At 56.8% G+C, this 65366-nt stretch overlaps 1 protein-coding gene across 3 annotated transcripts; it reads right to left on the reverse strand.

Moving 5' to 3' along the window:
* Window positions 1–25046: 25046 nt before the first annotated feature.
* On the reverse strand, window positions 25047–60649 carry MAP2K3 (mitogen-activated protein kinase kinase 3). Of its 3 annotated transcripts, XM_075436495.1 has the most exons (14): window positions 60568–60649; window positions 59596–59911; window positions 38970–39002; window positions 38479–38548; window positions 36567–36615; window positions 33637–33750; window positions 32615–32734; window positions 32018–32134; window positions 31810–31861; window positions 30871–30998; window positions 30159–30236; window positions 27865–28004; window positions 27044–27089; window positions 25047–26567 (listed from the first exon to the last, which is right to left on the reverse strand). In XM_075436495.1, exons 2-14 carry the CDS (start codon window positions 59684–59686, stop codon window positions 26484–26486), a joined length of 1122 nt encoding a protein of 373 aa, XP_075292610.1. In that variant the 5' UTR covers window positions 59687–59911; window positions 60568–60649; the 3' UTR covers window positions 25047–26483. The 3 variants fall into 3 exon arrangements, with proteins under 3 accessions (XP_075292610.1, XP_075292613.1, XP_075292611.1); XM_075436498.1 differs by lacking the exons at window positions 59596–59911; window positions 60568–60649 and adding an exon at window positions 59273–59300; XM_075436496.1 differs by lacking the exons at window positions 59596–59911; window positions 60568–60649 and adding an exon at window positions 44040–44568.
* Between the last annotated feature and the right edge of the window lie 4717 nt (window positions 60650–65366).

Here is a 65366-nt window from a genome sequence, read left to right on the forward strand (position 1 = left end):
AAGGGCCATCCTTTGGGGGTTCCCAAGATGGGCTGGCTGAGCATGACCCCATCCCCACAGATCAGCCCCAAAGCACCCTGAGTTTCCCCAGTATAAACTGCAGCGCTCAGCTCCTCCGAGCACCAGCCTCCCCACAACCATGATCCAAAGGTACTAATGGGATTGTAATTCCTCTAATGAGCTGTAATTAATTAATTACCCTGTTAGCACAAGAGTTTTACATTTTTTTGGCAAACACAATGCTGTCTTGTAGCTAGAGGGAGGCTCTTCCCCAGCACCATCAGGCTCTGATCGCAGCTGCACACAAGCCCCGTCTCAGCACCGAGCACACTTCGCTGTTCACCCAGGGATCTCGTTCCCCTCCAGCTTGATCCAACACTGTTTGTACCTTAGGGAGGGGACCCACACAGCTCACAGATCTCCCCCAGGTTACGGACAACCAAGCGACAGACATTAATTCAGAGGGTTTGCAGGCATCTCCTCCATCAGGCCCTCAAGAACATCAATTCTCTCTAGCAAATTTAACAAGAAAAACACACCACAGGCAGAGAGTAAGAGATACCAGGGCTCTCTGTGGTCCCTGCAGAGCAGAATCACGCTGGGGGAAACTCCCAAAAGCACCAAGAATGTAGGCAAAGCAGGCTGGGGGAAGGCAGAGGCAGCATCTGAGCTGTATTAAGCAGCCCCGGGATGCTCAGAGCTGTGCTGCAGCCTCCCATGTGCCTGGGACGCAGGATTGCACCCAGCCACCTCTCCCAGCTTGGCTTCTCCATTACCTCCACGCTTAATAATTAAAGCCTCAGTGTAAAGGCATTAAAGTTTCAGGGACTGACACGTTCAGAGCGAGACATCAGCACTCAGGGACAGGCGAGAGCTCATTAACCCTGCACAGAGCAGGCAGTGAGGAACAGATCCCTGCCCATCTGTCCCCACAGACGGACCCTTTCCTCCCCACAAATCCTGTCATCCCAGATGCACTTTCCAAGAGCATCCAGCCCAGAGTACAGGGGAAGTTTGCTCAACATCAAGGGCCTCTAAAATGTCCTAAGAGATGGGGGGTTCTTCCCAGGGAGCGTGGCTTTTTATGACGCACACGGAGCCAGCTCTGAGCGAGGGCTTCACATTACCTTTGGCTGGCTGCGGAGGCTGAACAGGAGGGCTCTTCTGTGGAAGCAGATGGAGCCAGCGTGCCTGGGAGCCAGCCCAGCCCTGCTGCGGTGACAGACTGTCCCACGCTGCCTCCCCAACCATGCTGTGCTGAGACCCCCACGCAGGAGGCAGCCGAGGGGCTGAGCACTGGCACAACTCATCCCACCACCACACTCCACCCCAAACAGCCACCATCATCACCCTCCCCCAACATCCAACTCACCCTGCTTGTTTCCTCCTGTATATATAACCCAGCAGGCTGGGGAGGAGGATGCCTCTCCTCTCACTAGGCTCAGCTGGGCAGGGTACACCATCTTCCTTCAAATACTCACAGCAATTAAGCTAATTGCATCCCCCTGGGTAGCTGATGCTGGTTCCCTGATCGTGCAGCCCAGAGGCTCTGGGTCCCTCTGCACTTTGTGGGATACGATCCCCTTGCACACAGGGTGGCATCCCCCAGATGAAACTCTTTAGACACTTTATTTGCTCTTAGAGCTTCATTGTATGTGACCGCAGCCCACCGCAGCCGGGGTGGGTGCGGGAGCGGAGCCCGTCCCTCCATGGACTGGCGGAGGATTGGGTTTGGAGGAGCTCTGCCCATAGGGTAGCGGGGTCAGGACTGATTTGGGGTTGAGAACAGGGGCCAGCAGCGCTCAGGCAGCCTCTTTGGCTTCCCTCTGCTTGCTACATCTCCTCCAGAAATGAAGTGCTGTTTGCATTAGGAAGCGCAGAGGAGTGAGGCCATCGGAGCCGAGTCTGTCACCCGAGTCAGGTTTTGGTGTGCCGGGACCACAGCTCGGCAATTAATCCTCCCCACCGCGGCTCGGCAATCAATCCTCCCCCGTGACGCCGCCTGGGCCCGGGCACAAATGAGCATTACCTTGATTAAAAGAGATGGGTTGATGGCAGTGCTTGGTCCCAGCAGCCTCCCAGGAGAGCGAGGCAGGACTGTCCCCCGTCCTTGAGTTCAGCTCCCCGAATTGCAGGTGATGATGTGGGGAGCCCTGTGGGTCCTCAGGACCCCGCTCAGCACCCCGGGCCACGCGCTGCCTGCTGCTCCCAGGGACTGTCCCTCCTTGCCAGACAGCCAGAGGTTGTTTCCCTCATCAATCCAGCAGTTGCTCCTCTGAGGATGCTCCTGCCCTTTTCAAAGCGTCTCCTGCTTTGTCGCCTGCCTTTTTCAGATGCTGCAGACACAAAAGACCCTGTTCTCTGTGCAATGCCACCAGACGGGTGCCTGGCCTGGGTGTGCACCAGCACCCCGAGTTGCCCTCTTCTTCTACCCCCAGGTTGTTGTCCCACTCTCCACCCCTGTTTCACCACTTTTGTCTTTCAAAGAGACTTTTTTTAGAAGTTTCTTTCATGGCAATATTATAAAGACGATGCTTTGCACCTTCTCAGAGCTGCCCAGGCATGGGACTGTCCTGCCGCGGCGTCAGCCCTGTCTCCCAGGCTGCTCCCATTCGGGCTGGTCCCTCTCCTTTCCATCTCTGGAAGCTGCAGCCACCTCCCACAGGCACCCTTCCCAGGTCCCTTCTTCCCCTTGTGCTTTTCTTGCGCCTGCTTTAGTTTACTTAACACCAAATATTTTATTACCTCTCTGGAAAGTTACTGGGGAGATTTCCTGGAAGAAGGAATTGCTCAGAGCTGTGAGCTGCTCCTGGGGGTGCACCAAGCCCAGGGACGGTTGCAACCACCCTCGCCCTGCATGGAGGAGCTGGGCAGAGGCCAGCCCCAGCCTTGCCGGCTTCTCCTGGTGCCTCTGAGCGCATTAGGTGTGCTTTGAACGTGCTTTTTTATATCATCATCCCTTTTTATTTGGGCCTCTGACCAAGCCGTGAACTTGCGCTGCTTCTCCAGCGGCTGCCAAGATCTGCTCGGCGTCTGCCGGTGGGGAGGGCAGTGATCCACTGCGGCTGCTCGACTGGCGGGCGTCCACCCTCGAGGCCGCCTCTGCTTTTTTGGCAGGGCGATGCTCATCCCCCGAGCACGGCGCGGGGCGGCAGGACCCATCGGACGGCCGAGGACAGCCAGCTTCGTGGATGGTTGCAGGGTGGGGAAGAGGGGCTCACACTGGTGGGCTCCCCACGACACCCCAATTCCCCGCACCGGGTGTCAGGATGATAAAGCTGAGCCAAGCTCAGCACTGGGCAGCTCCCATCATTAATGGCACCACCAGCGCTTCCCTGCTGGGCTATGAATAAAACACCCTTTCTGGGACCCTAACTTTGAAAAAAACCTGTTTTTTTCCTGTTCATTATATTTGATGGGACACTGTGCTTTTATTATTTTCTCCTCCTGCTTAATCAGATGGTTTGGGGCCCCAAATTCATTCAGACTGCCGCCCAGTTTCTTAGAGGGATGGCGGAACTGCCAGGGAGATTTCCCCCCTCAACTCCTCTTTCCACACCCTTGGAAAAGCACCCACCTCTGCGGCATCGAACCTGCCGGATCTCTAGATTTGCTACAGCCATTGGGTTTTTCTGGCGTTTCTGGGTCTTTCAGCGTCCAAGAGCCTCTCCTGGAAACCAGCCTCCCCAGACCCTGTCCACCTCTGCTAATGTTTTTGCCGCATACCCAGGTCACGAACGTAAAGTTATCAGTTTTCTTTACGAAGAGGTGGCTGCACCTCATCTCTGACCCCCTTAGTCAGGAGAAGGAGGGAGAAGAAAGCGGGTAACCTAAGCCAAGGGACTCCAAGCACTTCAGGTTAACTCCTGGCATGACTTTCAGCACATCTCCGTGCCTCAGTTTCCCCATTTCTTTATAAAATCCCCTCAGCGCAGTGGAGGTTTTTCCCCTCCTCCCCGGGTTTGACCTTTGGCTGAGGCAGCAGCTGCTCACAGGGGGCTGGGAACTGTGCGGGGAGAGAGTGGATGAAGGCTGCTCACAGCTGTGGGTCTCAAATGAGACCCTGTACATCTTTCTCTGCCCACCCACCCTGCCATGGCTTAGATATGTATTTCTTGATCCCAGCCAACAACCCACTATATTTGCCTGTGTCACGCCTGCGGCATGCAGGGGTTTGTGTCCCTGAGTGCTTTTCGGGAGGCCAAGCACAGTATTTGTGCCACAAGCTGGTCCCACCCAGCAGCTCCTGTGGGGCTCGCAGCTCCCGTCGCCGCTTGGCTTGGGGAATCAGAGCAGCGTCTGAGCTGGAGAGAGCTGTTGCCTGCGCACACCCAAGGCTCTGAGCATGCCCCTCCATGGAGAAAGGTGAAATTCCACCCCCGGCTTCCCTGGCTCCCGTCCAGAGGAGCTGCATTAGCAGAGCTTTGCCAGGCCAGGATCAGACCCAAAGCCAGGTCCTGCCTTTGCAGAAGCGTCTCGGCCACCCGAAGCGCTGCCGCTTGGCCACGCCGGCTGCCAGCCAGCAAGGGAGGATGCTGCCCTGCGCCGAGAGCCCACGCGTGCCGGGGCAGAGGCACCGGCAGCCGAGCTCGGGGCTGTGCCGTGCCGGGATACTGCAGCACGGTCTCCTCGCAGGTGGCAACAGCCAGGACCTGCATTTTCCCCACGGTTCTGGTCACGTCTGGGTAACGCAGCACTGCCCGTGCCGTCCCCGGCCAAGGGGGACCTTTCACAGAGACACAAGCTCTGGGAGAGAAGGCAATTTCCTGCCCAAGCAACAAGGGCTTTACTTCTCGCTGGATCCTCTGCCAGCCAATTTTCTCTCCCTGGGATCCTTCCAGCTGGGCAGTCCAGCCCCGGGGCAGCGCAGGGCTGCAGCCAGCAAGCAACAGATCCAACCTGTTTGGGACCATCAGTCGGCTCAGCCCAGCTCTCCCATCCTGCAAGGTGTTTTCTCCTTTCTGTGCATGTCCCAGGAGGGTTGATGGCATCCTCTACATATCCTCCCTCGCTTCTGTCTTCCTGAAGGTCCTGGAAATGTTCAGCTCTCGGCGAGATGTGTGCTGTAACTCTCAAAAGCTGGAGTGTAATTGCTTGAAGTGCTCTCAGAGGGAAGAACTGGCACCTTTAGCGCTAGGAAATATAGCTGCATCCACTCGCCCAAGCTAAGGATGCTTCGCTTGTTTTGAAGAAGGGGGCCTGCAGAGGGAAGGGATCTGCTGGTAGCTTTGTCAGCACAGCGAAAAGTCTAGAGCTAATAAAGGAAATCGACTCTGCCAAGGTGGAGAGGAACTAAGAAGGGGAAAATGAATGAGTAATCTAAACAGGACCACTAAAAATCCCCTGGTGCTCTTCAGTAAAGCAGAGCTTAGCAGAAGGCTTTGCAGCCACACTGCAGGATGACTCCGATCTGAGGTTTTGTACGGGCTTGGGTGAACCGCTTCATCTCACCCTGCCCTCCTGTTTCCCCATCTGGGAAGGGAAGACAGTCTCAATTCCCCGCTAAAATCTTCATTTAGTGATGGCTGTGAAGCTGTCTGAGAGCTCCTGGAGGGGGCTAGAAGCCATAGGGAGGCAGAGCATGGCATGCGGGGGGGGGGGTGGGGAACAGCAGGTACGATCTGTGCTCCGTTCTGCAAGCAAGCTCTTCCCTGAGACGCTTTCATCAGCCTCAGCTAATTGCTCATTTGATGTCACCAGGATGCTGGTGCTGCCCTTCACCGTGAAGGGAGGCAGCGGGGGCTGCAGCAGCTCCTGGCTCCCCCGGCCTCGTGCCCACCAAGACAGCAGTCCCCGCTGAAAACAGCCTCATACCATGTGCCAAAGCCGACAGATTCCCTGCTGAGCAGGAGATTTTTATCAAGACAGTGAGATCAAGACCTCAAAGTCAAGGCAAACCACACCCAGGGCAGACAGGAGATGAGTCTGCAAAACTGGGCTGCGTGATGGCCAGGGTCCCCTTCCTTCAACTCCCTGGGGATGGAAATCAGCCTTCCTCATCCTGGAGCCATGGCAGGGACTGGCCTTTGCTGGGCACTGGTACCATGAGCTTTGCTGAGCCCCCCAGGCACTTCCTTAATACAAATAATAAAGAGGGATTTGAGCTGGCCAACAATGATGGAACCAAAGCAATCCCAGCGGGCACATATTTTTATAAGCCGAGGCTATAAGAGAAAGGGCAGGAAACCTGACACATCGCAAATCACTCTGCTGTCACTTGCTGTAATCCAGAAACGCTTAATTAAAAATAAAAGCAGCCCGGCTGCAGGCAGCAAAGCAGAATCGAGGCCAGGGCAGAGGGCAGCTCAGGCTCGGGTCTGGCTGCCAGGTAGGTGGAAGTCTCTGAGGCTGGTAAGCGCTGCGCATCTCTGCTATGATTTATAAATACATAGAGCTGCCCGGCTCGGTGGCATCCGTCACCTGCAGCCAGCAGACATAGCTGGGGGGAGATGCCTCCCTCCCTCCCGACTGGCCGGGCTCAGCTCGGCAGCTCGGTCACCAAAGGGCTCAGGACAGAGCCCCACATTTCCAGTTTGTCCCCTAAAATGCACTCCCCGGGTGAGCAAGGGGCAGGCAATGTGCAGGGCTCCTGGGTCCTGCCTGTGGTGAGCAAAGGGCTCCTGTCCCCCCCGGGGAAGCTGGAGGGGGGTCAGGGGACCCCCCCAGTCCCCAGACCAGGGCTCAACACCACTGGGCATCCCGGCTTGCTGGTCCGGCTGCTGGCAAAGCATCGGGCATGCAAGGATAGCACAGCCCCTTCTCCTCAGGGTGTTTGCTCTTAATGAATTAGACCAAGAGCTAACGAGGTCGGGAAGTCACCTCCTGTTCCCTCGGCCATGGCCATGGCTGCTGCGAGCCCCCGCAGCCCACCGCTGAAGTCAGAGCAGAGAAAAACATCAGTTAGTGGTGGCTCACTTGAAAAATCAGGTTCTGGGGAAACGGGAGCTCTTTGCCAATTCAGCACAAAGTGAGGCAATAATTATGGGGGGAGCAAAAAAAAAAATTAAGGGTGTCAAAGAACTTCTGGGCTTCCAAAAGAAGCGGTTCTGCTTGGGAAATACAGATGCCTGTTCGACGTTTACCAGGTGAGACCTTTGACAGCATTTTAACGTTTTCCATTTTCAGCAGCTCTGGTCGCAGAGGACAGAGCAGCTCAGGAGGAGGTGAGGAGCAACCCAGGGAGGAGCAGGAGCCTCCTCCCTCCCTCCTTCCTTCCCTGTTCCATCAAGGTTTTCACCACCATGGGACCTATTTTCTCACTTCTCCCACAGCAGAACCAAACTCTCTGGACCTCCCTGTCTCCAAACACCAGTCAAGAGATCTGGGGATCCCAGTCATTCCCTGGCCACAGGAAAAGCCCAGAGCATAGCTGGGCGATGTGCCCCCTCCATAGCACCCTGTTGTACCATCCGCTGCAACCGGTGCACATCAGCTTGCTCAAATAAAGCCCCATCTGTGCAGATTATTTACAGGAGGATGTTTGCTCTGTTGCTGAGCTGATTTGGTGATGAAAGTTTAAACAGGATGGAGAAGGGAGAACCGAGCAGGGTGTCCTAGAGATGAGACACGGCCCCCTGGGTCCTTCCCGGAGTCAGATCCCCACGGCAGCACCCCTCGTCCCTGGACACTGTGAGCACCTCACTGGCACAGGCGCAGAGACTGGGATCCGCAGAGAGCCACCAGCCCTGGGACAACCTGCCCTGCAGGTTACAGAAGACGCAGAATGACTTGTCCATATACAGAGTAAAAAATCCCTGTTGGTGACAAAAGTCCAGGGACTACCATCAGAGATCGCCCTGCGAGCTGTGAACAGCCCCAGGAACAGGCATGGCAAAGCTGCTGGCGAGCTGGGAAGGGCAGAGCAAGGGAAACCCCTCACAGAAACGGTTCCCCCAAAAGCAAGCGCCTGCTCTCGTCTTGCTGCCCAGCTGGGAAAGAAAAGCCCTGCTCGGGGGCTGGAGCATGTTGCTGCACCCCAAGGTAGACCAGCAAACCACCCCAAGGTCCCTTCAAGCACCGAGATAATGCCCAGGCCACCACATCCATTCTTGTCTCTGCCGTTGGGGGCAGACAGGCAGCCCAGCCCTGGAGAAAAACGCCAGATTTCCTCCCAACCCTCTGGGTCCCATAGGCAATGACTGGTTGTCCCCTGGGCCTCTTGCAGAACATGAAGAGCCACAATGCATCCCTGCCTGCTGGCAGGCATGGACTGCTGAAGATCACCCCTTTGACACTCCACATGCCCCTTCCTGGCAATCAAGAAGCCTTCTGGACCATGGCGAGAGGAGAACCATGGCCAGAATAGCCACATGTGCTCACCCATCCCGTCCCATCCCAACTCGCCCACATGGACTCACGCTCACTCAGCTCCTTCTTTCTCACTGACAGCTCCTGGAGCTCTCCTCTTGCTCCTACCTTGAAAGCACTGATGGAGGAAGATCTCACCTCTTCAGAGCTAAGCCCTCGCCACTCTCCTCTGCTGCTGGAGCCTAGAGCCAACCACCACGTGTCCGCTTCTTCCGTGGGAGAGGCTGAGGAGCCAGGGACCAGCAGCACCTCGGAGAAGACGTTTCCTTGTGAATGGATCAAGAGCAAGCAAAGGGCTGGGGCAGTAGGAAAACCTGCATTCAAGCCAGCAACGCTTGCTTAACCGCTGGTTAGTGGCTCCACAGGAAACACCTTCCCGTGCTCACCTGGAAAGACATGTTCCTAGCGAGGCAAGGCCATCAGCGGGCAGGGAGTGGACGGGAGGCTGCAGGAGGTACACCCCTTGGCAGATACAGCCACAGCTGGCAGAGAAAAAGAGGCTGCCAGCAAGTCCTGAAGCTCACAAGATGCTTTTGCTCTCTGCTTTGCAGAGCTGGGGTCTGCTATGGCCATTTCTAGAGCAAAAAGGGCTTTCTCTTCTAGGAGTAATCCAACCTCGGCTTGCTCCTAGGTAGCTCTGGTATTTGCTGTTATAATGTACCTTTAGACTCCATAGTTTTATTTTAAACTGAAGCTGTGAGGTCGCATGTGAAGCTTTTCACAAACGCTGCTCTCTGCCCTTTCCTGAGCTGCCCCAGGGCCAAGCAGCGTGCAAACATAGCTCTGCAGGGACGCAGCACGCTCCAAGGCCAAGATATGGCTGGTTAAAACCAGCAACATGGGTGGAAAATTGGTGGACCATGAAGCTGTGGGCTTTCAGTTGCTCTAAATCTTGTTTGACCCTTATGTCATGGACAAACCCTGGGGGGAAGTATCAGGGGGCTGAAGTAAGTGGTGGGAGATACCCCAGGCTTTACCACAAGCTCACTTGGACATTTCAGCACTGGTGATGCTCCCAACAGGGCTGGTTGAAGGCATCCCAAAGGGCTGAGGAGAGCAGACACCTGGAGCAGGAGTTTGGGACAACACCATACCCGAACAGGTCTTGCCTACTTTGTGGAGAGCAACCCAACCTGCCTGTTACAGTCATGGCAGAGCTGCTGGAGGAGCCACCCAGGCCTGTCCGATCATGGAGCTCCTGCTGCCAGCTCTCACGGATGGGTAGACGTGGCTGCCGTGCTTCAGGACACAATGCCCGCAGCCCTACAGCTCTCCCACTGACCTTCCTGGGAGCTCAGGATGCAGCAGAAGGCTCCTGACTCTGTCAGGAGAAGGTTACTCAAACCAAAAGCATGTGCTTGCATGTCATAAAACCAGACCCTCACCACAGAGCTGGGTGGTATCTCCAGTACTCACCACAGCACTTCAGCCACACAGCTGCTGGCCTCACCAGCCAGGAGCACCTTTCCCGTCACACCCCTCTGAGGTGGCTCCACCACATCCCCTCAGAGCACGGGCATGAGCTGGAGAAGAGGAGATCTGCGCCGACATGAGAGGAACCATCACATCTCTGAGGGGTCCAGCCAGGCTCTCTCAGCTGGCCCCCAGCCTTACCTTGTGACATGGGACATGTCACCCTTGCCCCTCCTCTGCCACGATGGTGCCAGACACTCAGAGTAAAGCAGTGTAGCTCTGCTGTCATCAATGCCACAACTCATAGCCATCTCCCAAAGACTGGTCTCACTCTTCCCAGGTGTTGGGTACTGTCTGTGCTCAAAACCCGGTGCAGATGCTGCTTCAAACAGATTCTGGATGGCTGAATAAGCCCGTATCAGCTGCGTTCCCACATCTGGATGAGGCCACATGCCTGTTCTGGTGCAGAGCTGTGGCTGCTCCAGGCTCAGGAAGGCTGGGATATTAAGAGTGAAAATGCTGATTTTGCAAGGGACTCTAACAGCACAGGAGAAGCAAAGCCCTACTTGGGAGATCTGCAGATCAAACCAAGCCAGGAAGCATTTCTTGCCAGCCACGAATGAAGGAAGGAGAGGAGGAGAACCAGGTGAAGCTCAGGGTGAAGCACCATCTGCCATGTGTCTTTGGAGGATGCCAGCCAGATTTCAGAGCCCTGAAATGGAGACCTCTTGTTCACAAATACATGATGGTGTCTGGTGACATCAAAGGGCGGTGGGGTCAGGGTGAAACACATCTCCTCCATAGCCGTGAGTCAGCCTGTAGCGTTGCTGCGGACAGGAAGGCCGTGAGTCATGGGCGGCAGTTGGCTTGGAGGTGACCACTAAGAACATCACATTATTTATAGCCAAGACACTGATGTGAGCAGAAAGACCCCGGCAGCTGCCCCAGGGCAGGGGCCACACGGTGCGTTGCCGGCATGGCATGTCCTGGGCACCTGCTGCTCTCATCTGCTGTGTCCCTGTCCTGGATTCCCAACCTGGAGCTGGGTTCCTCTTGTGCTGGATGTGCCCACTTCATCTAGGTGACACTCTCCATCCAACAGCCAGTCTTGATGCTAAAGCTAACGTTGCTGGTTGCCTGAATACAGCATTTCCCAGGGCTCTCGCCCCATGGTTACCACCCTTGGAAAAAAATGCATCAAAGAACAAACAGATTTTGCAGAGGGACTTCTACCATAATTTGTCTGTAGTTCAAGAGGCACTAAGGAGATGCAGAAACTCTTGCATGAAGCTTTTCTTTTGCCTTGAAGGTCTGGCTTCTCCAGGTTTTCCAGCCAGACCCCACCTCGGTGGCTCAGGACTCTCCTCCCAACGCTGCAGCCAGCCCTCAGCTCAGACTCATCCTCCTCTGAACCCTTGTTTTGAGACATTTGGGTTGTGCCTCACCAACGGTGAAGGAGCAGCTGTGAGCACAGCATGCAGAGCTACGAGGCCAGGAGCAAAGTTTGCCAAGAGATTCAAAGAAGGGCTGGTTAGGAGTAGCTGCCCTTTGCTAGCTGGTTTGCTTCGTGCCTCCCCTCCAACTGCGTGATGCACTCAGCCAGATATCATTAAAGGTTCATCCACACGCTGATCACCATGTTTGCCTTCAAAGCTGGAGCAAGATCTCTCTCCCCGGGGTAGCTGTTGCACCACCTCCAAAGCCAACGGAGGCTGCGTGTGCTCGCTCCGAGCTTCGCATGGCTGCGGCAATTGGCTGGGATGCTTTGGAAAGAAGTGGTTCATGCCTTCAAAGTGGAGTATGGGTTGGTAAGCGGGGAGCAGAGACATTTTAGCTCCTACTGAGTAATTATCACCTACGGAAGGCTGAGGAGTTCGCTGGTGGGAGGGAAATTATAACCTTTACCATAAAACCAGTCTCTCTCCCAAATCCAGTCTCTTTAGCGTTCAGGAGTGTTTGGTTTGGTTCCAAGGCTCAGCTTCTGAAGGAGTTTGGAGAGGTCCCTCCACAGACCTCCAGCACGGCTGCAAAAGCAGAGACTGCGTCCCTTTTGTTCAGAGGTGTACAAAAACGGGCGATGGTTCGCAGTGAGAGGCTGAAGGAAAACAAATGCCTTCGTTCAGGAGAACCAGTTGTGGTGAGATGAGAAGTGACTTAATTACAAGAAGTCCCTTTACAGCAAAACTGCCAGGTGCTAAAAGACTTTTTAATTTAGCAGAGAAAGGCAGATGAACGCCAAGCATCTGGAAGCTGAACCCGGAGAAAATCCAATTAAAAATCAGGCAATGCTGCGAGTGGAACAAGCTATGAAGTGATGGATCATTCATTCCAGGATGTCTTGAATTCAAGGGAGGGGCAATCCAACAGATCCTTCTAGCACTGTATCTCTTGATGACGAACACTCCTACCCAGCTTCCAGGAGCATGCTCACTTCACCGCAAAAGCAAGGCCACGAGTTTGGCTAAAAGCAAAGTTCCTACGCATGCGATGGAGGATGACCCACAAGTCCTACTAGGTAAGTCGCACTGTTTTATGCGTGGAGGCATTAATAACCCAGAACTAGCAGCCAACTCCATGGAAACCAACTGGTACTCAGTGACAAGTTCTCCTGTTGCTATAGGAACAGGGCCCAAACAAATAAAAATTACCTATAATTTTTCCTCCCCAAAGTTCTCCCACGTTGTATTTCCATAGCAACTAATTAGCTCATTAGTGATCTGAACCAAACCAGTGGACTGGTGGCACTGCCCGGCTGCCATGCCCGGCTCTGTCCCCTCTCACAGTTAGCTGAGAAGATCCACTGAGACAGTTTATGCCAGGTTTAAGGGGAAAGGCTTGAGCATGAGGAGTTGGGTATCTCAGGGCTGGATTTCTTCATGCCTTCTCCATGATACCTCTGATACAGATATCACTCGGTCCCTTCTATTTCTAGCTGTCACCTTACACTTCAGTTTCTTGACCTCATCGTTTCCTTTCTGGACTCCCCATGTCTCCTTCAGGCTCAGCATTGCTCTGTTTGACAGCTGCACGGCTTGGCAATGTGCTCTCATCCTTCTGGCCATGATATTGAGGTCTCTTGTCTTCTTGTTATCTTCCGCACCAAGCTTACACACTTCATCTGCAGGGTCCTTGCAGGAGTCTCTCTTTTTCTCATTTACACTCCACAACTACAACCCTCCATCCTCCCCTGGCAGTTTACTGCTCAGGGTCTCTTCCATCTTCAAGCCATGCTGGAGCATTTTTCAGCCACTTCTACCTAAGTCCCACCAGCCTGAGCCCTGGGGAAGCCATCATTCAACTCTACTTAGCCAAACCAGCGCCAGTCACTTAGGTCTGAAGAGACCCACCACTGCCTTGTTTCAAGTAGCAATGGATGCTGTTGTCACCTGCATGGCCAAGGAAAGACTGTAGCTTTGCCGACGCAGGGTTAGAAGGATGCTTTGGATCACCCTTTCTTGATTTCAAGACATCCTGGACACAACATGATCCTCCGCTGAGGCCAATGGACACATTCACACCCCACATACTGCGGGTTCAGCGGAGTTCAGGCTGAGCCGGGCTGGATGGCATCAGTGCACGGGTGCTGTGTGTCCTGCCCAAGCTCAGCAGTCACAAGGGAGGGCTGGTGACAGAGCAATCAGCTGTTAAAAATCAACCAGGAAAAAAGAAAAATTATTTGAAAAATGGAGAACAAAGTGGCGGAATTGCTATTGACAAGTGTTGGTGTAATTAACACAAACAAGTGCATCCAAGAAGATTAGATGCATTAAACCACAGTTGCATGACCACAGAGAGGAGACATAACCTTCAGTTAGTGTCAGAAACTTTGGAAAACAGAGATCAAGTCTGACTTCCTTCACTGTAGTGGAAATCTGCTGAAACCTGAAATCTTCTGAAAATCCCAAGAAATCTGATGACTTGCAGCCACAAGAAGACAGACAGGAAGACAGACACCCAGGTCTTCTCAGGTTTGTTGGCTATGATTTGAATATTTTGGCACCTCTCAAGGGGTAGTTATGAAAATAAAGTGTAAAGGGGAAAAAAAAATTCAGCAATGAAAGGCAAGCAACAGAGTCTTTGAAACTACCAATCCCGAATTTTAGTCTGCGGCCTTAAATCCAAAGTGAGAACAAGAAACTCCAAAGAAGTTAGGGTGATGCAAGGGGCAACAGCTTTTCTCCCCTGAATTTGGCCAGCCTCCCTTTTTTCCCAGCCCTTCGGATGGACAGACCTACTCCCGGACACCTCAGGTCCATGCTGAGCTACAAGAAGGGGGTGGGTGACTCAGGGACTGGAAGCCCTGCAGAAATGCAAAGTTCCCTTCTCCTGTTCCCTTTGGTTTTTTCCATTCCAGCGTTCCTGGCAGTCTGGAGTAATCAGAGAGGGTAGCAGAGTATTCCTAGCTCCAGAGAGCCATGTCTCCAACCTCCCTGGGAACCGTGCACAGCGGCCATGCATTCACCTTCCGCTCCAGCATGAAGATTCGCAAACTGCTCCCAAGAACAATGTAAGCAGGTGTCTTTTGGGACAACCTGGGTGCTCAGGACCTGGGGGCTTCAGTCAAAATCGTTTCCTGGGACTTCTGATAGAGTCGGCTGCACTGAACCTGCTCCTGAGCCCCTCATATAAATTGTTGAGAAGGATGAGTCAGTGGAAACAAGAGATCTGAGCGCTGGTTTCATCAAAGGCAAGAAAAATCACTCTAATTTTTGCGGATCGGCTATCACCAGATGGAAGGGAATCTGTTGCAGAGACCACTGATACCATCTGGAAACCTGCCCACCCTTCGCATCCTCAGCTCGTGACACTTTCTGGTACAAACTCTGCTCCACAGGCTCCTCAATACAGCAAACCCTCTCCCATCCCATCCTCCTCGCCAGGCTGCAGGGTGCCTCCCCCACCCCGGCGCAGGGGGCAGGAACCCCCCTTCCCTCCCACCTCCCCACCGGCCAGGGCAGAGGGGCAGCAGGAGCGGGAGCCAGGAGGGGACATGCTGTCCCCTATTACGTGAGTGGTCAGCATCTGGGGTCCTCAGCGGGAGGAATATGAAGCTCAAGTTGATGGTTTCTTCCTCTTCACTTTAGGATACACTCGGGGACATTTTTAGATGTTCGCTGCCATTTTTACACCTTGCAATTTCTCCACTGGTCTGCAGCTCCAAGTTAAACCTGAATTTACTATCTACCATGCACTTATGTACGTTAGATACTATTTCTTTGTTCTCCTTGTTACCCCTAAAACCAGTTCTGTTTAGCTCTAGCTCTGCGTGTCCTTCACTGACTGTTGGGGGATTGTTTACAGCCATAGGGCCTCCACCCAGGTTCGCCATTCCATGTCTGTGCTCCTCTACGCTGCATCCCACATGTCCACTTCTCACATCTCTACTTTCACACCAGACCTATATTTCTCTATCCCACATCAGTATTAGTCAAAAAAAAAACCTCAGTCTACACAGAATAACTTCTTGCTGCTGTTCTCTGCATAAACCTAGGGCTGTACCACACAAACAGAAGTAAAATCAATTAGCCGTAGCTACCTGCTCCATTAGAAGAAGCACTGTGACAGCGACACAAGAAAAGTTCAGACAGAGCAGGTCCACCAAGCCTCCGTCCTGAGGCCTTGCAAACTCGCTGCAAGGCTTATGGCCTCGTGCAGTTATGGCACCACATTACAGGACTGCAGGAACCAGGGGTTGCGTTGGGGGCCCCCATCTTCTCACCTCCAAATACCCTGGGGTGAGCATCACCGGCACCCTGTGGTGGGGCCAGATGTGTCCCTCTGATGTCCCACTGAAGGACACTGAGGTCAGGATGGAGGATTATTGTTTTCCCACCAGCCTGGGGGATAAATACCCGGCGTCTCAGGCAAGGGACCACAGCCCTGCTTGGTATCTCCAATGCCTTCACCGCTACGTCTGAGCCACTGCTGAGGACCGGGGATGGAGGACTGGCTGCCAGCTCGCTCTTCCCCGCCTGCTTCATTACCTCCCAAATTACACACACAATAAAGGCCCAGTTAAACGCTTGCTGACTGAAAGGCATCTGGAACAGGGCTCTGTGAGGAACATTCCCCCCATCCCAGGTGAGTTCGTGTAAATCACACATGAATTCCCGTAATGAATCGCTGCCGTCCCCGGCGGTGCTGGTGCGAGCGATAGCAGACGGGGCGGGCGTGCAGGGGAGGCAGAGAGCTGAGCCCACATCTACACATGGACACCAGCGAGGTCAGGACAAGGCCAAGCCGGGTGCCACATGTGCCACAGAAGTGGGGGGGGATGCTGGAGGGGCTCCCCAACACCCCACAGCCGCAGCGAGTTGGAACCACCTTGGGGCTTTGCTGAGAAAATTGGCTTTTTTTGACCAGATACACCACAATCTGTTTGGTTCAGTCCCCATTGAGACATGCAGTGAATTCTCCTAGCCCCAAAAACACAATCCAACCCCAGGATGGATGGAGCTTGGCTCCTGTGTAGCTTCTCTGCTGTCTCGTAGGGACCGAGTGGCATCGGCACAGGCACACAAGACCCCATCTCGCCTCCCTCCTCCACCAGCCCCATCTCCGTGTCACCCATGGGAATCTGATTATCAGCGAGATCTCTGCCACCGTCAGATGTGATCAAAACCACAATTCAATTAAATTTGATTGGATTGAAAGCTGAGGGTTTTGAGGAGACAGGCATGTACGCCCAGAGCGGGATGCCGTTCCCCGAGAAAGTGGGCTGAGATCCGCAGGATGGTCACCCCGAGGTGAAGGAAAATCTGGGATGCGGCTCCGGCCCCAGGATGAACTCCATCCCTGGGGACCGGGAGCCTTTGCAAGTTCACACATCTGACTTCTGGAGGATCCTGGATAGCGTAAGGTGAGCCCAGCCTCCCGGAGATGCTTTTCATTCTTTCTCATCTTTTGAAATCAAATAAAATTCCGGAGGAGAAACTTTGTCATCTGAGCAGCGGAGGGGAAAAAAAAAACCATGCCTGGAGATGAAAGGGAATTCTAGATGGGTATTTCATCTCTTGCTCTTGTAACGAACGTGAAAAAAAAAAAAAAAAGAAAGAAACAAACAAAAAATCCCAGACAGAGTTAATGAGCTTTGCATTTAAATGTGGCACCAATGTCACCACGCAGACGGTTCCTTCAAGGTCCCACGTACCGGCTCACACTGGGCGATGGGCGCGGGACAGCCCGTCGGAGCAAATATTGGGTGAGGTTAAATTCCACTAGTGTTTACTAAATAAAACATGCATTTCCAGAAATCAAGGAAAAGTTTGTTAAATATTTTAGTACATCTGGTCTCCTCTACCCCACCCATATAGGGACTTACAAAATGCTTTGCATATTTATTTTAGCACGCACTAGATTTATTTAAAAATAGCATCACCAGCACTGGAAACAGCCCACTTGCTTTTCATCTAGATCTTTGCATTGAATCAATGAATCCAAAATTAAACAAGGTTGGGTGAACTAAATCTGTACAAGGACCTATTTGCTGATCAATAGAAAAAGGGATGCCCGAGATGGCTTTACTGTGTGAAATATGAGGACTTGCGAGAGAGAAATTGCTTTTGTTATTATATTAAAAAAAATTAGATTTAATCTCCCCACGGAAAAAAATTATTTATTGAAGAGATGCTTTCTCCTAAATAATTCATGCTGGTTGTATAGCACCCAGAAGAAAGAAGACTCCCATCTTCCATTCCTAATGAGAGGGAAAAAAGACCTCCAATATTTTTATTGGATTCAGTTTCATCAGCGCAAGGAGCTGAAACCGTGCTTGGCTTCAAGGGGGTGTCCTCCTCCCCCACCACGGGGGAACCAGCTCCCCCAAAACACCAAGAGAAACCACAACACCCTGCATGTGGAGGGAGCAGAGCTTCAGACACATCTGGAGGCCAAACTTGGATCACCGGTAAGACGCGCCTGGCTTTGGCGTTGAGGTTCAAGGGATGCCAACAGCGGCCAAGTAGCCAGAACCCACCTGACAGAGGGAAGAAGAGTCTCCTGAAGAAGCCACCTCAACGTGGCCATAATGTAAATCCAGCCTCCACTCTCTGTGCTTGGATGTGCTCCTCCAGAACGGGGTGGAGGTAAAGCCAACCCGGGCTGCACCGAACACTGGCTCCGCCAGCAAAGCAGAGCTGGAAGAAGACCAAAAGTCAAGCCAGGCCACCCCATATGAATTACATGGGAGACACGAGCCACAAAGGTTGGTGGAAATCTCTCCTGGCCCAAAATGGGAAAAGAATCAGGGCTGAAGAGCATGGATTTGGGGGGGGAGTGGGGAAAGTTGGTCGGCCTTGTAGCCCATTTTGGGCACAAAATTTGGGGCTGGCTTTTGGAACCACCTTGCACCATGTGCTCAGCCAGGTGCCTTTCTCCTAAACTTGCTGCAAGAATTGATCCATTGAGGGCTGTACCTGCTCCACTCTGAATAAATCTGCATATCAGCTGCTGCCATGAATGAAAAATCCATGTGCCAGTAAATTGGAGATGAAATAATACATCTGTTGTCAGCACTCTTGCGTTGGTTTTTTTTTTCCTCTTCCCCGAGTTTCATTAGGAAGAGCCATATCGTCTCTGATAAAGTTAACACCACCCTTTCACTAATTGTTCCTGACACTTCCCTGTTGCTTTGATGATGGATCGCTGCAGAAACACCAGCCCCAGGCAGGGAGGGAGGGAGAAAGTCTCTTCTTCGGGCCATTTCTGGAAGAAAACAGAACGAAGCTGCAGAGCCTGTGCCAGGGGATGGCCTCGAGCCGTGGCAAGGCTGGGGACACGGGGGTGGCACGGGTGTCCTGGGAGCCCTGCGAGGTGCCAGCGCTGGATTTGGATCCTGCAGTGCTGCAGCCAGCTCCCAATGTGCCTCCTTTGAACGTGCAAGTGCATGAACAAAAGGTGGAATGAGATAAATCTGACCCTGGCCGGACACATCATGGGTCTCGGGGGCAAACTGAGCCCAAGGGACAACCCCAGCTCCAGCTTCCCTGATCACCTTCATCCACCTCCATCTTTCAGCCCTTCTCCAGGCTGCGAGCTGTGCAAACCCAAAGCGACCAGGTTCAAGCCCAGCGTCCTCACCACAGGGTGCTGGCGCGCCAGCCGTTTGCATCCCCACGGAGAGGGACTCCGTGGTGCGAAGGCTGCGGAGGGACCGGGTGCTTGGCTCCCACTTTCACCTCGGAGGATTTCAGCCCTTCTGTGGGCAAGGCAAGGGTGGTCATCGCAGCCAGCTCCAGCCAGCATCGCCTTGGGATGCCTGGAGCAGCCGACGGGGTGGTGACTACGCCAGTGCCCCACACCTCTGCCTGAGCACGGTCCCCGTGCCATCCCCATGCTGTCCCCTGTCCCGTCCCTGCATGGCCAGCAATCAGGTTAGCAGTTTGCAACACACCCGAGCACGCAGCAAAGAGGCAACAGCTGCTTCCTGATGGCCCAGATTGAGGATTTTAATTAAGGAGAAGATTTGGGGGAATAAAGGAGAAGATTCCTCCCAAAGCTGTAATTAAAGAAACTCAGGGCGAGGCGGGACCATGAGAAAGGACACGTCCTGCTGCCAGTGGGGCTCAGCTTGGGAGAGCAGTGCACAGGGAGCGGAGACCCTCACCACGGTTGGACTTGATGATCTTAGAGGTCTTTTCCAAACTTGATGATTCTGTGATAAAAAAACCCACTGGGGTGGGCAGACAACGCAGAGCTACTGCTGCGTCCCAACACCTCGCGCTGGCAGAGCCCTGGGAGCCAGCAGCACCTCTGCATCCTCCTGGCTTACCCTGGTCTCCCAAAATTGCACCCAAAAACCTTGCCCATTGCTCTGGCCCAGCTTTGCCAGGTTGCTCCCTGTCCCGGAGGGGCACGGCACCAGTCTGCATCGATCCAGGTGAGGCAGTGCCGGGTTCCACGGCAGCTGCTGTGTATTTACACAGCGATTGCCAGCCCTGCGAAGGGAGGAGGCAACGAGCATCCCCAGGGCTCCCGTTCCCAGGGCTGGCGGCAGCTGCTCGCCGGCGAGACGGCTCCTGCCACCAGTACGGGCTCACCAGGCACGGCTTCCATTGCACGGTCGCATCCTGGGGTGCCCTCAAGCTCATTCAAGGGCTGCTCGTCACCGACACTGAACCGGACCTGTTGCAGGCAGTGATATTCTGCAGGGCCTTTGCAGAGGGTCGAGATGACCTAGGAAATGCTTAATTAATTGCCTTGCTGAGCGAGAACGGCAATGGTCGGAGAAGCCATGCACGCTATGCATGTTTCATGGCATTCAAGGCAGCTTCAGAGCCAAGCTGGAGCTTTTGTCCAAAACCTTGGATTTTGTTTAGGAAATCTCAGCTTCCATAAGCAGAAAAGAGCAGATCACTCTAGCAGAGACATAACCGGCCCTGAGCAGGGCATGGCACCAAGGAAAGAACAGCTAATATCAAGGCAACTGCTTTGGTTCATCGAGGTTCTCGTCTCCTCCACTCCAAGCTGCTCCGAGATGTAAATCGAGTGCAAAAGCCACCCCGGCTCGCCAGGCTTCTCCGCAGCCCTCTGCCCACGTGCCTGCAGCGCTCGCCGCCGCTCCCGGCGTCTGGAAACAAACAGCTTGTTCCAGCACCGCTTGGTATTTTGAGAAAGGTTAACGCAGCATGTGAGGGGCCAGAGCCACCGCTCACGGGGGCTGGAAAGCCTCCAAGCAAACCTGACAGGGGACCAGGGCTCCCCGCGTTGCAGGTGACCTCCTCGGCCCCCCCCAAAGCGTTTGCTTCAAGCTTTGATATTTACAGGCTTTGCACCGCTAAAGCTTCCATCTCCCACCCCCACGTTTCCCCACCAGCATTCCCACCTCTGAGAAATCAACAGGAATTTCAAGCCGAGGGGGAAGCCAGGAGGTCCACGTTCGCTGGGCAAGCCGGGGGTTCTCCCTCCGCTTTGGGGCTCCTGCTGAAGGCAGCAGCAGATCACTCCGGTTTTCCAGCACCCCGTCAACGGGGAGCTGCCGTCGGCCTCAGGGCAAGTTCCAAGGGGGAGCGGCAGCAACGCAGCTACACGTGGCCCCGTCCCACAGCTCGCTCCACAGCTACGCAGACGCTGGGGCTGGATTTGCAAACCAGCCTGCTGGGATGGGCAGAAGAGGCTTGGAGATGCTCCATCCAAGCCAGCAGCAAAAACAAAAGCAAAGCTTAGAAATTCATATCCAGGGATAACCAATTCTTAGGGAAAAAAGGGAGGGCACCAAAGCACCTGGGTACCCATGATTAAACCAGAGCTTCAGCTCTCCTCACCCCAGAACAAGCCAGCTACACTTCTGCTGGAGAGAAGAGCTGGGAGACTGCTGCAGCAGCTCACAGAATCACAGAATGTTCGGGGTTGGAAGGGACCTCTGTGGGTCACCCAGCCCAACCCCCTGCCCAAGCAGGGTCACCCAGAGCAGGCTGCACAGCACCGCGTCCAGGCGGGGCTGGAATATCTCCAGAGAAGGAGACTCCACAGCCTCCCTGGGCAGCCTGGGCCAGGGCTCCGTCACCCTCAGAGGGAAGAAGTTCTTCCTCGTGTTCAGCTGGAGCTTCCTCTGCTTCAGTTTGTGCCCGTTGCCCCTTGTCCTGTCGCTGGGCACCACTGAACAGAGTCTGGCCCCGTCCTCCTGACCCCCACCCTGCAGGTATTTCTAAGCATTTCTAAGGTCCCCTCGCAGCCTTCTCTTCTCCAGGCTGAACAAGCCCAGCTCCCTCAGCCTCTCCTTGCAGGAGAGATGCTCCAGTCCCCTCCTCATCCTTGTAGCCCTGCGCTGGACTCTCTCCAGTAGCTCCTCATCTTTCTTGAACTGGGGAGCCCAGAACTGGACACAACACTGCAGATGGGGCCTCACCAGGGCAGAGCAGAGGGGAAGGAGAACCTCCCTCGACCTGCTGGCCACACTCCTCTTAATGCACCCCAGGATCCCATTGGCCTTCTTGGCAGCCAGGGCACACTGCTGGCTCAAACATGGGCAGCCAAGACCTTCTCCACCCAAGCACACCTCAGTTAACCCCTTCCCTCTCCGATGGGCTGCACCAGTCCTTCCGGGTGCCAGCTGAAATGGTTTTCAACCCTCTGGCCAGCCCGGCTGGGCCAGGAAAGGCTGCTCCGTGTTCCTGAGGTCTCATCAGTATTCCGCAGCCTCAGCTCGTTAGCACGGCGGTGCTACAAGAGCCGCAGCGTTGGAAGTTTCTGGGCGAGACAGCTATTAGGGGAGGATTGAAGACATCTCGCACACACCAATGGCCTGCGTGAACTCTCTCATTTACGCTATCGATCTAGAAGGCACCCACAGGCCACCTGAACCAAAAAAAAAACCAACCCGCCCTAGATACAGCCTCAGCCACCTCCAGAAAAAGAAGAAAAAAAATTAAGCGAAATAAATAACCTCAGCCCCAGAAAACTGCCTGCATCATCCCACCCCCTGCTAATGCGATTAGCCAGCCCTCCTCCACAGCCGGCTCTTCAGGAACGGCGTGAGCTCCAGCTCCGCAGCTCCTGGAGGGACCCACCGAAGGGCCGGTATGACCAGTACAAACACCCACGCTGTACTGGGGGAGCGTGTCTGGGGGGGGTCTGCTCTCTTAGAGAGGCTGCTCCCAACTCTGCTCGGCGAAGGGCAGGGAAAGCTGCTGGCCCTGCAGTGGCGGGGGGCTGAGCTGCCGCAGGGTCCCGATGTCCTCTGCCGGTGTGGGATGTGCTGAGTTTTCCCGTCTCTGCGGGAGAGCTGCGTCCTCCTCGCCCAGGTTTGGGCGCTGCCCGTTGACACCTCGTGATGGACCCACGGGGAAGTCGCCGGGCAGAAATAACCTCTTTTTTGCCTGTATTTGAGACAAACAGGGGGGGAAAAAAAAACCCCACCATTCCTCCTAATAAGGGAACTCAAAGTGATGGATTTTCCACTTCTCCTGAAGTTCTTTCCTCAGAGGCACCGATGCATTTTTAATGGGTCTCGATGAAGCTGTGGAGCTGGTAATCGAAACGGAGAGCCCTCCGGCTCGGCCCCGGCCCCCCGAGCGCGGTCCTCCCCCCACACGGGTGGGCCGGTGGCTTTCTGGAGGTCCCTGCGCATCCACAGCCCCCCAAGACCCCTCGACCCCGTCTCCGGGCAGAGCATCACCACTGAGGGATCCGCTGGACCCCAGCCTGGCCCTGCCTGGGGGGGCTGGCAGGGGAAATGCCTGGGGAGGGGGCCGTTCCCTTTCTCCCTATCCCATCGCATCGCATCACCCCCCCCCCCGCAGCCCCGCCGCCTGTGGGGACCCCCCCCACCCCGTCCCCCAGCCCGGCCACGCAGCCCCGTGGGAGGGCTGGAGAGGCTGGGGGGGCACAGCAGGATGGGGGGGGGCACAGCGGGGGAGGGCACAGCGGTTTTGGGGGGCACAGCGGTTTGGGGGGGCACAGCGGAGGGGACAAAGCGGGGTGGGGGGCACAGCAGGGGGAGGACACAGCGGGATGGGGGGCACAGCGGGGTGGGGGGGACACAGCAGGAGGGGACAGCGAGGGGGGCACAGCGGGCTAACGGGGACACAGCGGGGGGGGGGCGGGGGGCGAACCCGGCCGGGTCCCGCTGCCGGCGCCGCGCGCTGCCTCCCCCTCGCGGCCGCGAGCAGCCCCTGCCGCCCCCGGGACCCCCCCCCGAGCCGGGACCCCCCCCCGAGGTCAGGACCCCGCCGCCCCCGGGACCCCCCCGGAGCCGGGACCCCCCCCCGGGGTCAGGACCCCGCCACCCCCGCGACCCCCCCGGGGTCCCCCCCAGGGCCGGGACCCCGCCGCCCCCGGGACCCCCCCGGAGCCGTGACCCCCCACGGGGCCAGGATCTCACCACCCCCGGGACCACCCCGGAGCCGGGACCCCCCCCCCGAGGTCAGAACCCCGCCGCCCCCGCGACCCCCCCGGCGTCCCCCCCAGGGCCGGGACCCCGCTGCCCTCCTGCCCCAGGCAGTCGGACCCTGCCCCCCCCCAGGGGGGGCTGCTCGGGGGGTCCCGGCTCCCACAGCCCCTGGACCGGGACCGGCGGTACCCACACTCCGGAGGAGCGAGCAACCCCCCCTGCCCCGGGCTGCGGCCCCCCCTGACCCGGGGTTTTCAGGACCCCAGCGCCGCTGCTCCCATCGCGACAGAACTCAGCGAGAAGCAGCGGGTTTGAGGGTGAATTTTATTGGTAACGAGGACTGGGGTTAACGGGTACAAATATACAAGGCCAGGGGGGCTTCCGCGGAGACCTCAGGTCCTCGGCTGCCTGGAAGCCGAGCTGGTTCCCCCAGCGCTGCCTCTGCCTCCCGCCCTGGCAGAGGGGCCGCGAAGGTGGGCAGGTAGAACGGCGTGGAACCAAGCAGAAGGCCCACGGAGACATCGCGTTTGCCTTTTCAGCCCAGCCTTGCTCCAGCCAGAAGGGCCCAAGCCCACCCCAGGGCATCGCACCAGCGTCTGAAAGGGGCGACGCGCCCTTTCCCCAAAATACAGGAATCGGGAATTTCCCCCCAGAAGAGAAACGCAGCGAAAAAAAAAATCCCAAACATGCAAAAAAAAACCAAACCAAATTTCACCGTTCCCCAAAGCACCAAAAAGGGCGAGAGAAAGGGGAAAAGGGTCAAAACAAGGAGAGAAGGGAAAAAAAAAACCCCAAAGCTCAACCTCAAAACAAAAAACAGTCCAAAGTAACCAACTAGGGGGGGGGCAAAAAAAAAAAAAAATAATTGTACACCTAGGCTGCGAAGACGTCAAACCAAGTGGGTGCTCCTGGCCAGCCCCGGGTGCTTGGCAGAGCGGGACCGGGGAGAACATCGAGCGCGTTCTTCTTTCACCCGAAGAGGCGGGGTGGGGGGCGAAGAGGGTTTGCCCAGCACAGCCTGGTTCTCTGGGGGTTTCTCGACTCGGGGAGGGGAGCGGGGACGGGGAGCAAAGCGCCGCTGCACGATGCCCCAGCGCGGGGGCACGAAGGGCCGAAACCACCCGCCCCGGAGCAGCTTCCCCCGGGAGCAGCCCTGGTCTCAGGCAGGGGGACCCCGGCGCCGCCTCGAACCCCGGGCTGCGGGAGCGGGGAGCAACGAATTTCGGGGGACATCATTCTTCAGCGGGTGGGGGGACCCTGAATGCTGGAAATGCACCCTGAAATCCAGACCTCCGGGGCACGAATTTCAGGAGAAAACGTGGGGTTTTTTTAAAGATTCAGTTAAAAAATAGATGCATTTCTTTTTCTTAAAAAACAAAAAAAGTTTTAGGCCAGGGTGTCTTCTAGTGACCCCTTCCCCACCACCCCAAATTTAGCCAGAAAACTGCTAGCCATTTAACCAGATCTGCTGGCCACATAGACGTTCACACATTCATCATTGATTTAAAAATATATAATATATATAGCGCACACATACACACACACAAATATATATTAGAAAAGAGGAAAAAAAAAAATCCCTCTGAAAACTCCAATCTGTTATAAAACCCAACAAAACCCACGGCCGGTGCGTTTATCCCGTGATCGCGTACAGTAGAAGACAGAAATCCCTTTCGCTCCCGTGGCTCCTCGCAGGGCGCTCGGGCTGGGAGAGCGCGGAAACACATCGGGTTTTCACAGTGGATTTGTTAGCGGAGAAGGAACTGCTCCTCCCTCCTCCCACGCAGAAGGGCTTTAATTTATAGCAAGTTAGATTAAAACTAGGAAACACGTTACAAAGTCCATTATATATAGACATAAAATGTACAACTGTCGGCAGCCCCCGTGCGAGCCGCTGGGGTTTCGACCTCGGCTGACACCTCGGCGAGCAGCTGGAGGGTTCGAAGGCAGTTTGGGAGGCGAGGGGGTGCGAGTGCAGCCTCCAAAATCCACGAGTGTCACAGTGCGAGGTCTTACGTTGAGCCCCAGCGTGGAAGGGAGACGGAGCAACGCCTTCTCCAGGAGCCGGGGACGGCGGAGGCAGGGGCTGCCGAAGGCGCTGGACACCCGGAGAGGGGACGCGTCCTCCCAGCCCTCTCCATCCCTTGTGCCCGCGCGGGGAAGGGAGCACTGTGCGCTGGATGAAGGCCCGTGGGCAGGCGTGGGGAGAGCGTGGGTCGCAGCTTGCATCAGGGTGGGCTCATTAAAAAATGCCTTTTTTTTTTCCTCCCCAAAGGAGCGGCGTATCGATTGAGGGAGCAGGACACCCGGTCTGGTGCTGCCTCGAGGGTCATTAAGATGTCGAGCCGGGCATTAAAACAGCCTCTGGTGTGAACAGCAGCGTGCCCGGGGAGCCCCACAGCCCCCTAAAAATCTCCGAAAGGGCAGAGAGCTGGGCACAAAGGGAAGGCAAGCGAGACCAGAGTCCAGGCGAGGGCCTTTGGGCAGGCAGGGGAGCAGAGTGGGGCAAGTGCAGCAGCATTTTTTCTCATTTTTTCTCTCTGCCTTCCCCAGGCAGCAAGGAAACACAACCCCCCTGTGCTGTGCACCAGGCTGCTGGGGAGGGGAGATGCCCTCCGGCACCCTCTGCGCGGGCCCCGCTCAGGTGCCACGGGCACAGTCCTCTCCCCGGGAGGGATCCAGTGGTGGCAGCAGGGAACTCCTGAGCCTTCGGTCTCCATGGCTTACTTGGAGAGGTGTTGGCTCCAAAAGGCTCATCCCGGGGGATTTCATTTACAGAGCAAAAAGGAAAGAGATTGCAGGGCTGGATGGGGCAGAGACGCCCACGGGGCGGGGGGAAGTGCGATTTGTGCAAACCACCATTAACTCGAGTCCTCGTTCGCTCCTCTGTGGGGAAGGCAGGATGGAGGGGACTGCACGAAGCCATAGGTTGGAGTTAGGAGTCTTCCCCGAGGATCTCTGTCACGAAGGAGGCCATGTCAGTCTCTTTGGTGTCGTGCAAGGTAAAGAAAGGGTGTTCCTGCCAACAAGACCAAAGACAACATCAGCTGACACCCAAGGACAGACAAGCCCAAGAGCAGTCCTTGGGGGACATCAGGCAGCTGGGGAGGTGCTGGGGGAGAGGTGGACACCAGCCTCCTCCCCAGGCTCCCGCGGACGCCAGCCTTTAGCTTAAAAATGAACTAACGCTTTCAGGACTGGCGTTCCTAGGTTCAACCCCAGCTCGGCAGCTGAACGGCCACCATTTGAGGTCTAAACTCACCAAGGGCAGACAGGACAGAAGGAGAAAACACCTAGAAATCCTGACCTCAACATCCACAAAATCAACACACCCTTCCACCTCAGACACACTACGACCATCCTGCTCCACGCCTGAAAAATCACCCACTTATCCTGGTGTCCCATTTTCCCAGGACCTGCAGGACCTGCTGGACCATTCATTTGGCTTTCGAAACGCGTTGCGATAAAGACCAGCAGAAATGGCTTCGCACTTACCATAAGTTCTAAATAGTTCATTCGCTCAGCGGGGTTCTTTCTTAAGCTGGAAGACAAAAAAATGGGAGAGAAAGGCTGTAGGATCTCTTTTTTTTTTTTTTTCTCCTGTGTGGTCTATCACAAGGGATCTCCCCTTCCCAATCAGCATGACGTCTTTCTCACAGGCAGCACCCATTCCTCTCCCTCCTTGGCCAAGCAGGTTTGAACCACCAGCGAAGCGGCCAGGCAGGTAACTGGGAAAGGCCAACTCATGGGTGTTTGGCCACAAAAAGCACAAGCTGAGCTGCTCGCTGCAGCCTGCCCCGCACAGCCTCGCTTGTCCGCACAGACCAGAACAAACAGGGAGGAGATGGTTTCCCACCATCCGGGGTGGGCAGACCATCTCAAGGCTCGTTCGAGCCTTGCCTCAGTGGGCTCAGCCCTGCCTGGCAGCTCCAAGCAGCACACAAGGAGCAGCCACTGTACGTAGTGCCCACAAAACCACAAATCAGCTTTCACCCAGAGGCACCCACACGCTGCCAGGGGTTCGTTCTCGTTTCATTGCCGCTTTGCCAGAAACCACCAGAATTTCAGCAGCAACGATGGCAAAAGGAGAAGAGAAACCTCTGTGCCTTCCAACCAGCCTGGGTGAGTCAGGCTGAGAGCAAAATGAGTTTGGGCAGCGCTTCCTGCCATGGCCGAGCACCAGCCACGGCGAGGTGGGGAGAAATGAGCTTCAAAGGGACAACAAACCCAGCCCCATGCTTTTCTCCAACCCCCATGGATCAGGGGTCCTCTCCAGCCAGGCTGGGAGAAGTCACCGGTCCCTGCTGGAGACTCACCACTGCGCCGTGAAGTCCACAAACTCCTTGGAGAAGCGATCAGCGGGCAACTGGGGCGAAGGCTCCTCCACCACTTGCTTGAGCTGCTGGAACGGGGTCCCCCAGGACTCATACGGGAAGCGAAGAATGGCCAGTTCGATCTGAGGACGGAGACAGGCTGACACGAGACACCAGGACGAGCGCAGCCCCACGCAGCCTGCCCACCTCGGCCTCTGCAGCCAGTGCAGATTCAAACTGAAAAACCTCTTTCCTTACAAACCATTTTCAATTTGGGTCACACCAGGTTTTTTTAAAGACAAAGACCCAGAGGCCAAAAATACTTTCTTTTGAGGCTGGCTCAGCATATTAATGCATTTACATGAAGCCGCCAAAGATATGTAAAATAGGATTATTTAAAAAGAGAAGAATAACAGCACACCGTTTCTGCATCAGCTTCCTAAGTGCTTTGCCCTCCAGCAGCCAGCCTCTGGGCTTCAGACTAGTACTGTATCAGCTCGACACACGCAAAAAAAATCCACAAACCCAAGAAAAAAACTAAGTGCGAGAACATGGCTCAGGAAGATCTTTGCCAAACCACCCCCATTACCAGGTCCTTCCTACAAGCCACCTCTGCTCTGTCACTCATTCAAGCAGGAAAAGGCCTGTCATAGCTCTTGGGCAATGGCCTCATGCCAAGGGTCAGTTCCTGTCTCAAGGCAGGCAGCAGAACCTCCAGACCTGCCTGGCAGGGTGGGACGGGACAGGATGGGAGGAATAAGAAACCTGAAGGGACGCAGGGCAGAGCCAGGGACCGCCGTCTGCCTCTGGCTCAGGTCTGGGGGGCTCAGCTCCTGCTGCTGGAAAACTGAATGAAGCCAGCAGCCCAGAAAGGCCTGGATTACCTCTGTAACTCAATGGCCCTCAAACCAGCTGGTCTGAAATCAGTCAAACCCCTTCAGAAATAAAAAAATGCAGGAAGCCAGCCCAGGAGGAAGACATTAGAGGGAGTCAGAGGAGTCGGGGGCTCCGTTCAGCTGCAGGCTGGCAGGCTTTCAGCCAGGTCCCCTCTCCCATCCAGCTTTGGAAAGGTTGAGAGATTTCGTCATTCACGCAATCTCCCATCCCACAGCTTCCTACACCTCGGGAGGAAACCCGGAGCTGATTACATTTCCAGTCAGCCCAGCTCTGCTCTGCGCTGGCATGGGGACCCCAAGGAGAGGGGCTTGGGTTTGGCTCTGCGGACAAAACTAGCTGGGGAAGAGGGACTGTTTGCCAAGAGGTCTGTGCAGCACACACCAGCGCAGGGATGCAGCGCCCAAAACAAGTCACAGCTAACAAGAAGCAGGAAAAATTCCTGAATATAATCTACCCACAGAGAGACAGTCTCCTGGAAAGCAAGAGCCGTGTTCCCAGGCGGCATCCCCTTCGAGCCAACAGCTGGGATTTCCTTTGTCCTCTGGCGCCAGAAGATTTCAGCTGCTTTCTGCAAGATCCGTTTCTTGCAGGAGGTAGATAAACCATCCTGAGCAGCTGTGATTTTGGAACTGAAAGTATTTCCCCTTCCTGTCGGCTGCTCTGAGCTACCCTGCAGGCAGGACTTGCTGCAAACCATGCACAGCAGCCCTCACTGCAGCGAGGCTGGCTAACTCACCCCGATCCTCCTGTGAGACTTTGCTGCCATGGAAGAGGGGTGCATGCAGGAGAGCTGCGACCCAGCTGCAGCAAACCCAGCTCCACCGACTGCCTCTCCAGCCAGCGCATGGGGAATCGCAGAGCAATTAAAAGCCAGAATCTTAGATGTCCAACTAAGCCCACTGTCACCCAGATATTGCCCCCTGGGACTCTGCCATCCACACCAACATAGTTCAGAGCTAAGTGGAGCTATTTGGAGCTGGCATTGTACCCGAGTAGCTCTGTGAAACCAAGCGGAGGGGTACAAGGGAACCACATGGGGATAACAGGCCTTTACGTATCCCCTCAGGATCCAGCAGGAACATACAAGAAGCGAGAGGAGGAAAGAGAAGGGGCAGAAAATGAAGCCACAGCAGTGGTGGCAATGGTGGCTGCATGCCCCAGCTCACAGCTACCTTGCCCCGGTGCGAGGTACCCCTGTGCGTACAGGGCAGCACCTCCACCCTGTGCAATCAATCCCACGCCCTGAGCTATCACGCTCAGAATTTAGTCCCGTTTGGTGGGCACCCACCCAGGGGCAAAGCCACCAGACAGCACTGCGCACAGCAGGGTTAGAGCCCCACCAGCACAGACCCCACCCCAACCCAGGGCTGCAGGGTTCTGGTCCAAGCCCTTGGTGTTACCATTGTGATCCCCAGACTCCAGACGTCCGACTTCACGTTGTAGCCCTTCTGGTTCAGCTCAGGGTTTATTCTTTCCGGCTGTAAGAGCAAAATGGAAGATATTATAACTATCTCATTTTCCCAGCACAAACCCCACAGAGCAAACCTCTGGCTCAAAACCCAGGCTGGGTGGATTCCCCTGGCTCACAGCCCCATGGAGGCAGGGTCTGAGGTTAAATCTAGCACCAACTGCTCCACACAACCCACACACTCTCCCCTCCAGCTCCCGAGTGAGACTTGTACTATCCCTGCAGCATGATCCCAGCCCCAGGAGCACAAGCTACCCACGCAGATGCCACAGATGGAAAAGGGAAATTCATACTGACTTCAGAGGGTGAAATGATTCTGCCAAGAAAAGCCTCAGCATTTTCTAGCCAGCAAGGAGCAGCCCTTCCAACCACCACAACCAGCACCACATAGTCTTTTACCCTTCTGCAAACAGAAGGTGGCAGAGGAAGAGTCTGCTGTGGGATTAACACACACAGCAGGGCTTACAGGGAGGGTAATCCCGTCCTTGGGGACTCTGCTGAGTCAGGAAGCCCAGAGCACTCTGAAGTGGTTTCTATCTCAGGACAGAGGCAAACCGAGACCGATTTCTGCGCAGCAGCCTCTTCAAATAAAGGCTGAAGGCAGCTGAAGGCTGCCGTCTCTGGCCCCACACGAGCACACTTACAGCCATGTATGGTTTGCAGCCGGCATCCATGGTCTTCGCAACCGAGTCCACCAAGTAGCCACTGATACCAAAATCGCACATTTTCACGTGTCCCTCCTTGTTGATCAGCACATTCGAAGGTTTCACGTCTAAGACAGGGAACATAAGAGGGCAGACTGGGCCTTTGCAGAGGTATCGCAGAGCCTGAGACAACACGGGAAACTCCCCACCAACCTGGGAGGGGAGCAGGTAGGCCCTAACACAAGGGAAGGGAGACAAAACCCTACCGGTCTTATTTCAATAAAAGAAGTTCACAACTTAAACCATAACCATGCCCCTCCAGGCAGAACAGGCCTTCTCCCTAATGAGGCAGGTCAAAAGGTTGAAGTAGAATGTTGAGGAGTTAATGCCCAGCTCCTTAGGAGAGATTTATGCACCCAACACAGCCTTAGCAGTTCAACTCTACCAAGTTCTCGGACAGCTTATCTCATGCCCATCATGATCTGTCCACAACTACACAAGGAACTATACCAGGAAGAAGAACAGGATCCAAGCGTTACAATTCCCATCTGTGATTTGCAAGATCTCCTTTGGCCCTCACCTTGCTAGAACCTTGCCAGGGAGGGTAGGGGCTTTCGTCCCCAAGAGCTGCCTTCAATGCATCTCTGTACTCCAAGACAGCTTAAGATGCCCATAAAAACACAGGCAGCGAGGAATTCAGTTATATTCACCCCTTCATCTGGAAAGCAGGATGAGAACAACATCATGCAAGCAGATGTATGAAGGATACATCTCAGGAATACGGCACCTGGATCTGTCCACCATGGTCCCAAGTACCATCACACCCACTATAAGCATCCCAGAGGCACACTCCACACATCTCCTGGGAAGGAGTCCTCACATAACTTATTTTAAGGCTAGATCTCCAGTCACACCACGCTAACCCCATCCAGCACCTACCTCTATGGATTACGGACAGTTTACTGTGCAGATGCTCCAGGGCTCGTACAATCTGGGAACAAACACAGCAGAAAAGGATCCTTTAATCATACACAGCACCAGCCTTCCACTGCAAACACACCACCCATTTCCACAAGCAGTGGGCTTAAACAGAGACCTCAGGCTCAGAGGATGCACAAAACCACATAAGAACCCAAGAGGCACTCACCGACACAGCCATTTTCCCCAAAATGTCTTCAGGGATAGTTTTCTTCTTCTCCAGCACTTTCTTGTAGAATTTATCTAGGGAGGTGTCCATGAGCTCCATGCAGATCCACACATCGCCCTGCAGACAGTGAAAAAGCTGTTGAGAGGGAATTCCCTGGAAATCCCTGGGAGCTGAAGGGAGAGGTGAGGACGGATGGACAAACAGACACTGCCCCTTCCACATGGGGCAAGCCAAGGTCCCTGCCATGCAGCCGCTGGTGGCCACACTACCAGCACATGCGCTCCGCGCTGGACAGTGATGGGCACAGACCTCCAGGTACCACCAAAACTGCCTGCAATGGCTCCCTTTGAGGGTCTATCCCAAAGCCAGCCCAGGCCATGGACAACGTGCTTGGGCACCTGCCATGGAAGTGAGGAATGGGACCTGCTCAACGCTGCCTGATGGAGGCAAGCCTTTGCTTTTAAGTCATTGCAGCATCTCAAATCGCTCAGCTGGGCTGAAGAAAGCAGAGGTGGTTTGGGACAGGTTAGTGCCTTAAGTGCAATCACAGGGGCCCCAGGTGCTGCACAGCCCACCAGCTATGCACCGGCTCAGTACCTCACGGAAGAGAGCTCCGTAGAAGGTGACGGTGTAGAAGCAGTCAACTGTCCTCATGGAGATGTCCAAGTCCATCAATAACCTCTTCTGCTCCTGAGTGTTCACAGTCGCTCGAATCCTCTGAGACAAACATCAAAGAAGAGGGGTTTGACATAGGTGGGATAACACCATTATCCCTTGGGCTATCCCAAGGGTCTGCTGACTTGTGGTTCTGAGGCCAGGGCAAGTGTTTTAGGTTTATTTTGCAGCCAGTAGCACCCCAGGACGTGCCCAGATTCCCTCTTGCAGAGAGCACCTCAATGAAGGTGCATCTTTCCTACGAGGAAAGGCTGAGGGAGCTGGGCTTGTCAGCCTGGAGAAGAGAAGGCTGAGAGGGGACCTTAGAAATGCCTACAAATGTCTGCAGGGTGGGTGTCAGGAGGACAGGGCCAGACTCTTTTCCGTGGTGCCCAGCGACAGGACAAGGGGCACAGACTGAAGCATGGGAAGTTCCAGCTGAACATGAGGAAGAACTTCTTCACTCTGAGGGTGACGGAGCCCTGGCCCAGGCTGCCCAGGGAGGTTGTGGATTCTCCTTCTCTGGAGATATTCAAACCCTGCCTGGATGAGGTTCTGTGCAGCCTGCTCTGGGTGACCCTGCTTCAGCAGGGGGTTGGACTAGATGATCCCCAGAGGTCTCTTCCAACCCCTGCCATTCTGTGATTCTGTGAATGACAAACCCTTTGCAAGCTCTTCAGCGGATGCAGAGTCAGGCCAGCAGCCTGGACAGGCATTCAGAGATCCAAACCTTGCACCATCTGACTGCAGACACCAAGCCTGGATTTCCAAGCCTGCTGATCAGCCCCATAGTGCCCAGCCGGTATCAGCGCAGACCCTTCAATGGCCAGACCACACTGGAATGCCAGAGGCTGGCAAGCCTGTCCCCATTTTTTCCACGACTGGTGGAGCTCAGCAGAGTCTCTCCACTCCCTCAGAGCTGCACATCCCAACCTCCATCACCCTCAGCAAGCAGCTCTGCTCACCTTCACGGCCATGATGGTGCCACTCTGTGCATGCCGGACTTTCTCCACCACGCCGTAGGCCCCACGGCCCAGCTCCGAAATTGTCACCAAGTCATCAGCTTCCACCTCGAAGTTCTTTAGGGAGAGAGACACACAAAAGAAAAAAAAAATCAAAACATGAGCACACTTATCACCACGGACATCAGCAGAGATCCAACACTTGCAGCAGAGCATTTCCAAACAATGGTACCTACAGGACCCCACCAGCTCCTGTACATACTGGAGGCACCATGCTTGGAGAAGGTGGGTGTATTTTTTTTTTCTCTGTTGACCCAGAGCCCAAACCCTCTTACCCTGTACTCACCAGGGGTCATTTAATCCCCTCTCTGCAGCTAGAGATCAGGACTTTCATCCTTTAAGCCAGGGCACGCTGCCACTGGAAAGGGCACCAAAGGTTGGTGCCTCTCCGCCTGCTCGGGATTACCCACACAAGGGTATTTCTGCGGTTGCAGAACAACTTGCAGGATGTTAACAGCTCCCGTGCCAACACGGGCAGCGGTCGGGAGCCTCTGCCACAGCTCCAAATCCCCGTGTGCAGCCGGGGATCCCCACCTCGCCCGCATCCTGAGCGATCGCTGGTCACAAACACAGCTACGTGTCTAATAACACCTCTGCCTGTGCAAAGCCTCTCTTAGATGGGAGCGCATGCAGCAACTCAATTCCTAATTACTGAGGAGTTCAAATGAGTTTTACCTGCTTTCAGTACTTCCTCCCACTATCAGAAAGCAGCCAACAAGGTAACACGTGAGTTAGCACTGAGGAAGGAGCTCAGGTGAGTGACACTACCTAAGTCTCACTTCAAGCAGGGGAAAAAACCCATCGCCAGCGTTCAGCCAAGCGAGTGCCCCACGCAGCAGGGAGCCAGCCAGCTCCTGTGCCACCCACAAACAAGTTTCCCTAAAGACGTGTTACCCTATAATTGCCTGCTCTGCTGGGCAGGGCACAAACTGTTTGAGTGAGACATGGGCTATTTTTGGACTCTGCGTTCATCGCTCCTAATAAGTCACAGGCCTTCTTTTAGCCAGGCTTCATCCAGCCTCCGTTTTTCCTCCGGTCTCAGGGAACAAAAATAATACCAGGATGCCAAATTGCCCCAGTAGCCACAAAGGCAGCGAGGGTGGGAAACATGCACGGCACAGCGCCGGATGCCGTGCCTGCGAGCTACACCCAGAGCGGAGAGGAAACAGCCTTTGGCGTTACGGAGCCGAGCTGGAAGATGTGGCTGCCGGGCTCCTGGCCAGCAAGCTCCCCTCGGCACTGGCCACGGCACGGCCAGCAGCGACCAGCTCCGCCGGACCTTCCTGCCGGCCCCGGCTCCGTTTATTTGAGCCAGATGTGCATGGCAGGCGGCCGAGGCAGGGAGCAAGGGAGGGCTGTGCTTGAGCTCAGCACTGAGCTATGCACTGCCCAGCGCAGGAAGGTGCCGGCCCTTTCCTGGGCAGGACGGTGGATCCAGAAATGAGGAGAGCAGGGCGGAGGGGGACATGTCCAAGCCCCCACCCTGCCGCCTGGGGCAGCTGGCAGAGGAGCAGGGCAGGCTCGCAGCTCCTGCAGGAAGGATCTGGTGGTGCTTTTCAGGACACGTGTTCTGCAGTTGTTCCAGCTTATTGTTTGTTTTTTTTTTTTTCTTCTTTCTCCTGGCATTTACTCTAAGGCTTCCCCAGAAGCTGGCAGTTCCCAGCACACTCCAGGAACCAGCATCGCCCTGCCCAGCAACAAGAGATGATGCACTGACAGAGCCAGCGCTCCCCTCCCCTGGTAACGGGACGCACGGCATCACCTGCACGGATCCGACAGACCCGAGGTCATCGTCCACCTCCACGGCCTAAAGCTGGCCTTCCGCCCAAGCCCTCTTCCTCCACCATGTCACCCCAAAACACCCGCACCAGACCCCTCCTGCAAACACTGGAGCAGGCAGAGTAGGGAAGGAGGCAAGTCTAGAGAGCATTCCCCAAGCTACAGCACTCTCCTCTCGCACACATCATGCCCAGGCTGTTACAGAGAGCATCCCTCCCTGAGCTATTCATACCCAGGATTGTTCCCTGGACCCAGCCAAGGCTTCCTCTCCTCTCCCCTAACCCTAAAACCTTGCACCGAGGCCGAGGGGCCCAGATACCATCAGCCAAGCCACCTCCCAGCCTGGAAGGTAAGCAGCTAGATATAGGGCTGATCCAATGCGTGGTATTTTTAGCTCACTTGCAAAGAGCCTTCTGCAGCCCCAGGAGAGCCCGTAACAAGAGAATGAAATAAAAGAGAGCGAGCGGCTATTTCTAGCAGTGTTTTTCATCAGGTCACTAGGAAAGGCTTTGGAGAGCTGGAGAGAAGCTTTGTGCCCAGCTTCTCCTGAGCCACCAGCAGTAACACAGCCCTGTGGGTGCACAGGACAAAGGGGAGTTTGTCTGGGGCAGCCGGAGAGCACAATGAGGCCACGCTGATTTCAGGCAGATGGGCTGGGTGCGTGCACTCAGACCGAGGTGGCCAGTGGGGCTGTCAAGGGACTGCTGTGATCTCCCAAAACTGCACACCCAGCCTCTGGCACCCACCTGCCTTGCAGGGGCTGCCCGCAGGCAGGAGAGACCAGCCAGCGAGCCCACGGGCTCAGAGACGAGCCGTCTTAAAGGCAAGGTGACGTGTTCAGCTCTCCAACAGTCACTGCTCTAAATACACAGACATCCCACTGCTCCACAGGGGAAAGGTCCTGCTGTGGGATGTCTCATCCCTGCAAAGATGCATCCCGTGAGGCTGCACCAGGAGGCCACCATCCTTGTCACGGGGTGCTCCGAATCTCAAGATTTGATTTGACAAGTTGTCGGGCACGATCCATAAAACTCCCCACACAAGGGGCAAACACAATTAGAAGCAAGTAAAAAATAAACCACATTGTCACGTACTTTATCTCCAATGGTAATGAACGCTCTGGAGTCCAAGTTCCTCGGGGGCCTGCAAGAAAAGAGTAAGAGAGTCAGGAGAAAGCCCAGCTTCGTTACCCCTCTTGGCCGGAGCCAGGTTTCACATTCCTTTGAGTACTTTCAGTCACTGCTTTCCACTGTCCCCTGTTGTCGTGGGTTCAAACCAGCCCCCTCCAAACACTCACAAATGCTTTAATCATGCCAGTAACACCTCAGCACACACCCACAAGGCATTTGCTGCACGTATGCAGCGAGGACCCCAGAGACTCAGCTAGGCGAGACATGCACCGAACCACGAGGTCTGAAACCACCCCTGCGCAGGAGCCTGAGGAACCGAGACCGCCGGGACCTGACGTTTCTGTGGCAGAGCAGCTCAGTTGTCATGTTTTGACAGGCAGGTGTTGTAACAGGACAGCCACGTCGCCCGAAACGCACGCCGAGGGAACAACAGGTAATTCCTCACCCGTGAGTCATTTGTGTACGCTCACGAGCCTGTTTCAGGCAGCGTGGCAGGCAGAGCTTCAGTGTCACACTTTGCACAACACCACGCAGGCAAGAGGCTTCCTTTATGGCTTTTTCCCCTCCTCGTTGCTGCCCACTTCTCATTACGGGCAGCACGGTACTTTTAGAGCTGATGCGAGCGTTTTGGCCTTCCCACCTCGCTTCTCCGCTCTCCGCGTTCTCTGGGACCTTCTAAGAGTGGAGATTGCCCAACTGGTTCAGCCTCCCAATTCCCATCAGAGCAACACGGCAACCTCCAGTTTCAAGGAAGTACTTCAAGGCTCATGGCAAAAGCCTTGTGCTCTGCAAATATTTGCACTGCAGCTTGCAAAGCACAGAGAAAAGGAGTTGTGGACAGCTTGCACCAGCCTCTACACAAGTGCTCTGGGCATGCAAGCGCCCCACAAATTCCAGCGTGACGCCTTCTCCAGGGGAAATTCAAACACTGATAGGAGCAGAGACAGATGCAGCCGTGGGGGAAGGAGGTGGCTGCTGCATGCAGGGCTCCACGTCTGCGTGCCAGGCTGCGCAGCACTAATGGGGGAGTTCCCCTGGCCCCTCTCCGGCGGATCTGTCCTATCTACCTGGGGTTTTCAGTAGTGGTATTTCTCCTTCAGGGATTTCACTGCTCTCCTGGAGCTGGGAGGGTCTCTAGAAGGGCTTTATGCAACGGTGGAGATGCAGCCTAAGGTGTTTCAGAACAGCACCATGGAAGCTGAATTTAAGCCATCTGCTCTTTGTCAAATCAAGTGCTGCTACCCTCGGCTCTCCTGCATGGCATAACAAGCATCAGCTGCACGCAACAAACAGCAGAGAGATATTCCAGTGCCCTGAGATACCGCTGGGCACTGGCCCCTGGCACGGAGCAGCACAACAACGCTAGACATCCATGTCCTCCTCGCACCGAGGCAAGGAGCTGTGAGCAACTCAAACTAGCCCCGACACACAGGTCAGGGGGAGGATGCCCTACCGTGCAGAGCATCCCCCAACCCTCACCCCCCTTAATCTGGCTGCCACCACCTCTTCTCTTCCCCTGCATTAAAAACCTTTCTCTCTTCTTCCCTCGGGCAGATTTGCTGTCTCCACCGTGTCTTTGCCCTGTGGCATTGGCAGAGCCATGGCAGACTGAGAAGAGTCTCCCAGCAGTCTCCCAGCCTTTGCCTTTCAGCCATTTCAAACCAAGCAGGCACCTCCCAGAGAGAGACACACGCTGGGTATGCGTGTGCATGCGCACGTGCATACTTGTGTAATTCCTTCTCATCACCCGCAAGCCAGAGCTTGAGATTAAAAATTAACTGATTCTGCAAAGTCTACACGGGCCACTCCCCTTGACACAGCGTTGAAACCAGCTCCAGAGAACAGCCATCTGGCTTTAAGCAACAGAGACACTTACGTTGTGTTGGCAACGGGCTGTTTGATGGGGAAACCTGTTATCCTCAGCTCCCGCTTCTTCTTGCTTTTCACTGGAAGAAAAGATGCGCACATGAGCACCTGGCATTTTTACTTTTCTCCCTTCAAGCATCCTCCTGCCTGCAGCCACCAGGCAGGGGAGGCAGGGCCTGGACCCTCTGCACTGTGCAGCTATGGCAAGATGACAAGAAGGTCACAGCTCTCAGGACCACCTGCCCAAAATTTCAGGCAAGAGCCAGAAGCACAAGTGGGTCTCGAAGGCCCTGCCGAGCGCTTCCCTGCAGAAATACCCAGGGGTGCACTGACAGAGACTCTTTTCTGAGCCTTGCAGCCAAGCACTGCCTTGCAGCGCTCCTCAGACACCCCAAAAGTGCTCTTTACCCTGTGTGGCCATTAACACTCCCCTCTCTTTTGTGATTTCAGCTCTGATGTTCAGGAGATGGGTTAAAGTCATGATTCCTGCTGGGTGCTTACCCGGTTTGTGCGGCTCCAGGGATCCTTTGGAATCTGAAAGAGAAGGGAGACAGCGGCTCAGCCTTCGGGCTCCGGACCCATCACGTACCGGCCCTCCATCGCTCCCGGTTCCCCGCAGGGATCAGTGACGGAGGCCGACGACATCCGCAGCCCGGCCCAGTCCCCGTTTCCGCAGCCACAAGAGGTCTCCGTGCCATTAGCCGCGCTCCCGAACAGGCTCCCTGTCCAGCTTCTTCCTGGCCCAGAGCCCCCAGCCAGGCCTTGGGGAAGACCCAGACCCCTGACGGCCACTGGTCCCAAAGCAACGCCAAGGAGCCAGTCCCAGCAGGATACCCCGCATTCAGCAAAGGGAAACCAGGGCAAAACCGGCCAGGAGCTGACTATGGGCACCAGGAGCGAACTGGCCACAAAGCGTGGCTTGTGGAGGCCGAGACCTGGCCAGACAAGGCAGGACCCCAGCAGAAGCGACTGGCGAGAGGATGCTCTCTTCCTGCTCCCCCCCAGCTCCAAACAGCACTGGGATAACATAACCCACCGCTGTGGAGGGAAACGGGGTCCAGGGCAGGATGAAAGGTCCACTTGCAGATGAAACTACAGGGATGAGAGATAACCAGCACGGGGGGCCAGCGGGCAACGGGCAGAGGAGACCACTGACCCCGGGCTGCTCGCAGAAGCCCCAGCCGTTCCTCCGTCAGCAAACGGCTCACCCACCTACCCCAGCTCACCAGGAAAATAAACAGACCGTGAGGGGCTGGGACGGGGGCTGAAGGGGCACAGCCGAGACCGTCAAAGCCCCGATCCCCCCCAAGAGAGACAAAGGGGGAGCTGCACTTTGCAGCTAAAGGTACTTCAGCCAAACAGACCTGGTAGATGCATTAAAAAGCACAAAGAGCACAGTGTGCTCCAGGCTGGGAGCGGATGGTTCAGCTTGGCCTTGGACAGCCCTTCCAAATGGCTCCTACCTGCCTGGCTCCTGGGAACAGGCATGCGGACAAAGTCCAGTGCTTCGAAAGGAGGGAGGGGAGAGGCGAGGAGCTGGGATTTCAGCCGGAGCCGCAGCACCGTGCGAGAGCTCCTGCAGCAGTGGCGGCAAGACAGACGGATGATACACGTCCAGCATGTTCCCAGCACAGACAGTCCCCCGTCCCCACCCCTGTCCCCCACCAGCTCCAGATGCATCAGCTAAGACGGGTGCCTGAAACCCACTTTTCCAGCCCCGTCCCCCCCCGAACACAAAACTCGCTGAGGCCGCAGGGGAAAGCTGCTCTGCAAGGTACAGCAAAGGTCCCAGCTGCTGGACCAGCAGCATCCCTCCCTGCTGAGGGAACTAGCACAGATCAGTCCGTGTCCCCACCTCATCTGCCACCTTTCCTGCATCAGAGATGACCCATAAGGGTCTCATACCAGCACAGTTCCTGTGAGCTACAGGAGTGGTGTGAACTTCCAGCTCAATAAAACCAGCCAGTGAGCTGCTCCACCCCAAACTGATCCTGCTTGGCTGGAAACCAAGGTCTCTGCAGACCTGACCACGTCACAGCAATCACGGCTTCTAATCCACGAGCCTGCAAATCTTCCCTTCCCCATCGCCCACCCAGCAGGGCTGCAAGGGGGACTTATCAACAGGCCAGCATGCCCGCTGATGACACTTTGCAAAATACCTGGTTAAGCAATGACGGGAGCAAACGCAAAATGGAGACAAATCAAAGATGCCAGATGGGTTCAGAAATGCTTCCCCTTCCCACACCCAGCCTCTCGCTACTCAGTGTGGCAGGCTGACCACAGGGGCTAAAAATTGGGGTCCCCAGAGCCCGGCAGCAGGCTGGGCAGCTCACCGTGGGCACACATCCTGTCCCATGCTGGGGAATGGATTTAGCTGGCTGCTGACCGGGAGCCTTGCACCGAGCGTTTCTGCCCCGTGACCTGCTCTGAACGGCAGACAGCGTTCGCATGCAGCCCCTCCGGGGCAGCTATCAGCCAGACCTTTACACGAAACCCTGAAATGCCCCCCATCCTGGCTGCTATTTTACTTCATCTGTTTGCTCTCCCTCTCCCCAATTGCCATAGTAACCCCGCACAAAGCGCCTTCTGTGCCACCAGCTCCGCTGGCAGCGCCGGCCGCAGCGCGGTGACTCACGCGGCAGGAGCAGGGTCCACGCTGCCGGGGCCAGGCGTCCCACGGGCTGTGGCGTCAGCCCTTCCTTAAGCCCTGGCTGCAAGAGGGAGGCCGGAGGGAGCTGGGAGCACCCAGCCCGGGATTGGGAATCAATGGGGCACGTTGTTCTGTGGAGCCCGAGCTCGCAGGCAGGACGATTTGCAAGCACGGGTTAGAGGGGCAGCAAGGGATGGACAAATTCCCCATTACAAACCCCCTGCACCATACAGGAGTCTCATTTAATGCCTCTGTGCATTGGTCGTCCCCCAAGAACTCTGCTGTAACGGGGGTCCTGCACATCAGCCCGCTTCCCTGTACCCCCAAACCACTTGCACTTCCCAGCACCGTACTGCCAGGGTCAGTGACAACCCCCTTCCCACCCCATCACGCCTAGCCCCAAAACGCGTTTCCTAGCTCCAACCTGAAAAAGCACTGATTAAACTAGAGGTATTCTGCCACCACTCCCAGGCTCTGGCTGGGCCACCCACGCCGGTGGAAAAGCCAGCTCAGCTCACGCCTGCAGGAATAAAGTCAGCCACCATGCTGCCCCGCAGCCAGGGGAGCCGAGGCGGAGACTGGATTCCCCCGTTACGGCTCCCCCAAAATTTGCCACAAGCTTTCCCACATGCTTGCAACTGGTCTGAACTCTTGCTTCGTGCTGCAAGCTTCCCCCGCTGCTGGCAGCAGCACGGGTCCGGTGAGGCAGAGGTTGAGTGGGCAGGCACCACTTCCCCTCGAGCACAGCCCGGAAAATAAAAAAAGCAAAGAAAAAAGAAGAGCAGTCCTGCCTCAAAGCTTTGCACAGCCTGCTCGGGGAGGCAGAGCCCCAGCGCGGGAGATGGGGGCACGGCACAGCCTCCCCGCTATTGCACAGCCCAGCGATTGCCCCCCGAGCACCCCACAGCTGCCGAGCTGCCTGCTGCGAGCCCCAGAGCTGGACGCATCACCTCCGGGATGTGACCTTGTTCCTGAGCCTCTGCAGCCCTCTGAGGAAAGCCCATGCACTGTTTCAGGGCAAATGAGGACGGAAGAAGGACTTGGGGGGGGAGAAAAATAAAACAGGAGGAACAGAAAGGCAGTGGGACAGGCATGACAAGACCTTGCAATTCAAGCCCTTCTGTCCCAAGCACGTCCCAGGGCAGCATTTGCTTTTAGCCCCCGCAGGCAGCTGCTGCCAGCTCCTTCTCACCGGTGAGGCCTTGGCACTGTCTCTCCTGCGTTTGGGACCCCAGCAGGGTCAGCGCAGGAGGAATTGCCAGAACGTGAAGAACAGTTTATGTCACCTGAAAACCCTGGGAACACTCCGGTTTCCCAGGGCGCTGGGCTCTTGCAAGAGGGGTGGCTGCAAGCACAGAGCAACGCAGCTCCCCCCTAGAGACCCCTCCGCGTGGGCAAAAAGGCAGCAGCGGGACAAGGCGATGTGGGGACACGTGCCGGTTACCCCAGCGAGTCCCAGGGCTCCACTGCCAGCCCCGAGCACACGGGACAACTGGGTGCTGCCGGTGCGGTGCTCCAGGCAGCCGGAGGGGCAGGAGAAAATTAGCTGACAGAAGTTCCTGGTGCGGACGAGATTGTAACCCACGTGACGCTGCAGGCACGTAACTGCATCCTTTATGCTAAGAAAGGAACCATTTCCTTCTAAAGAAGAAAAAAAAAAGTGCCTAACAATTTTTTTTTTCCTCATGCTATAACCTCCACCAGCTAAGAACTGACACAGACGTTTCCTGGAACTGCTTAATTCAACATCGGAATCCTCGCCTTCGCCACCACCGACCTCAGTCCTATTAAGTTGCACCTCTCCCCGGGAGGTTTATCCATCCCACTCCGCTGGCGTGGGCGGGGAGAAGTGAACAGGACAATCTACAGAACTGTAAATAAAACTATTTGCCTGAGCCGACCTTTGAAATGAAATCTCTCCGCTGCCTCCCCAGGGCTCTGGTTCCAGCCCCAGGTGAGGTCCTGGGGACGGCGGCGGCACGGGAGGCTGCTTCCAGAGCCGCGTCGCTTTGTTAGCGCTGGGGAAAAAAATGTTTCGGATGCATCCCGGTTCTCCTCGATCCAAGGAGGAGAGTCAAATGCCATGGATGGGGCAGAGGGCTGCAGGGTGGATCCCAGCCCTGCTGCAAAGAAAGAGCTGGAACAAAAAAGCATCAAGGAAAAAAAACATAAAAAAAGAAATGAGAGGCAGGGTGCAAAGCAGAGAGGGGAATTTGGTTGCTTTGGTCATGAGAGCCAGCTCCTCGCAGGCACAGTTTGTGCTATTTTCCACAGCTGAGAGTGGAAAAAGCTATCTGTGGAAGTGGAAAAAGGGCTCTCAACCTGCCGAAAGCCGTCACTCATCAGCCCGCCGAGGCCCCGCTGCCGAGAGCGGCTCCTGAGGGTCATCGCCGCCTCACGCTCGGCACTTCTGCAAAAAAAGCGAGCGAGGAGGAGGGAAAAAAAAAACACGCTTCAGAAAAAGCCCCTTGCAGCCCCGAAACAACCTGTCAGCCTGCGCTGCATCAGAGCCCCGGGCTGCCGGGGCCGCCCGCCTCGCCGATGCAACAGGCTCTTCAGCAGGGGACGACCACGCAAGAGCTGCTGGAAAACCCTGCGTCCCAGGAATGCGACCAAAACCGAGCCCGGAGCTAGCTCTACCCTCCGAATATTTTCCTTTAGCCATGCTAGATCACTAGCTTCTTTTTTTTTTTTTTTTTTTTACAATTAAGATGCCAGTGTTTCAACCCACACAAAACATGCAAGTTTCCAGTGCTTTAAAAATAGATCCCCAGCTGCAACCACCGACCCCCCACCCAAGCAATGAGAAAGAACTAAAACCGCATGGATTGACCCCAAAAAAGTTGCACGGCCCCTTTTACAGCACCAGAATCAGCCCTTCACTCTCCCCCACCACGTGTTTTGGAAATTGCAACATCTACCTTGCTTCTTGTCCATCGCTTCCCAGAAATGCAGAGCAGCGCGGGCACGCCTGGCAGAAAAGAGGGATGGCGAGGGCTGGAGGGAGGGGCGGGAAAAAAAAAAATCCCGCAGGATCCAGCACTTCTTGCAAGCACCGATGGTTATTTTCAGCGGGAATGCATGGCCCAGAGAGCTCGCCGGCTTCACGCAGCTCTCCTCGCCCGGCGTCCCCAGCTCCTGGGGGTCCACGAGGCCGGGAGCAGTGGTGAAGGCGAGCGGGGGGACTCGGGGAAGGTAGCGCCGCGTTCCCTCATCGGCAGCTGCCGAGGTTGGTCGGTCTCAGCTCCGCTTACCCTTGAAAGCTCAACAGTTGTAAAAACTGCAGCGGCGAAATAGCAGGTGACGTCAACAGGAAACTGGGGGGGAGCCAGCTCCAGCTCCGGGAGCCATTGAAGCGCCGGATCGCTACAGTGCATCCCGGTGGGACGCGTCTTCTTCCGACAAATTCAATCATTCAAGCCCAGCCTGCAGGCAGAGAGGCAGAGCCTGCTCCCACCTCTTCCGTCCCCCTCCCCAGGCGTCCCGCCGGAGCGAGCCTTGCTCCCCCGGCTGCCACCCAGCATCGGAGCGGAGGGAAGCCCACGCTCGCTGGTTTGGGCACCAAGGGGATGCCGGGATAGAAAGAGGTCACATTTCTTTGTGCTGCAGGTGACACGCTAATTGCTTTGCCACTAACAACTATTACCACAACAAATAGTAGAAATATTCTTCCATGACAATACCAGCACAGAGGTTAGCAGCTATTCCAGGGTGACAACCGAGACGGCATCTCTGGTGGCAAAAAATAAATTGCTGCATGGATTTGGCTGGTAAATAGCAAGGAAGAGAGACGAAGCCATTGAAAAAAAATAATTCCTTTCTCTGTGAACATGTGCAAGAAAAGCTGTGGCAAAGTATCGCCGCTCTTCCCCTTTCCCTCAAAACCAGCCTGGCAGAAACCAGCGCTGACGCTCCTGATCAAAGCCAGACTCAGCTTTGACGGGCTGCAGTTTTGTTCTCAATTTCCCTGGCAGCTTGGAAGGGAGATCCTTTACCAGCTTCTTTACCTTACACTAATTATAGAAAATCTGCCTCCAGTTCGCTCCTGAGCTATTCCCTAACTCGTAGGCTGTGCCGGGCCATACACATTTGCAGGCAGAAAAGTCAGAGGTCAAGGTAAATTCACATACCAACAAAATGAGTGACTCTAATTTTAAACAGTGTTTATACAAGCCGCAGAAGGACTGCGGAAGATATTTTCTCAGGCGCATTTCCACTCCCAGGGTATAGTTTCAGGCACAGATCATCAGCGTATAAAGGATGCTGACGCAGGAGCTGCTCTCGCAGACAGCACCGAGAGCCGCCGGCACCCGTCCCCGGCACTCCTAGGCAGAATGATGCTGCACTGCCATAGAATCCCGGAATCCTAGAATGGTTTGACTTGGAAGGGGCCTTAAAGACCATCTCATTCCAACACTCTGCCCTGGGCAGGGACCCCTTCCACCAGCCCAGGGTGCTCAAAGCTCCGTCCAACCCGGCCTTGAACCCTGCCAGGGAGGGGGCAGCCACAGCTCCTCTGGGCAGCCTGGGCCAGGGCCTCACCACCCTCAGGGTGAAGAATTTCTTCCTTATATGCGATCTAAATCTCCCCTCTTTCAGCTTAAAGCCACTACCCCTCATGCCATCACTCCATGCCCCTGTAAAAAGCCCCTCTCCAGCTCTCTCACAGCCCCTCCAGGCACTGGCAGCTCCTCTAAGGTCTCCCCGCAGCCTTCTCTTCCCCATGCTGAGCAGCCCCAGCTCTCCCAGCCTTTCCTCCCAGCAGAGGGGTTCCAGCCCTCGGATCATCGCTGGGGCCTCCTCCGGCCCGGCTCCAACAGGTCCATCCAACAACGTCCTTCCATCACTAACTCTCTGGCTTGATGGCTAATTCCCTGGCCCAGACATAAGATGCTCCAAGGATCTCTACAGACACCCGCAAAGTCAGCGCTGCTTTGGAGGGGAAAGTCCCCAGCCCAGCAGGTGGGACGGGAAACACCGTTTGAATGAGTCCTGCTGGGTTTCAGTGCCCAGGGAGCAGGGGTGCTGCGAAACAGAGCTTCCAGACATCTCAAAAGCATCTTGAAAAAAAAAGAGAGGAAAAAAACCAAAATGAAACCCAAGCATCCTTTCAAGTCTCACTATTGGCAACTCTTTCACAAGTTTGCCCACATGGCAGGAATTTCCCAGCTTCGAAAGATGCACACCACTTGCCATTCATCAGCCAGCCCTCTGTACGCTACAAGTAAGCCCAGAGGAACAGAAGGCTTCGGGTGTTTCACTGGTGTTGACGAAGCCTCCCCACGCCTCTGGGTTGGGAGATCATCCCATAACTGGTGAGGAGAGCCCAGGCAGTAAACCCTGCGATGGGGAGAAGCCAAGGCACTTGCTGCAGGTCCAGGTACACCGGGGCAGAGCCGGGGACAAGGCAGGGGTCCGGTGCGATGGCAGCCACGCTCCCATCGCTCCCAGCAGCCTCCTGCCAGCCGGCTGGCTTGAATGAGTGGAAGAGCACACCCTTAAAAACAGCAATGAGCCCAAATAGTGCGCTGCCAACACCATGCCCCTCTCCCCACCCTTCCCCTGCGAGAGGCAGCGTCTCCTGAGGCCAGTTTGGTTAAGGCCGGGTCACCATTGCTTTGCTGCGAGCGGCAAAAAAAGGAACGGCTCATTTAGTGTCAGCAAGGAGCTTTTTATAGGTGTGTGTTTGGGGTCGAGCGAAAAATTAACGGTTTCACCTGCCCTGAAAGAGTAATCAGTGCCTAACGAGGGGAGGGGGCGATTTTCATGGGATGTCCTTTCCCTCTGATCAAAGCCCACACACCTCTGGCCACGTGGTCTCCTCGCCGTGGTGCCCGATGCCCACCGCACCTCGCTGTCCAACCGGGAATTGCAGCCGCTGCCCCGAGCCCGGGATGCACTTCCCTTTCCACGGACGAGGCACACGTCCCACGGGAAAGCCCCACGTGCCCACGCCATGCACGGGACCCGCAGCCTGGAAACTCTGCGGCAGCTCTATTTTTAAACCAAGCCTTTGAACCGAATCCAGTCGGAAAGGGAACAGGGTCATCTTTCTCACCCCGTGGGGACGATCAATCACCGACACCGCGCAAGGCTCGGGATGTCACGCCGACGGTGCCGCAGGGAACGGGCGACCGACGCATGGGAGGAGGGTGCGACCTGCCAGTACCCAGCGAGGGGTTTGGGGACGGGGACATCACCCGAAGCTGCCGACAGCCGGAGGCCGACCTCTGGGGCTCGCAGCCACACCCGGCTGCCATGCACCGGGCAGATAACGCGGCCGCGAGCCGCGCCGGCTCTGCTGGCAGCGCCGGGAGGATGTCACCGCCCAGCTCCACGCCAGCTGTATTTTTAGGTTACCTGCACAACCCCGAGGGCTGGAAAAACTGTTTGATTCTGTATTTCGTTCCCGGGTGGCAGCTCGCTATCCTGCAGCCCCATGACAGAGCACACAGGCTCCCCTCGGAGAAACCCAGGCGAGCAGAGGCCAGATCTCACTTTAGGAAGCTGATAAGCACCAGCGAGCTGGCGTTTGCACCCACACCATTACAGGACATGCTACGTACACGGCAAGAGTCGTGCTGCTTTGCACCAGAGCTTGTGCTAAACCCCAGTGGGAAGGTGGTTACGGTCACAGGGCCACCTCTTCGGAGCCGGCACCGAGCCGGGGTGCGGGCAAAGCATCCTCTGCAGGGCTGGAGTTTGCCTCCTTTGCACCCGTCACTCCGACTGGATTTTCTCCCCAGAAAAGCAGCAGCAGAGGCCGCACCTCCTCAGAGCTCAGCTGCAGCACAATGCCAACGCAGACACATCGAGGGTGGGCAGGGGTGGTGGGAAAACACTCGGGATGGGGAATTAACCCAACCCACAGCTCATCGGGAACCACGGAGCCGGGCGGCACACAGGTCCGGCCAGCCCGCAGCGTGCACGGCCAGCGTGAAGCGCGTGGCCACGAGCCATCTCGTGGGACCGACTCGGCTGCAGACACTGGCGTGCCGCCACGAGACAAAGGTCTGGAAGCAATCCCAGCCCCAACGCCTTCACTGTTGGGAGAAGGCAGAGGAGACGGTGCTTAGAGAGAAGCAAAGAGCATTTCTTAAACAAACAAACAAACAAACAAAACAGAGAAAAAGGAAGAGGCAGAACCACGGTCACCTGTGCCCATCTCCTTGCCAGCGGGTAACCCAGCCCTCCCCAGAGCAATGCTCCTTCCTCCCTTTGATTCCTCGGCCCACAGGTGAAGCCATGAAAAAACTAAATCTGTCTGGAATTGATGTGACCAGCTGGTGACAGTTTCCCAATGGGAGAGAAAAACTATTTTTGGAATAGATCAGCTTGACAGGAGGCACACGGTTAGTTGGTGGGAAAGGAAGAGAGTCATTTGACTCGTTAATTGTCGGCTGTAACTCAACTGCAGAATCAACAGACCCTCTTTTTCTATCCACACTGGTGCAATTCAAGTACTTCCAGGTGTCCCCAAAACTCTGCAAACTTGGCAAGAGAGCAAAGTATTTGTTCTCTGCTTCTAATGCAATTCTTTAGAGAAAAAAAAATAATAATCCCCCATCCAATTTATTTTGGGCAGGGATAGAGTGATTTCATCCCTGAAAATGATGTAAGACAGAGCAGGCACCTGCTCTGAAAATGGAATTTATGGAGGGGCAAAAAAACAAGGAAGGCCTCGATTTCTGCAGTCGTCTGCTCTGGGAGAGGGGCAGAAACCAGAGACCAACGCCGGTGCTTCCCTGGCCCAGCAACTCCAGGCAGGACTTTCTCGAGAGCAGCATCTGCTATTTTTACCATGTTTTTCCCCAATTGCGTCCATGCCAACACACTCTCCCCAGCTGAGACCAAGGAACCCAGGAGCACCCAGGCACGGCTCAGGGAGAGGAGCTTCTCCACCAGCCCAGGCTGCCCCAGGGATGCTGCCGCGTCTCGGGCAGACACAGCCTGCACATCTTCAGAGGAAAACCTCTGATCTCCGGCAGTGACCCAGCACCGCGTCTCCAGGGTGAGAGAGCAGAGAAACCTTTGATTATTTCTTTCAGAGCAGGGTGCCGATCCAGCAGCTTATGGAAACCAGCAGGCGAGTGCTGTGGCACACTCCCCTACGTCTCCTGCTGTCCCATACCAATTCTTTGCTCTCTTTGGTGCACCTTCAGTGCCATCCCTCTTCCTTGCCTCTCTCACCCTGTCCCCTTCCCCACTCCAGGGAACCAGGCTGAAGACACAAATCCAAAGGGCTCGTCACGCCAGAGAGCTGGTGCAAAGCAGACACAGCCAGCTGGAGCCCCCAGCTTCTCCACTGAGTTTTTCCAAGGGAAAAATCCACCCCATGATGAGGTGAATGGGGAGCTGGGATGTCTCTCTGGGCTCAGATGAGGGAAAGGAAAACCACAGGCTGAGAGCAGCCAGGGAATAGGGAGACTGTCCAGTTCCCCTCAGGCCACCGCTCAGCCTTATCTCCAGGTAAAGCCTCTTACCACGTCAAACTTCAGTGCCAGACGAAAAGCATCAGTCTCATCCGCTAACGATGCTCCCAAGTCAAGAGAGGTGGCAGGTGACCCCTGTAACCTGCTTGCAATGGTGCTGGGCTGGTGTAGTGAGGGGACAGCTGGCTCCCAAACCCGCAGGAGAGCTCAGCCACAGCGAGCCGGACCTGCAGCCTCTGTCCTTGGCAGGAACCACGCCATCCCTCTGCCCCGCACCACACACCTCCCGCTCTCCCACTGCTGTTCCTCCACCCCAGGGGACAGGCTACATCCACGTTCCCAGAACAAGTCTCGTGTCCAGCTGGTCCATGAGATCAGCTCCTGCTGCTCACTGATTTAGGAAGTTAAAGATAGATATATCTATCTTAAGACAGATAGAAGAAAGAAGCATCACATACTTGTTAAGCTCTATGTTCTGCAGAAATCACCTGTAAACACTTCTCCTCTATTCCTCCAAACTCTCTGCTGCAAAGCTTAAAAATCCTCCCCCCCACCAGTTACAGCCCGGACCACCAGCACACCAAAAACCGCTGCCAGCCCCAGTGCCCAGCATCGCCCTCCACCATCCCCTCCCGCAGGCCCTTAGCTGAGGTTGCAACAGCTCCACGTGGGAAAAACACCTATTTTGCAACGGATTTGCGCAGCACCCACTGGGCAGCTCCGACTCGTGCCTGGGAAAGGCAGGGGCTCTGCAGGCGACGTGCCCCGGCCCAGCGGTGCTTGCCCACCGTGGTCCCACACGGCTGCACCGGCGAGGGGCACTGCCCCGCTCCGCTGCTTCCCTGCGGGTCGGCTTTATTTTCCCCCCATGCTTTTCTCACTCCTCGCCTACCTCTCTCGGATCCACCTATTGCACTGCAAGTTTTCCAGCGCTCGAGCGAGGTGAGCGTGGCAGGATTTTCCTACTAAAGCCGGATTAAAGAGCCGTCGCTCCATCCCAGGAAGCCAGCGGTCTCCGCAGATGGGCCAGTCCCAGCGCATCCGGCTCACGAGCTCGCAGGGCTGTGACTCAGTGCAGCTCAGCCCGCAGCTTCTCGTGGAGCACGTTCAGGGCTTCCAAGAACCACTTCCATTTAAATAAGAAATAATAATTTTTTTTTAAAAAATCCCCTTTAGCGCCGAAGAGCGAGCCTCAGCTCAGCGTTCTGGGGAAAGGCGCGATGCTCTGCAGGGCGGCGTGCGGAACGGCAAGGAGAGGAGCTGGAAGCAGACGCGTGAAACGTCAGACCTGGTCGAGATAAAGGGAAACGCACACTGGCTCCTTTCCCTGTGACGGTTACGCACGGTTTCCCTCGCTGAGCTGCGGCTGTAAAACCCCACGGGGAAACCCACAGTTACCGAACAAGAAATTCTTTGTGGATCCAAAATTAAGAGTAAACTCTTACAGCAACCTGGAATGTACACAAAGAAATCGCACGAACAGGAGAGCTGCTGGAGGAAAAGCTGAGTCAGATTCTAGCACCTTAGCAAAGCACACGCAAGGCTGGTAAGGGTTTCAATTAAAATTCCCCCACAATTTCTGCCTGGTGATTTCTAGAGGCACCTCCTCCAGCCTCGGCTTTACTCTCGTCACCGAGGTGTCCTTCAACAAACCAGGCAGGGGCAGGTGTAATTAATACCTGCAAAAAGCTTCTCTTGGGCAAGAGAGCAGCGTCCACAGAGCACAAGAGGCAGCCCAGCCACAGCACGGCCCCATAGGTGTCCTGGGCTCGGAGGACAGCCCCAGCCCTGGCCAGTCCTCCAGCACCCGGTGCTCACCACCGATGCTCGAGGCAGGCGATGCTCACAGCCAAGCAATCGCAGGGATCAACCAAAAACCTGGAGGCAACGGGCTGCAGATGCTAATGAATGGTGAACACGGGGGGCTGTGGAAGCAGATCTAAAATACCCACCACCGCCTCCTTTTTTGGCAGCCTTAAGGCAGCATGTGGCTCCTTCCAGCCTTAAGGAAAACAGGTGCTGCCAAAGACAGAAAGCCACAGCACAGACAAAGGCTGGTACAGGTCCGTGCCTGTTCCCCGGGCAGCATTGCCACCCACGTCCCACCCCCCCAGCACCCACATCCTCCTTTCCACACCGTTACATCATTTGGGTCCTCTGACCACCGAGCTCTGGCTGGCACTTGGCAGGGAGCATCACGGGCAGGCCGGGTACAGATTTGGCACCGGGTGGATGATTTTAATTGTGGGGAGACCAGGGAAACCTCGAAAGCCACCTGAGCACACGTGCACACACACACAAATGCCTTGACGCTGCCCTGCCCTGTGCCGGCAGGGATTTTCCGTGTGCAAGCACGGGGTTTTACAAACAGGCACGTGGGGCTGGGCCTGCCACCTACCCCCCGAGCACCTCCTAAAGGTGCCTGGAAGATGACAAAGAACAGCCGAAGCAACGTATCAGCCCCAGATCGTATCATCTTTGGCCGAGGTGCAACTTGGCAGCGTGTCAGGAGGGAAACCAAGCAGTCCGCAGCAGCAGGGGATTTTTTAACTATGCAGAGCAGCTTTCTTAAAACGCCTTGACAGTGAGCACATCTGGCTCTCAGAAAAAGAGCCACGTCATTTTTAGTGACGAGCCGCAAAGACATCATCCTTCAGGACAACGCACGCCCCTGCACCGCAGGGCACGCGTTCGGGACCGGCTCGGCGGGACCATCCTCGGGGCTGCACGCTCCGCCTTCTCCCTCCCAAGCCTCAGCTTTCCCACTCCGACACCAAGCAAACCAAGATCAAAAAAAAGCCCTTCGCTACCTGCGACAGGGAACAGCGACCTGCGGGGAGAGATGCACGCAGCAGGAGAGGAGATCTGCCCTGGCTGCTCTGAGACGGAGGGCCAACACCCTCCAGCAAGCCAGGGCAGGAGGCTGCCATCTCAAAGGGCTGCCATTAGCACCAGTAAAGATGGCCAGGGCTGCACGGCACCCGACCCACAGTAGCCAACTCCTGCAGCACAGGCAGGCTGTTTCGCCAGCCATCCCTGCGAGATTTGGGCTAGGAGGGAATTCATATACACGCACCACAAAGCTGTATCTAACCAGCCTGCGAGCCCAGACAAGCTGACACTCCCTAGATAACCCTGTCATCCTCCCCTAAACCACCCCCGGCCCATCCACGTAACCAGCCCCGCGTGTGCATGACCCGTCAGACACATGATTGTCACCTGCCAAGCCCTGGAGACAGACTTCGTCCGGGCCAGCTGCCCAGCACTGCTGGTCATCGCGCCGCTGGTCCCACCCATACCGGCTGCCAGCGGACAGTACGGGAGGACACAGCTCCTGGCACCACCAAGGAGATGCTGGCAGGAGCCCACCCCGGCTGCAGGGTTTTATGCATTCCTTATTGGAAATAAGTGAAAATGGGAATGAAATACAATCATTAAAAGCTGCTTTTAAGTTTCCCAAGAGATACCACGGGTGCTATCGAGGCAAGAGACCAGGCAACAAGGTACAATCGTCAGCACTCGATGCCCAACAGGCGGCTCCCGGGGAGGAGAAGGTCCAAGCACCATCGTCCTCAGAGAGGTCGATCGGATGCAAGCAGTCAGGCTGCCGCCAGTGCCAAACCACAGCTAAGGTTAGCAGCCTCTGATGGGAAATTACTTGTATCGAGCACTCTGGAGGTTTCTTCCTTTCCAAAACTAGATTTTTCTTTGCTGGTGGTGGTGGTGTGGGGGGAGGAAGGGTGGATGCTCTACAAACTTCTGGTAAGTTTTGTCTCCTCCTCATCCTGCCTCCTCTTCCACTCAAGTTATGCTTTTAACGGAAATATATCCCTTTTTCTAAAGAACAAAAAAAGCCTTTCACTTGAAACAATGAAATTAAGGCATAGAGCATGGGACAGACCCAGTTCAGCAGCAACCTCCCAGCAGGCAGGAGGATGGAGGCTGCTGGAGCCCGATGGGTGCTGGACCCTCTCCAGCTCCTCCTGCACCCCGCCAGGCTTCCTGGAGGAGGAAAGGCGAAGCTGCCCAGGCGAGAGAGGCGAGTGGCGAGAGGAAGGGGCGCGGGGCCCCCTCGGCCTCGGCGGGCTGCCCGCCCTGGGGCAAAAGGCGGCGGCGGGGCTCGAACCGGCGGCCCAGCGCACTCCCGTCCCACCCACCTGGCCACTGCGCCACCGCGCCCCGCCCGCGGGGGAGGAGCACGGCCACGCCTACAGCCCGCCCACCGCCCCGCCCCCAGCCCGCCCCGCCCCGCCCCCGCCCAACCGCGCACCCAGGCCGCGACCGACACCCGCAGCGCGCCCCGCACGCCCAGCCCCGCTCCCTCACAAGAGGTACCTCGGCCTTTTCCTCATCCCTGGTGGCAGCGTCCCAGCCCCCGCATCCAGTCAGGGGTGGAGACTCTCCCTGGCCCTCCTCTTGTTGCTGATGCATTTGTAAAAACGTTTTCTGACGGCCCTTCCAACGGTGGCCAGCCTGAGCTCTGGCTGGGCTTTTGCCTTTCTGATTTCCCCTCTGCACGACCCGCTGAGATCTCCGTACGCTTCCTGGGTCACCTGCCCTTTCTTCCATGGGTGGCAGAGCGTCCTTTTTTTCCCCAGGACCCAGCAAGAGCTCCCTGTTCAGCCAGGCCGGTCGTCTTCCCCGCCGGTTCGTCTGGCGGCACATGGGACAGGCTGCTCCTGTGCCCTTAAGAGTTCCTCCTGGAAGCATGTGCAGCCTGGCTGGAACCCTTTGCCCTTCAGGACTCTCTCCCAGGGGCTCTCTCAACCAGCAGGCCAAAGTCTGCTCTTCAAAAGTCCATGGTGGTGGTTTTGCAGAGTCCCCTCCTTACTTCATTACGTACCGAGAACTCGATCATTTCACGGTTGCTAATCCCGAGGCGGGCTCTGATGACCACACCTCCCACCAGTCCTTCTCTGTTTGCCTGGACAAGGTCCTGTGCAGCCTGCTGTAGGTGACCCTGCTTCGGCAGGGGGGCTGGACTGGGTGACCCACAGAGGTCCCTTCCAACCCCTCACATTCTGTGATTCTGTGTGATTCTGTTTGCAAACAGCAGGTCAAGCGAGGCACCTCCCCTGGCAGGCTCACGTACCAGCTGCGTCAGGAAGTTCTCTTCCACACACTCCAGGAACCTCCTAGACTGGTTCCTCTCGGCTGTGTTGTACTTCCCGCAGACGTCTGGTGAGTTCAAGTCCCCCACGAGAACAAGCACCAGCGATTGTGAGACTTCTGCCAGCTGCTTGCAGAATGCCTCATCTGCCTCTTCATCCCGGCTGGGGGGTGAAGACTCCCAGCAGGACGTCTGCCTTGTTGGCTTTGCCCCTCATCCTTACCCATCAGCGCTCGACCTCGTCACCAGAACCGCTGAGCTCTGTACAATCGAAACAGTCCCTGACATCCAGAGCCACCCCACCACCTCTCTTTCCTCGCCTGTCCCTGCCTTCAGGGGATCCCCACTCTGTGGAGCCTTCCTGCCCTCCAGCAGATCCACGCTCCCGCCCAGCTCGCTGCCGGCTGCAGCACTTCCCAGGTCGCAGACCAGCCGGGACAACACCAGCGGCCAGGGAAGGAGCCAGGGCAAAAAGCACCGGGGGCAGGCCATCTCCTTCACGCTCCTCCCTGCCTCGCTTCCCGGCCAGCGGGGCTGTAAAGCCATCTCTCCTGGGGAGAGGAAGGAGCCAGGGGCAGGGCAGAGACATCCCGCTGCACCAAACAGCTCCCCAAGGTCACAACACCCACGTTTCGGAGAAACCCAACTCGGGCACTGGATGTCTTTAAAAACAAGATCAGGTGTCTTTTGACACAATCTGGCTTAACTCACCCAAACGCCGTTGGACCAGCTGCAGTAATTCCTGGAAGCAACACCCTGACCTCCAGCCGAGCACGACGCTCGCCGTCGTCCCTCCTGACCCTACAGCCCATGATTCAAGTGTTTCCTCATTTCCCCCCGCATCAGATCCAGCAGCACCCAACGGCAATCGTGCCAGGCAGAAAAGCCCACCAGCCTCCAGGGCTGGAAAGGGACATGCTCCTCTGAGGCGCTGCCATGTCCTCTCACAACAGGTCGATGGAGCAGACAGCACACAAAGGAGCCCAGTGGTCTTAAACCCACGGATTAATTAAGCCGTGTGGACAAGGCAGCTCAGGATTGCTGGGGGAAAGGATGCTGGAGGGGGTCTGCCTTGCTCCCACCCTTCACATCACTGCAGGTCCAGAACCTCCCCAGCATTAGGCAGGGATACCCTCCCTCCCCTACCCACTAGGACCACGGGACCCCCAAATCCTGCCCTCCCCCTGAGCCACACCATAACCTCCTGCACCCCGCACAGGCAGCAACCCCGCTCCAGCCTTCTGCCGGACAGAGCAGCGGCTGCAGGCGAAAGCTGCAGGCAAGGAGCCCTGTCCCAGCTCCAGAAAAGGGAGCAGAGACTCGGACCCACTGCAAACCCAGGCCAGCCACGGCCACAAGACACTACCATGACATCCGAGATAGCTGCGGCCGTGCCCAGTAATTATGGTATTCCCTGGGGTAATGAACCTTTAGACTCACAATGCTGTCACAGTATCAGTGCAGCACAGTCCCCATGCAGATAAGGGGCTGTGGGGAGACTATCTCCCAGGATGATAAAAGAACAGAAACTTCCCGTTTCCACCATAAAAAATCCTCCCTGCCGTCTCCCCCACTCGAACTCCCTGGCTAACACTCGACCTGCGCTACAGAGTTTAGTCAGCAAAAGAGGCAGCGGGTAGATCGAACTCCGTATGTGCCCACAAGCAGTCCTGAGTCACGCCAGTAAAACCCCAAACTTTTTGTTGGTAGAGTAAAATCCACCTCCCCAGCCAACGCAAGTTCCTCTCCCCTCTTTCCCCGGCAAACAGCCTGACCAGGCAGTGCCTTGTTAACACCAGTGAAAACCATCTTCCGTCCAAAAACCCACAGAGCCCCACGTCCGCAGTGGTGGCTTCTCGGGTCGCGAAATCACTGGGACCAGAAACAAGCACCCAGAGAGCAGCTCTACACAGCAGAGATGAGTTTCCTCCAGCAACGACCACCTTTGCAAACAACAGGGGCAAAGCAAACTCTGGCTCAGCCCTGGACTGCAGCCCAGAGCGGGAAAATAAAAGTGGCAGCTTCCAGAAAGAAGCATTATCCACTGAAAAAAAGCAGGGGAGCATCCCTCCAGGGAGGGAAATGGATTGCCGAAGCTCAGCTAAATATTCATCACATCCGACATGATATTTTCCAGGCGCCCACCGTTACGGTAGCAGAAGCGGCACGAGGAGGAGGGCAGGAGCAAAGCACTGCGCTCTCCATATGACTCTTACAATTAACCAAGCGCAGGCTCCACGACGCTTCAATTAGAATTAAAATAAAAGCCCGGCTCAGCGGGATCAGAGCTCCCAGCCCTGTCACCCCACTGCCCACGCACACCCAAGGGACCCCAGGGTGGTGGCTGCTCTGCCCAGAGGCGACAGGAGCCCGAAGCCAAAGCCCTGCTCCTGCAGGTCACGTGTACTTTCAGCAGAACTGCCTTTTTTTTTTGGGGTGGCAGCGGGAAAAGTGTGAATGGCACACGAGACAGTACAGGATTCACAGCCGACTGACCTGCGTAACAGCTCTGTGCTCCCACGGAGGGCACGGCCGGGGTGCAGGACGGACCCGTCCCCACCGCTTATTTACCTACCCAGAATAGATGCACCACCAGAACAAGCACCAGTTCATCCCCGGGTTCTGGCATCCCTCACCGCTGATTTCTCCAAGCCTCGGTGTCGAAGGAGAGCTGCCTTCCCAGCAACGCAGCCGGGCTCCAGCCAGACCCTGCCCTCTCTCCCCAACAGCACCCACCTTCCCGGAGGAACATCTCTCCCCTAAAGGGAAGGGGTTGCTTTTGAATTACTCGGGCACCGGCGCTGGGTGAGCCTGGGGAGGCCAAGCAGGTCTTCTCCCTCCAGACCCCATCCGCACCTCCTCCCTCCCCGCAGCTGCACAGCTGCTTTCTCCTGCAAACTGCTCGGTTTTGGGAGACATGTGCCTCCCTGTCAGCACCCTCCTCGGCACGGGGGTCTTCATGCAGGCTACGCATTCAGAATCACAGAGTCACAGAATGTTCAGGGCTGGAAGGGCCCTCTGTGGGTCACCCAGCCCAACCCCCTGCCCAAGCAGGGTCACCCAGAGCAGGCTGCACAGCACCGCGTCCAGGCGGGGCTGGAATATCTCCAGAGAAGGAGACTCCACAGCCTCCCTGGGCAGCCTGGGCCAGTGCAAAAATACGCCTCAAGCCCCAAGGGAGAGGCAGCAGCCTGGATTGGTACACACGGAGCCTAACACCATCCCTGCACCCTCCACCGTGCTTCTGCACGCACCCGAGGGCCGCAAACTCCCCGGGGCTTCCCCCCGTTCTGCTCTAGCCTCTCAGATACAACACCTCTCCCTTCGCAGCAGCCACGTTCCCAAAGAAGGTGCAGACTTCGCTGGAAAACCGTGCCCAGGACCAGCCACGGGTTGCAGCCTGTGGCGAGAGGGTGCGTCCCTCGCACAGCTCCGCAGCGAGGACGCAGGGGCAGCTCCGGAGCTTTACACACAATTCCTTCCCTCGGTGCCACCCAGGCGACGAAACACAGCTCGAGGGAGCTCTGGCGACCTGAGACAACGCGGAGCTTTTGCATATTTTAGTAAACATCAGACTTGGCGGCGCAAGGTAACACAGAAATCAAGCAACGTTTTCCCACACACCTGATCCTGTGAGATAACTTGGCTCAAGCAGATACGAGCAACGGGAAGAGGAAGAAAGCCGAAATCCTTCCTAAGCTTCACGTAATCCCCAGAAGGTGTTCATCTCCCAAGCTATGTTTAGCGCAGAGCGAGGCAAAACTCTCGCTCAGCGCCATTCCTATCGCCCGAGTCACGGCCAGCCACGCGCATCCCCAAAAACTCCCGAGGCAGGAGACAACCCCGTGACCAAGCCGAAATGACGGCAGGTGAGTTTTGGCACGCATCTATCGTGGAAATAGTCAGGGCGAGCGCTTCAGCACAGCACCCTCTATTAACTATCATCGTCGACCCAAGCCTGAGAACGGAAAGCAACCAGCAAAAGGAAACCCGAGACCGCTCGCTGAATTTCCCCGAAGGAAAATTAGGGAAATTTAGCTTAAATTCAGGCCACCCGGCGGGAGAGGCAGAAGGAGCGGCCGCGAGTGCTGCCAGCAGCGCCCGCAGTCCCAGCAGCCGGCGCACGCACTGCGAGCATCCCCACGCAGCGGCGAGCAGCTGGCAAACCTGCTCCGAGGGCTGGCACTGCCGAGGCCGACGCCGCACCGAGGAGGGGCCCGGTGGACAGCTAGCAGGAGGAGAGAGGGGTGTGAAGAGGCAGATGCGTTACACGCGCTCAGGATCGATCCCCGTGCTGAATCCTGCCCCGACGGAGGCCAAGGAGCTCGGGTCGGACGGGGACCTGGAGCTGCCAGTGCCAGCAGAAAGTGGGCACACTCAGCGCACATGTGACACCTCCAGCAAAGGACATCAGGAGCAGCTGTACGAATGAACCAACAGCCCTGCGCAACCAGAAACCTGCAGGCACAGAAGGGTTCCAAACCTCCTCCGAGGACAGCACCACGCTCCCGCAGGCATCGCCTCTTGCTGCCAGCCAGGCTGCTCCCCCCAGAATCCTCCCGGGCCCGGCTCAGGCCTCAGATCCCGCAGGGCACAAGCAGTCCAGGCTCACCTCTTCCCTCCATCCACACATCCACAAGCCACCAGCCAGCCGAGCAAGGGGTCTGAGCTCGGGCGTCCCGGCGAGAGGCTTTTTAAGAAGGCCGGGTGATGCCTCGCCGCGCGCGCGGGCCGGCGGCATGTGCTCCCACCCGTGAGTCAGCAGCTCCACTCAGCAGCGCCGTCAATCGCTGCTGATTCACACCCCGCTCACACAGCAAACAGGAAACTCAGGTCCGCATTCCCTCCGGTTAAGACACGGATCATTAAAAAGAAGAGAGGGGGTGGGAAAAGAAAAAAAAAAAAAGTCACGCCGAGGTGCGTTCATCTGCTCACATGGCTCCTGACTTCGAGTTTCCAGCGCATCACTCCCGAAGAAGGAAAACCCCTCAAATTTTATTCCGGTGATCAGTGAGGCGGCAGCCATGCTCCGTGCGCTCCCGGTGCTGATGTAACTGGCACCATCGCGGGTGTCACGTCGGGGCGATGCCTTGCCAAGCCGGCGCTCCCCTGGGGCCAGCGACCCGGCCACCCGCCTCACGCCGACGCTCCGCACGTCGCAGGCGCGATGCCACGCCTGCCCTCCGCGGCGAGGACGGAGGCGATGGACGGGAACCTCGCTGCAGCGACGATGGAGGTGATGGATGGGAACCTTGACAGAGGCGATGGATGGGAACCCCGTCACGACGATGACGAAAGTGATGACAGAATCCCAGCATGGTAGGGGTGGGAAGGGCCCTCTGTGGGTCACCCAGCCCAACCCCCTGCCCAAGCAGGGTCACCCAGAGCAGGCTGCACAGCACCGCGTCCAGGCGGGTCTGGAATATCTCCAGAGAAGGAGAACCTCGATGGAGGCAATGGACGGGAACCCTGTCACGACGCTCCGGCACACGGCAGCACCGGGACGTGGCTCTGCCCCGGCCACTGACACGCACGGCCAGGCCGCGGGGACTGGGCCCTCGCCCGGGACGGCGCTGCCCGGGCTGCCACGGGGGGGTTCCTGAGGGGCGGAAGGACCCCACCGGCGACGGGCGGGACCCGCGGGTTTTTCTCGTTATTTCACGCAAACGGGAGCTTCGCCCCCTCCCTGCCGCGGGCCCGGCGCCTCAGCGGGACCCCGGAGCCCGGCCCCGGCCCCCTCAGGCCCCGCGCAGAGGAAGCCCCGGCCGGCGGCTGCGGGGAGCCCACGCCCGGCGGGTTGGGCAACGGCTCCGTCCCCGCGGGTGACGCCAGAGCCGAGGACGCGGCGCGGCCCGGTCTCCCCCTCCCCGGCCCGGTTCCCCCCCCGCCCCCCGCCCCGCTCCGTACCTCTGGGCAGGGACATTGCGGCCGGCGGCCCGGGGCGCGCGGGCACGACGCGGCGCCCGGCGGAGTACGGCCCAGCGCGGCGTCCGCCGAGAAACAGCGGGCGAGGCGGGGCGACGGGTTCCCGTTGCTCCGCCCTCCCCACCTCTCTAGCGCGGCGGGATTGGTCGGAGGAGGGGAGGAGGCGTGGTTTGAGGACTCCGCGGGAAGAGCTTCGCGGTTCTCGGGCACGGCTGGGAGGGTGAAGTCGGGCGGGCGGGCGAAGCTGCCGTGCAACCGGCGCGTCCCCGCTACCGGGGGACAGCGATGGCGTTTGGGGCCGGCAGCACGGCCCGGGGGGACCCGGTCCTGCGCCTGGCACGGGGGCACGGAGCGGGAGGGCGAAGGCTGTGCTGACTCGGGAGGCTGGTGCTGTGCAGCTGAGACCAGCCGCGCTCATCGCATCTTCCGTGGGTCCCCGCTCCGGCACGCCGTGGGTCCCACCGCTGGGTCTGGCTTGAAAAATCGACGGGGATTTATTCCAGGGCGCTGAGGAGTCAATCCCTCCTCGCCCAGCCGTGTGCCGGGGCGCGTCCCGGGGCGAGGATGCTCCCCCAAACCCCAGCTGGGTGAACAGGACACGAGTGGTGCAGCTGAAAAGCAAAAAGGAGATCACGAGTGCCGTTTTCTGGCTGAAATTCCCAGCGCGATCCGTACGGATACAAAGGAGGGGCTGGAGCGGTGGCGGCTGCAGACGGCCTCGGTGAAATCGCGGCTGGTCTGTCCCAGCCTGTTCTCAGCTTCGGGTTTTGGGGTCGGTTGGAGGGCTGGAAAACCGGCGTGAAAACCTGACAGCCCGCTGCAGGAGGGAGGGAAGGAGCTGGGGGGACTGGGGTCTGTGGGTGCCTGCAGACGGCTGCTGCCTCACCTGGACCTGGACGGTGTAAGAGCCGGCAGCTGCAAGGCGAAGCTAGAGAAGTTCAAATGGGAAATAAATTACACTTTTTTAATAGGGAGAGCAATTACCTTCCCGAGAGAGGCTGCAGATCCGCCACCTTTCAAGTCTTTCAACACAGCCGAGGAGTCTTTCTAAAACAGCTCTGCTCCCGTTCCACCGCGGGGTTGTCGGCTCTGACGCAAGAGCTGCCGGTGCCACTGCCGGGCCGGGCGAGCAGGAGCGGGGAGCAGCGTGGACCCTTCCGGCATGTGGCCGTACGGATCTCTGCGTCAGCGACGGGGTTTGGACTCCAGCCAAGCTGATCCGGATGGGTTTTGGCCGGGCCGGTGTCCGGGTGCGAGATTCGGGGGGGGGCAGAGCATCGTCAGCACCTCTGCAAACGTGCATCTGGACGCGGAGCTGCGAGGACCGGTGGGACCGGCTTGGACACCGGCAGCACCCAGGGTGTCATTGAAACCGCAGGCCACGGCCGCACGGTCCCCACGCACGTTGCGCGCTACGCCATCCCTCCGCCCGCATCCCTGGCGAAGCCTGGTGCATGAAACACCCGCCCAGCTTTTGTTCCCCTGCCTCGATCCCTGGGCACTTCCCAAGCGGGGCTTTGTCGCCTGCTCCCAGGGCTTCCAGAAGCACGAATGCAAATTGCGGAACACTCAGCATCAAAATCCAGCAGGGTTGGAAGGCGCGGGGCTGGGGAGGGAGCCCACGGACCCCCGTGGGCTGCGAGGAAGGGACCAGAGGCAGCATAAGGTCAGCTTCTCTGCAGCGGCAGGGCATGGAGACCTCCGGGGAGCACCTCCCCTTTTCTCCTGCCATCTCGCAGTGCCTGCCAGCATGGCTCCTCTCGCCTGCACCTTCTCCGGCCGCCCAAGCCGCTGTCGTCGGACCCGCAGGCTCTTTGCTGGAGAAGTGTCTCTGAATCACAGAATCACAGAATGGTCGGGGTTGGAAGGGCCCTCTGTGGGTCACCCAGCCCAACCCCCTGCCCAAGCAGGGTCACCCAGAGCAGGCTGCACAGCACCGCGTCCAGGCGGGTCTGGAATATCTCCAGAGAAGGAGACTCCACAGCCTCCCTGGGCAGCCTGGGCCAGGGCTCCGTCACCCTCAGAGTGAAGAAGTTCTTCCTCATCTTCAGAAGGAACTTCCTATATGATCCTATGAATGATCGGTGTAGGCTGGAGCTGCTGGCCCAAGGCAGAGGGAACCAGCACGGGCAAAGGCAGAGTGGAATTTCGACAAGGGTGCTGGATTTTTGGCACCCCTGGAAAGCCGCTCTGCGTTTCTAGGGTGCTGGGGGTAAACCTGTGGGTTTGCGGGCTCTGGAGGGGAGAGGGAGGGAAGCACGGGTGCACCCCACACCTCACCGGGCACGCTGGCGTCTTTGCCGCTGGTGCTCGACGCTTTGGCGCTGGCTCCTTGCTGCGTCCCCAGCAGAGCGATCAGGGGGATCGCAGCGAGAGCCGGCGGGGAGCCCCTCACCTTTGTCTGTGCAAAACCTGCTTCTCCCTTCCCCTCTCTGCTCAGGCTGACCGGCAAGGCGACTGACTTTCCCCTGCGCATCCCTGTGCTGGAGGGCATCACCGCTACCTCACAGCTCCCAGCCGGGTGCAGGATTAGGCCCCTCTCTCTGCCTGCCCCAGGCTCGCCCTCGGGCTCGTGCCGCACATTTTCCTCCCTGCAAAATCGCAGCTGTACTTGGCCCGGCTGTCTGCCGCGTGTTCGCCTTCCCCTGCATTCCCCTGCTCCCAGTGTTTCGCTGTCTTTATCTTCCTGCACCGCCATATGGTGTGGGAGCGCAGGCGGAGCGAAGGCTGTCCGGGAAGGGAGGAGGAGGAGGACAGCATCTCACCACCGACATTCCCTAGCCTCTCATGGAGGAGGAGGGTAACGAAGCCCTCTCCCCTCGAAGACACCCGTTTCCACGGGCTGCGGGGTGCTGCGGGCACGGGAGCGGGATGGCGTGACCCCGATGGGCACAACGCCAGCACCCGGCACTGGCCGACGGAGCTGCACAAACCAAACGAATCGAGTGGCCTGACGAATGGATCGGCCGACGGACTCTAACTGGGGGAGCAGGAGCCAAAGGGATGAGTAAACAAAGGCCAGGCTACACGAGGTGGTAGTTAGGTGCAGAGTAGTTGCTGGTGAACGATTATGAGTTCCAGATTAATTCTAGGTGTTGCTGCTTTTCCTGCTGCACAGGCAGCCGCCGCGCAGCCGGCGTGCGGGCACCTCGAACGGCCTCAGCTCCTGCCTCCGAGAGCTTTCGTTCCAACACATCGAGGTGTTGCTGCTCCAGCCCCACGGGCGTGAAGACAAACCCCCCTGCCCCCGATTCCCTCACCCGTGCGAGGTAGTGGGTGCACCGAGGCTGCTGAGCAGACCCTGAGGTACATGAAAGCAAATGGGATCCTGGGATGCATTAGGAGGAGTGTGGGCAGCAGGTCAGGGAGGTTCTCCTCCTCCTCTGCTCTGCTCTGGTGAGGCCCCATCTGCAGTGCTGTGTCCAGTTCTGGGCTCCCCAGTTCAAGAAAGATGAGGAGCTACTGGAGAGAGTCCAGCGGGGGGCTACAGAATCACAGAATCACAGAATAGTAGGGGTTGGAAGGGACCTCTGTGGGTCATCTAGTCCAACCCCCCTGTCGAAGCAGAGTCACCTACAGTAGGCTGCACAGGATCTTGTCCAGGCGGGTCTTGAATATCTCCAGAGAAGGAGACTCTACAACCTCCCTGGGCAGCCTGTTCCAGTGCTCCGTCACCCTCAGAGAGAAGAAGTTCCTCCTCATGTTCAGACGGAACTTCCTGTGCCTCAGTTTGTGCCCATTGCCCCTTGTCCTGTCGCTGGGCACCACTGAAAAGAGCTTGGCCCCATCCTCCTGACACCCACCCTGCAGATATTTGTAGGCATTTATAAGGTCCCCTCGCAGCCTTCTCTTCTTCAGGCTGAACAAGCCCAGTTAACGACGATGAGGATGAGGAGGGGACTGGAGCATCTCCCCTACGAGGAGAGGCTGAGGGGGCTGGGCTTGTTCAGCCTGGAGAAGAGAAGGCTGAGAGAGAACCTTAGAAATGCCTACAAATACCTGCAGGGTGGGGGTCAGGAGAACGGGGCCAGACTCTTTCCAGTGGTGCCCAGCGACAGGACAAGGGCCAACGGGCACAAACTGAAGCAGAGGAAGTTCCAGCTGAACATGAGGAAGAACTTCTTCCCTCTGAGGGTGACGGAGCCCTGGCCCAGGCTGCCCAGGGAGGCTGTGGAGTCTCCTTCTCTGGAGATATTCCAGACCTGCCTGGACGCGGTGCTGTGCAGCCTGGTGTGGGTGACCTTGCTTCAGCAGGGGTTGGACTGGATGATCCCCAGAGGTCCCTGCCAACCCCTACCATTCTGTCATTCTGTGACGTTCAAGTACTTCTGGTTTTGGGGGTGCACTTAGCGCGACTGCCCCACAAACAGCGATGACAGCATGGCCCCCCCCCAGGCACCCGGGGTGCCCCGTGACAGCCGACGCATGAGGTTTCCTCGCTTTCGGGACCTCTGGGACGAGCGTCTCGCAGCCGGCTGTTGGCACAGCCTCGGGACCTCTGGGACGAGCGTCTCGCAGCCGGCTGTTGGCACAGCCCCGTGCCCACCCTGGCCAGGCTCTGGGGGCTTTCCGGTGTTTTCCATGCTGCTGCAGGGTGACGGGCCGTGGCACCGCCGGACCCCCCTGCCCTGCGAAAGGGCAGAGCATCGCATGGGGGCCGTGACCCGGGGCTTCCACCACACCCCGCGGGGTCAGCGCAGGGCACCGGCACAGCCCCAGCGCACCAGTCCCGTGTGCCGGTTCAGCACCAGTACAACACTCCAGCAACGGCACACCACCAG

Source organism: Opisthocomus hoazin, chromosome 15, assembly GCF_030867145.1.
Source record: "Opisthocomus hoazin isolate bOpiHoa1 chromosome 15, bOpiHoa1.hap1, whole genome shotgun sequence".
NCBI classification, from domain to species: domain Eukaryota; kingdom Metazoa; phylum Chordata; class Aves; order Opisthocomiformes; family Opisthocomidae; genus Opisthocomus; species Opisthocomus hoazin.

Coding starts and splice junctions, on each gene's coding strand:
- MAP2K3 (XM_075436495.1), bottom strand. CDS start 59,686: ATGGCTGCCGCCTCACTGATCACCGGAATAAAATTTGAGGGGTTTTCC. Junction 38,549..38,969: donor CCTGGAGCCGCACAAACCGG/GTAAGCACCCAG, acceptor CTTTTCTTCCAG/TGAAAAGCAAGAAGAAGCGG. Junction 36,616..38,478: donor CAGCCCGTTGCCAACACAAC/GTAAGTGTCTCT, acceptor CTTTTCTTGCAG/GCCCCCGAGGAACTTGGACT.